Source organism: Cryptomeria japonica, chromosome 9 (genome assembly GCF_030272615.1).
Source record: "Cryptomeria japonica chromosome 9, Sugi_1.0, whole genome shotgun sequence".
Taxonomy (NCBI): Eukaryota; Viridiplantae; Streptophyta; class Pinopsida; order Cupressales; family Cupressaceae; genus Cryptomeria; species Cryptomeria japonica.
In genome coordinates this window covers 558245645-558317733 of record NC_081413.1, presented here as the reverse complement: position 1 = coordinate 558317733, position 72089 = coordinate 558245645, and the positions used below count along the sequence as shown (strand labels likewise).

Genomic DNA, 72089 nt, shown 5'->3' with positions numbered 1-72089 from the left:
TACCATTCATTTGAGATGACTATCATAGAGACTCAAAATGGGCCCTAATTGAGAGGATGAGGGCACCACGGTCCTATCAATCAAGACTCAAGCTTGGAGGAAAAGCAAAGAAGAAGATGTAAAAGTAGGATTTCATGTGGTGTGAATTGAATCAAAATAAGCATCGGGTATCGAAGGCCAAAGCACCAAGGTGAGGTCTAGGTGAGGAGGAAATTGTATGCTGATACAATTTACGATGATACATTTAGCTCCCACTTTAGCAGGAGTATGAGACTAAGCATACTCACGGTAAAGTATAGAGTCACATTGAAAAAATTTCACCAATATATCAAAGAGACAAGACACACCAAACCCCCAAGGAAATTAGGATCTTATTACTCTAATATCAAGAAAAATGAGGCAGCACATGAAAGGGAAAAAGAGATCATGACTAAAGTGGCCTTGTAAGATTTGCTTACTATGATTCATGAAAAATAAAAAAACCAAATTACAAAGCAAAAGGCTCAATTTGGAAAGTAACTTGAGTATCAAAAACACATCGTGGTGTGTGCATAGAGTGTAACATTGAGCAGATTGTATGCCCCCACATTAAATTGATTGTGCACACCTTTTTGGGATCAATTTCTTTAAGGTAGCATGCATCCAAAAGACAAGCGCATTTCCATTATTATTTGCCCCTAAGAAAGGACAAATCAAAGGATAATGGTCACAAAACACATATGAAAAAGTATATAAGGGATCCACTAACTCTCGGGTCAGTATGCTCATGTGATAAATAATGTATATCAAGAATATTTGTATTGAATTGATCTCATCCCCCAAAGGTAGTGGAACTACAAAAACAATGGAAGAAGAGCACAAGAGAGAACAAACAAGTGTCTTTTCGAGTCAACATGAAGAGACAAAAAAGATATCTCAATGCTTTGCATCATCCCCAAATAGACAACATATGGCACAACATCTAAAAGAATTGAGATACAAATAGAATAATCTCATGATGGATTTAGCATCTTTACTGCCTTGCACCAATGGAATAACAAGGTTCATCCAAAGAGAACTTAATATAACACAAAAAAGTCTCGAGCAACACATCATAGGAGAAGCAGATTATGAACAAGCAAACACATAAAAGAGAAAACATGGTACAAATGAAGCTAGTCAAGAAAATCACCCACCTCCCAATATTGCTTAGTATCATTTACGAATGACAGACAAGATGCAATAGGAGCCACTTAGAGAACAATAGATGGAGCTACTACAAGTTCCAAACAAGGACCATTCTCTAACGATGAATCACTTTGTTTGTCACTAGGAGCTAGGGTTAATGCGTTTGAAAAATGTGAAGATAACTCATGGTTAATCTCAACAACTTTGTACATAACATCATAATCATTAGAATCAAAATTGTTAGTATGAAAAACACTATCATCATCCATATCATCATCCAGATTAATAAAAATAGGATCTCTAAAACGAAAATAAGTTGAACCATCATTTTTCTTAAGCATTTTTAATTTAGGTGATTTGATGTGAACTTCCTTCCTAGGGTTAGGTGAAGGTTGGACAAATGGGACCAAGTCAACATTTGGCGTCTTTGGGGAGGAAATGGTTTGGGAAGCAAGCTCACAATATTTGGAATGACATCTTTTTCGATGTTCTCTCACACAATGATTCCTTTTAGTTTTAGCTGAGGGTTTCAAAGGTTGAGAATCAATGAATACAAGATTCTTTTATTCCCTTACAAGGGGGGGAATGGAAGAAAACCCACTAGGCTGAGGGAGACTTGATGCCAAGCACTTTTTCTTGTAGGAAGTATAGGAGGAATAGAAGGATTGGGGAGAATACCATGTGCATTATGAGGAGGAGGAATATCCATGGGTTTAGGGTCTCTAGGTGTACTCAAGGACATGACCATCTTATTTTTCCATTTTTGATAAGATAAGAAAAAGATGTCATTCTGAGGCTTAAGAGGCTTAGCTTGTTTAGGCCAAAAGTAATGAAGAGTGAAATTTACACACTTCATTGTGGGCTAGTAAAGGCTATAATTAATTGTTATAATAGTGCCCTTATAAGGTAATTCCAAACATTTATGAATTGTAGAAGGGATAACTTTCATGGAAAAGAGCCAAGGATGTCTCAACTTCACATGAAATTGATTTGATGTAGGGATAATAGCATAGGTGACATCTAAGCACTTAGTACCAACCTCAATGAGAAGAGTGATAGAACCAATAGTATGGAAAGAGAAACAATCATACACCTTAACCACAATATCAGACTTATCATATGTAACTTGATGTAATTGTAAAATATAAAGATATTCTCCAGTGATCATATACATAATACACACTGGATCAATGAACACCCCTCGTGAGAATTTGTTTTTGATCTTCAAAGTGATGTATAATGGGCCATTAGGTGCAACAATAGTTTCACTAGGATAAAAAAAATAATGCTTAAATATTTTGGAGGTTTAGGTTCTTCAACAAGTTGCATAATATTATTAGATTCTAGGCCTAGGTCACTAGGAGAAAAATCAAGAGATTCATACTCAACAACATTAGTAGTCTGAGAAGGAAAGAGATTGGTAAAGATTTGGAGGTTTTGATTAGGTGGGGATACAAATTTATTCCCTTATTCATTAACACCAGCTATGGATATAGTATTGTTATCAATGAATTCTTGGATCTTATTTCTCAACTTGTAATGCTTCTCAATATCATGGCCAAGTTGATGCTAATATTGGCAAAAAGATTTGGGATCATGGTAAGGTGGCAATGGTTTAGAAGTGTCAATTGGTTTGATGGGAGGAAGTTGCACCACATTAGCATTTACCAACCTCAACATTATACTACACAAAGATTTAGAAAGAGAAGTTAATTTTTTTCCAGAGTATTTGGATAAAGGGCCAAACCTGATGTCATGGTTGCCACTTGAGCATTTATGTTGTCATTTATCTTGATGAAACTTTTGTTAGGTTTTATTTTCACAAATAATTGTTGAGTACTCTCATTCTTATCAACTAGAGCCATCGAAGAGGGTGATTCAAATTGACTCACTTGAAGTTGATAATTATGAAGCACAACATATAATTGTGTAAAAGATGTAAAACCAAAAAATAGAAGCTTATCTCTAATTCATTTTTGTAAATTAGCAATAAAAATTCTTTGAATATCATGATTAGACACTTGATAAGCAATTTGAGAATGCAATTGTTTATATCTACCCATAAAATCAGACACTTTTTCTTTAACGTGTTGCATACAATGAATCAAATTAGTCAAAGTAATCTTGGGAACAATGTTATTTTAAAATTGTTGAATGAAAGCATTAGCCAATTTTTGAATAGAAGTAATAGAATAAGGAGACAAAGAATAATACCATTGCAAATATTTGTCTATATAGGCTCTAATAAACAATTTAGCCATGTCTTTGGTCATGAGAAAAATCACTATAAAAAGTTTAAAACATATTCACATGAGTAAAGGGATCACCTTTTCCATTATAGAACTCCAATTGAGGGACATTGATATGTTTAGGAGGAAATGCATGGATAGTACCATCAAAAAGTGGGTTGAACATTGAACTTGGACTGAGTTGTGAAAGCCAATTGATATTGTAAGGATGTAAAAATTTGGGCTAGATTATTGATGGTTGCTTTGGTGGATGGATTAAAATTGGAAATGTTGGATTGCGATGGAGGAGTAACATTGTTGTATGTAGGTGGAGGGGGAACATTATGGTAATGATGGTGTGGGAGATGGTTGTGAAATAAATGGAAGACTCACAGAAGGAGGCATGCAAGAATATTGATTAAGAGGATTGCCCCCATGACTAACATGTTGAGGATTAACATTTTATGTTGAATTATTCATGATAGAAGATGTAAATGCAGGCACACTAGGCAAGGATGTAGGCATAGGAATGGAATTATTAACTTGACTAGTGGGTTAAGAGTAACCAAGGACTTTGGCACAACTTTTTATTGGCATAATACTGGTGTCAACAATATGAGCAAGGCCATGCAACAAATCCACACCTATCTTATCACTCTTCACCATTATTTTTAATCCTTCAATCAAGCGGATTGCCTCACTTTTTGGTTATTGTTGAATCATACATTGTTGAAGATTTTGAAATTCAATGTCAATCTTCTCCAAATGGTCAATACTAACCCTAGTTAGTGATTATCCACATCATACGAAGTATGAGGATAATGGGGATTAATTATGTCATTTGTTGAATTAGAGGAAGCACCAACATTCTCGTGGATCAAGTTATCCAACTAAAGCTCCATATCCTTAGTGTTTAAATCTTGGGAAGCCTTAAGTCTACAACTTCTTCTCATTGAAATATTATATGCAGGACTAATGGTAACCAAATTCATGCACAAAGGAAATTAATTTAATGAAAACTATGATTAAATAATGCAATTCTTTGTAAAAATTATTGATTAACCAATTAATTAGGCAATTTGAATTGCTATATTGAATATTTGATGCCTCAAAATCTGATAACATGTCATAATAATCAGATATGAAAATATAATTGAAATTTTTTGTAACCCACATGTCAATTTTAGAATAATAAATTATGGTTTTTGTGTATTTAACCACTAAATTTATGTAATTCGATTGCAAATATGATTTATGAGTGCAAAAAATAATGTAAAAATACATATAAATCAGATCTGAGATAATAAATCAGAAACAAGCATGAAAGAGGTTGATTTCACCAAAATGTATAGTTGTAATTTAGGATTAGGGTTTCAATTAAGATAATAGAACCACTAATAAGCTAAATTATCCCAATACATTGAAAGAGTGGTGAACCTAATAGATATAGCCACAATCCAAATGAGGAAAGGGTTGAAATTCTAATTAAATTCATTGGTTGTTATTTGTTTTTTACTCTCTTTCCAGATTGAAATTGGATAGTTATTGTGGAATTAGGGTAAAACAATAAATAATTGAAGTAAATTATCAAAAGCAAACTGCTACATATATCCCACAAAACCACAAACTGAGATTTGGGCAAAAGAAGATGTTTAGAACCCGTTCGCAGAAGTTTGACATAATTTTTCAAGACCAGGTAGTATAGATTCACCTTGGTCCTCTAAATTTTGCTTTGTCAAAAGCTAAACTTATTTGTTGTTGTTGACTCTGTTGGGATTCTCGAGTACAACTCCTGAACCTATTTCCTGCATACCGAAAGAGAGGAAAATATGTTGTGGATAAAGGTTCTCCTTAGGTCAAACCTCGATTTAGGTATTAACCTTGAAATTGACATAGGAATTGAAATGGAAATTATTGCAAAATGCTTTCCTTTTGAGGGAAAGGCTAGATCTAAAGTAAAAATGCTCGTAAATAAAATATACCTTGATGAAGTCATGTTCGATCCTCATGCAAAGGTTTTATGGTTTCATGTGTCTCAAAAGAAATTCGATCATGGATGCTATCTTTAATGCATAAACTTGACTTCACTTCTTCTCCAATACTTGATGAATGATTAACTGATTGCTCACTTGAATTTGCTAAAGTGCAATTGAAATAATAATATTTTCTTAGGTCTCAAATTAGGGGGTATACCTCCTTTTATGATTGATTGATAAAAAACAAATTGAATTTTCAGAGTATGCTAACACAGTGCCAAATGTTTCGCTCATTTGAGATGACCATTATGAGGACCCAAAATGGGCCCTAATTAAGAGGATCAGGGTACCTAGTGCCCTAATTCTATCAATCATGACTCAAGCTTGGAGGAAAATAAAAGAAGAATTTGAAGAAGTTGGATTTGAAGTGGTGTGAGCATAATCAAAACAGGCATTGGGCATCAGATGTCAAAGCACCAAGGTGACGTCTAGGTGAGGACAAAATTGTATGTGGATACAATTTATGATGCTATTGGTTGTTATGTGTTGGTGGTCTTGATTAATAAGGTCATGATTCCACCAATCATGGGTTGTCCCTTCCAGGTGGAGTACAACAAATTTTATGGTATTCTCTTTGGTCATGGGGCTAAGTGAAAGGTAGGTGTTCAATTTTTGGACTGAAGAATGCATCATAGTCTTCCCTGACACATGAAATTTAGACAGGGTCATCTTACTAATCCTCTCCTTTAAGTCTTTGTTAGGTTGCCCTCTTGTCTTGTTTGGGAAAACTCGTGTTTTAATGTCACAATAATCCCTAAAGGAGACATCCTTCTTTATTTCGAGATTTAATCTTGAGTATGCATCTTTGAGTTCATCCACACTATCCATGGTTTGATTGTTTGCTTCTTCCTCCATCATGTCTTCTTCTTGAGGTAGGAAAGGGGGTATTGTTGGCCTAGGGGTTGATACCCTTGTTGGGTTGTTATTTTCATAATGGTTGGAGTGGGTATCCATTCCATTGTTTTGGTTGGATCTAGAGTTATTGTTATTCAATTTTTAGATTTTTTAGAGGAAAAATCAGGTCATTCTTTCATTTTTCTCCATGAGAGCTTGAGTGAATGCTCTCAAGTCATTTCCCATTTGTTTTATCATGGTGTTGTTGGATGTAGGGTTATTAATAGATGCAAGTTTCATGCTTTCTCTTTCTAAATCCCTTTAAGCCCTTTGGCTAGGTTACATTAACTACCCCTCATAGGATGGCGAGAAGGATTGCTCTGATACCAATTGTAATGTCCCCTATTAGGACTCAACTCAGTTTGTCCTAGAATTCTTCAAATGAGGCCTGGATTAATGCCTTGATGTAGAACCTGCAATAGTTGACAATACACAAATACATACATTTTATCACTGTTTCAAGAGATCTCTAATCGTTATTTATAATAGATGAGCAACTATATGGAATTCCATATTGTTATTAATAGAATCCTAAACATTACTACACTTAGTATAATATACAGGTCAGGTTCACTTAGGGTCTTCCTCAATATCTTACCCACATCATGAAGTAGCTTGGGGGATCATACAAATGCCTTAAGTGTGTCCATCAAGACCAAGATCATGAAATGATACCCATCATTTGGTGTCTCGGCCCCTCTCGAGTCAACACTACTTGAAAAGACCTTATGATACCCGCCTTCCTTATATATACCCTATTCCCCCTCCATAATGGGATGGTTAATCATGATAGTTCTTAAATTAAGAAAGTATCATTATTGCACATGTCTACTAAATTACTAATTATACATGCATCATAGCAATGTAATATCTATAATTATCAAATGAAGATATTTAACAAATTAATTAGTCTATTATGCAGTGCACTATTCTTCATACCAAATTTATTACACACACACACACATGTATATGTATATGTATATGTATATGTATATGTATATGTATATGTAGATGTATATGTTTATGTACATGTATATTTATATGTGTATATGTGTATGTGTGTGTGTGTGTGTATATTTATATGTGTGTATATGTATATGTACATGTACATATATGTATATGTATATGTACATATATGTATGTATGTATGTATGTATGTATGTATGTATATGTATATATGTATATATATACATATATATACACATATATGTGTATATATATACATATATATACACATATATGTGTATATATATACATATATATACACATATATGTGTATATATATACATATATATACACATATATGTGTATATATATACACACACATATGTGTGTATATATATACATACATACATACATACACACACATATATACATACATATATACATACATATATACACACACATATACATATACATATAGATATACATACATATACATACATATACATATACATATACATACATATTTATATGTATATGTATATGTATGTAGATATATATATATATATATATACATATATACATGTATACATACATGTATACATGTATACATGTATATATACATGTATGTATACATGTACATACATACATACATATATGCATGTATATATATATATGTACACACACACACATATACATGTATGTATGTATGTATGTATGTATGTATATGTACACACACACACACACACACACACACACACATATATGTACATATATATATATGTACATATATATATATGTACATATATATATATGTACATATATATATATGTACATATATATATATGTACATATATATATATGTACATATATATATATGTACATATATATATATGTACATATATATATATATATATAGATATATATATATGTACATATATATATATGTACATATATATATATACATGTATATATATATGTGTGTATATATTTACATATATTCATGTATATATGTATATATATGTATGTATGTGTGTATGTATATGTGTGTATATATATACATATATACATACATACATACATATATATATGTGTGTGTGTGTGTGTGTCAATATGTATATATGTATATATATGTATACGTATATGTATACGTATATGTATATGTATATGTATATGTATATGTATATGTATATGTATATGTATGTGTGTGTATATATAGGTATGTATATATGCACATATATGTGTAATGGTGAAAAATTAGGGTTTTCACCATAGAAAGAAGAAACCACTAATTTTGTGTCTTAAAGACCATTCCATTCAAAAGAGAATTGCAATCCAATAGATATAGTCACAAACCAACAAGGATTAGGACTGATAATTTTGATTGGATTGATGGGATCTCTTTTATGTGTTGAATTGAATTGTTGAATTTGTTGAATTTAGGGTAAAAATGCTAAAAATGAAGGTATAAATGCGAAAAAATTAAGCTACAGTTGTTCGATTGAGCCACGAACCTAGATCTGAGTAATATAAGTAGATTTGGACCTATTCCCGAAAAAAACTCTAAAAAATCGGGACCATTTTGCCCACACCCTGGTCCTTCAAACTTTTTGTACTCCAATAGGGGATCGATTCGTCATTGTAAATAATTAATATCATGAAGATCGCAACTCTGTACCTATTTCTTGCACATAGAAAGAAGAGGGAATAGGTTGGGAATAGGGGTTTGCCTAAGTCAAACCCCAGTTTAGGAATTAACCTTGAATAAAATATTGCAAATATTGAAATAGATAATGAAAATAAATACCTCAGATCTCCAATGGATAATAATGATGCTTTGCTTCTTGAATGTAATCACATATGTTGTATGAGAATGGCATGAACATGACAAAACCCTAATCACACACACATTCTTGCATCTGAATGATGTAATGTTGCTCCATAATAGATGAATGAAGAATATGTATCCTTGAAGATGCTTGATGATGAATGCTTCAATTCTTGAATGATGGATTGTTTGAATATGAATTGATTGGACACACTTATCATTCTCTTGTATATCGAAATGAGAGGGATAGACCTCGTTATATACTTGCCTGTCGAAAAATATCCTCATTTTCTAACATGGGATGACATGGAGATCACATTTCTGTTATCTCATTATGACCTTTAGGAGGGACCAAATTAAGGTCCTATTTGAGAGGACCAAGGCACTACACCCTAGTCCTACCCCATTTTAGAGCCAAAACAAAAGTGCCATGTGATGTGAAAATGAAAAGGAGGCGATAATTGAATGATATGAACAAAATTAGGTCCTAGTCCGGCCTTTGGACATGAACGGTAAGAGAAGGGCCAAAATTTGGACCAAATTGTAAGGGAGTACAATTTAGGATACTACAACATGTATATGTAAATATTACTAATTATTCTCTATGTATATATTGAATTCATGGTATTGTAGTAGTTAATCGGTCTTTCCTTTTTCTTTATGAAGATATGTCTCTTCATCATCATGGCCTTCCTCCATTTATAACTTAATGTCTTTATGAAGGGTGACGACCTTTAGAAGGATGTTTCTCCTTAAGAATCACTCATGTATTTTCAACCATGGATGATTCCTTCTCATTCCCAATCATTTTCATGGGTTATCTCTTAATCACATTTGTTGGTGTTCCCTTCAGTTTTTTTGCGCATAATAAAATTAATTATTGTTATGGAAGGTGTGGTTCATTGTCCTATACATAATTGAATCCCTCCATGTGATTTCCTTTTCTTGATATCATCATTGCTATCTTGATTTCCTAGTTCTTTTATAGAGATCCAAAAGTCTTAGGAAAAAGTGGTTTTCTTAGAGCATTGATTTGTTCCCTCTAGTAGGATCATGACATGATTCTCGATCTCAATATTTAATATGATCATTGGAGGTTGGCCTAATTTATGAAATACCTTGGGAACCCTATATAAGAGCATCTTTCCCAATTCATTATTGTTCATCACTATTCAAAGTAAATCCTAGAGAAAGTATTATGTGAAAATTTCTTCAGATATGAACATTATGGAGCAACCAGTTGCAACAATATTCATGCAAGTGTGTTTTCTTGATTAAGTATTTTATGCATTGTCATCTCATTTTATTTCATCAACATTTTTTAATGTTGTTCAGAGAGAATTGTATCATTGTCATCATCAATATCAAGCTTGATTTATAATATTGTGGATCCAAGATTTTACTTCAGAGCTTTCATTTTTATCTATTTGATTAAAGGGTTAATTCTAAACTCGTGGTTTTATTGAGGCAAACCCTTATCAACCCAACAAAAAATTTCCTCTCTTATGTGTGTAGGTGAATGTCAAGAGAAGGAATGTGGATCTAGAAAGTATAGACTAAGACAGAGAATTAGATTTTGAAGAAGTATAAAACCTTGGATAATGACAATCACTAAATAGTGTCCCACACTTTTTTGACAAAATTTCAAGTGAATATTCTTAGCGACATCCTAATCATGCATATGCTTTTGATAATTGTATATCACACCTTTAGGACTAGGTCGCCTAGTCCCATATTCTGACATTTTCAGGTTCAAATTTCAGACAAAGGTTCCTTTCCAATTTCCATTTCCAGATCTATATTTTGAGTCTACATATCTAATCTGAATCTTATTGTTTATGTTGATTTACTCTCAATTGTGCATCATAGCTCTAGTTCTCCCACTCTTTCTTATCAAATTAAATTCAATTCAAAAGAATAATCAAATCATTAGTGCCCAACTCTCCTCAATAGGTCTAAAGTTGGGCTTATTAATTATTATTAAATGTATTGATGTAGTGAATGATTTTGATTCATAGTTTACCTAACTAGGATAGTGGATCCCATTTACCCACCTCTACACTTGGTGTTGAGAAAAACACGATATTTTCAACATGCACTTAGCATTTACTAATGAACATATAGTATTTAGAACAAATAGATTATATTCTAATGATCACTAGCAAGGAGATCACAACATATTTTCATGGAAAAAATTATGAACAGTCAGTCATGGTTATTTCTGTAGAGTTGATGATCAACCACAAGAGCCAAGAATCATCTACAAGAAAAAAACTTGTCAGACAAAGGAGATCAAGCAAATACTGTATTCTTTATAACAACCAGAGAATTCTATGTTATTGCACAAAAAAATATTGGAGATACAATTACAATGAATAAATGAATCCTTATACAGAATGAAAGAAACCATACATACAAAACCTAATGCTAAAATTGGGAGAACTAAAGCAATGCAAAATGGGAGCTAAATCAAGTTCAAGTACATCTAGAACTAAAGCTAGGAAAACAAACTCTAGATAATAAAAGCACCTAAGTTTAGCTTAATTACAAAAGCAATTAAAAGACCTAAAAATAATTAGATAATTGTCCTAAAATTACTATAACACGTTCAAGCAAAAAATATTCATGCTACTAAATATATAGTAATGATCCATAAAAATTTAAGCAATGGATGAGTCATCCTTTCAAGGATTGCCTCTCAGACAATTTATTAGGGTGATAGCCGCCCATTATAAGTAGGTTCTTTGATACCCAAGAAATTTAGAGTTGTGTTTTTAGAGAAAATATTAACCTCCTTAGATAGATGTTAGAAAACACTTATGCACACTAACAAAATGGGATCTTTTTGGATGTATTAACCATCTACACATACCTTTTTAGCTTATGGCATTACCCACTAATGGACCTCTCTTCTCCATGACATATATTAAAACAAATAACTAATATCAAATGTTATCAATCTCCCTAGCCATGTAAACACATCCAAGGATTTTATGAATTATTTTTTTGTTTTCAATAGCATATATATTTCTAAAGTTAGATTCAAAATGTGAGTGTATGTATGTGCAATCTAGATTAACTTACTACTTGAGATTCGCAAGAATTGTGACTTTACACAGATCATTTATGGCTTGGAAGATGAAACCATCATTTATCATCTAGAAATCCTTCTAAAAATGTGTTAATAGAAATATGGATAATATTTATACATAGATGTTTCTATTTATGTCTTTAATTTCTAGTGTGGACATCTGCTTCACAAACATAGGGAATGTGGATACACAAAATTAAGTTATTGATAATTTAGATTGACTCAAGAATCAATAATTGCTCAAAAAATACCTACTTCAAGAATAAATTATTAAGAATGGTTATTTTTAGGTGCTATAATATAAATGCAATTGATAAACTAATTGTTGCTATCAATTGTATAAAAAAAATTTAATCATCCAAAATAACTTTGGCCACAGACTAACAAAGTGACAATAACAATTTGGAAGGTAGTGACGACAACAAGTCTTAATGTAGTAGGAAATTTGAATCCTAAACATGTGTGCCCTCAACAAAAAAAATAGATATATTACAACATAATTATTAATTTCATCAAATTAATTATAAAAGCTTGATCATCTCCCCATAAAAATAAACCATAAGAGTCTACCATAATCTTTTACATAAGACCCAATGAAAATCTTATAACTTCCTTGAAAAATATTACTTCATTAATGGTGTTGGATAAGCTTTTCTATAAGATCAATTACATCAATTGATTGGTGAACTATAAATAGTCTAGAGATTTTAGTCTACCAATTATCGATGATGTAGTAGATAATGATATATTCTTTTTTTATTTGTGCACTTAACTATATATTAATTATTTTGTTAATGTTTAACACTCATCAATAATTCAAGATGATGACATATATATTGAGTGAGAAGCAACTTCAACTATTAAAACTTCATTGAAATTATGTCAAGATGGATTTTTATAAAATTATATTAGAAGATATAAAATTGCCTGAAGTTTTATGACATTTAAAATTTAATGTTCCCTTTTTAAGACATTTGAATTGCTTGACTTCTTTAAAAAACACGATCTTAAGTTTTTAAAAGATTTTGAATTATTAAATAGATACTGATACGAAAGTTGAAAAATAAATAAATATGGTTTGTAAAATTTATGATTATTTATTGATAATTCTAAATCAAAATATAATGAATTTTGGTACATTGAATATTATAAGATATAAGTTAGTGTTAAAATATAATATAATTATGGATATGAATGATTTATATTACAAATTTATATGGTATTTAATATTAGCCTCTTTAAATTTTGGTGTCAAAATTTATTCAATTATTGAAATATTAATAGAAAGATAATCTTAAAAATTTATTTTGAAGTTAGTTAAGATAACTAAAGTTTATTAAAAATTTGAGTTCTTTCTTACATTGTAAATCATAAAAAAATTCAAGATTCTTTTTTAAAGGTCTTAATTTTCTTATTGATATTTTATCATATAGAATAATTTAGAAATAATTAGGTTACGATATATAATATTTAAAAATAAACATCATACACTATCAATTTTTATATAGACTTGAAATTATTTTGAACGAAATATAATGTTGTTTGAAAATGCTAGATATGTACCTAACAAGGTGAAAATATATTCCAACCCTTCTTGAAATAAATCAGTATCTTTCACAAATCTCTTAAAAACAATTTTGCTAACTTAGTCAATCATGATAATACAAGTAATGCAAAAAAAAAATTGAATTGACACATAGTAAATGATTAGCACAACCTAGTAGGATTTGATACCGTATTAGAAATTAGGAAAATAGGATACTAAACATTATAGGAAAAAAACATAAAATAAATAAGATAAGAATTATACAAGCATAGATTTTACACAACCAATAATACCTTATGTGCATAGTGATATAAATTACTACAAAACTCCAAATTCATTGCCTTTCAATTAAAAGATAACCTCCCTAACTATAAGAGAAAGGACAACAAAATACTTAAAAGGGATACGACTTAAACCCATTCAATCATTCATAAATAATTAATGATCTTATAGTTATTAGACTATGATTATTTTAAATGGGATATGCTAAAACATATAATATATAAGGTTTTATAATTATGCATCAGAACAATATACAAGTATTATAAGAGTAACATTATGAATAACAAAGGTTAATTCTTCGTTAAATATGCTTATAGTTTGTTAAATTGTAGCCTTCTATTAGGAAAGTTTATTGGAGATAGTTTTAGATTCAATACATCATCCCTAAAGTTAATTAATTTTGATGGATAGTTTCTCACTATAAACTACTTACCCAAGACAATTTAAAAGAGTTTTTCAACTATCTAGCATATGTGTCTTATGCCAACAAAATGAAGAAACTATCTCCCACCTTTTCTTTCATTGTGACTATTCAAGGGTTGTTAAGGGAAATTTATGATAAAATTAAACATTTATTTAGTAATGAATGACTATCTAGAGAGCTTAATTAATTGATCGTAGTCCCCCTTTTCTTATCAAATTCTCAATTTGTGTGGGTATCCGAAAGGAACAAAATAACCTCATTTTTTAAAATAAATGGGTTAATGTAGAAAGGTTTTCTCATCCGTCACTAAATTTTTTATGATTTTTTTTTAACTCAAACATTAAAAGGCCAAGTTTCTTCCATCTCCTCCAAAAAATTCACATTTTTGATAAATAGGGATTAAAAATGATAATAGTAAAGTTGACATGTATAAGAAACTAAGTTGTGCTAATATCTATTAAAAATCTCTACCCTTAGTTTGAGTCAAATTAAACTTTAATGGGGATTCTAAATGAAATCATGTATTTTTCTACCATGGAGGAGTGTCAAGATCTCATGACAAGAAGGTTATTGTTTTTTATTAGTAAAGCAACATTAACTAAGGTGGTGACCCTTAACATAGTCAAAAACTATCAACAAACAACAAGTAACATCAAGAGAGATGATGTTGGCAAAAAGAACAACAACCCAAAGGCAGTTAGAAATAAAAATAATCAAACAAGCTAGGAATCCTATCCAACCGGAGAACAAAAAAGACCCCACTCAAGGGGGGGGAGCCACCCAAACCCCAACAAGGGGGGTTTGGGGCAGGGGAGAAGACCACTTCTGCTTGCGAGCAACCACAGTCCAGGCGATGATGTCATTAGGTCCATCAAAAGAGAGATCAACCGGAAGGGACCCCACAAGGTTACAAACAGTGGTGTCAATAGGGTGTTGCAGTAGAACAACAAGAGGTTGTTGTAGAGAAGCAACAGGTTGTGACGAAACAGTAACAACGGAAGTTGATCCAACAACAGGGGATCGTGGCTACAAAACAAGAGAAGTAGAAGTGGGGACCTCAGGAGATGAGGCCACAAAAGGAGCAATAGGAGCATCAATAGTCGTGAGGGGCACAACATTGACATCATCCTCATGAGAGGAGCCAACATACACAAAGTCAAGGGCATTGACTATTAAGTGAGATCGGCAATATCATTCTTCCACTAGGTAGAAACACCTTTGTAGCATGAAATAAAGTAGTCTGAAGCAAGATGACTCGTAGAGAAGCATCTCCTGCAACGAAAGGGGAGGCCTTCAAAATCCAGCAATTGTGACCAAGGCCTATCCCCCACCATAAGAACCACATCTCCCAGGAGAGGAGAGGGGATGTCAATGTCCACAAGAATGTGGGCAAAGGTACTATGGTCCATTGCAGACATAGCTTCATTGACCTTCAAGAAACGACCAATAGAGTTACTGATAATCTCATAACAAGAGTGCTCCCAAAGATGAAGAGGGAGATTGATGAGTCGAACCCAAACTAGACGCACATTAAGTGGTTCAGTGAGAGGATTAAAAGAAGTTGTCCAAGGCTTAAAATGGAGGGAGTGCACTCCCCAAGCCCACAACATGCCCAAGACCAAATCCCGATCAGCAGAAGATGTGAAGGAAGCGACAAAAAAACCTTCAGCACATGAGAAAAGCTCAATATTGAAAGCAACCAAAGGTCACCAAGAGTCACTTACCCAACGATGAAGGTCCAATAGAGAAGGCCAAAGCCCAGAGAATCTGCACACAAGAACACAATTTTAGTAGAACTCAATGTTGTCCACGACATCTTGTCCACAAACCACCACAGGGGAGGATTTACCACAGGGAAGAGGACGGACCCCCTTCGAGGGTTGGGCGGAAGATCTAGCCACATAAGAAAAGCTATGCTTGCCCGCAAGTTTGGGCAAAGAACCAACAACATCAACAGCAATCGGCAAAACCGCATCCCTAGAAGCCAGAGGGTTGACAACAGCAGGACCCACAACCAGAGAACCGAGGGGTGTGGGTGTTGCACTAGGTAAATCCCCATGGGGAACATGGGGATCCACAACAACAACCACTTGAGGAGCATCAGAACAAACAACAGCGGCAACATCAAACAGATCGTGAATCACAAGAGCAGAAACCCCCATGCAAGGAGGAAGGGGCGGGAGTCATAAGACAAGGGAACACCACAGACATCTACAACAGATAACATTGTAGGAGCGGATACCACCGTCAAACCAGAGGCACCGACAGCAGCGTTTGAATTGAGAGAGGCGAGAGAGCCATTGAGGAGAAGCAGGAGAGACATCACTTGTTAGAAGGTTATTGTTGCCTATATAGGTGAATAGGTCTTAAATCTAATAATGAAGCTAAAGCCCTTGCTGCTTTTGGGGGGATAAAATTAGCTCTTGGTCTTGGTATCCAATTCTTGTATATTGAATTGTTGGTATGTGGCGATTGGTCATGCTATTGGGCTTACTTTTTGGTGACATTTTCACCCACATTTTCCCCTATATCAGTTAGTGTTGATACATGAGTGTGGGGTTCGCAAGAGGGTTACCCCCATATGGGCTCCAATCCCTTGACTATTTCGAGGTCCAGTGGACAACCCACCCCAGCAGGGGTTTTGGGGGGCAGCGCATGTGAAACAAAATTTTATTTATAATTTCATCATTGTGAATCATAATCATTTATCATTAGGTCACAAGTCTAATAGTGGATATTTTGTACACTTTTGTTTTCCCTGGAAAGAAACCCTATTTTATGAGGGCATTGTATTACAGTTGAATCACAATGTAATTTGTTCTTTGTTGGATAATAGAAAAGAAGTGGATTATTGTTTCTTTGGTGGATGCAGCCCGCATTAGGTGAACCACATTAAACCTCTGTGTTATTGTGATTTGTTATTTTTGCCTATCTAATTATGCATTATATTTATTATTGTTTATTGCTCCAATCTCCCTTAAAACCCTAACATGAAGATGATTCTAAACTAAGTATCAATGCCTTAAATAAGAATGTCACCTAAATTATCTTCAAAATTACAAGATTCTACATATCTATTGAGATGAAAAATTGGTTGCAAATACACTTGCTAACTTCAGTTTACAATTGGAGTATTACACTATTGGAGAGGTGAGAAGAGTCTTCCCCCTCATTATCCTGCACTCTCAAACATGAACTTTATGGGTTATAATTGTTTAATAAAAGGTAAAAACTTATGCTACTTAAGAAAGAATTATAATCTCAAAAATATTTCTAAAAAGGATTCTCTAACCATGAACATTATGAAATTTGAGGGGAATCTTTCTACCGAAAGTAAACTTGTCAAGTTGGCTAATTCAATCTAGCAACATTAAATATTTTATTTTAGACTTATTCATTATTTTAACTTTAACAAGGCCTCCACTATGCTAACATGGTAGCTTTGATAACGAACTTACCATGAGAATAATGTCATGAATTTAGATATGATGAGTTGGTGAAAAGTAATCCTATACTAAAATGTGCATTAACCTAGACTCAATTCCTTTTCACATGTAACATCATTAGAATAAGGTGTGAATGAATTTGACTGCAGTCCTCAAGGGAGATCCAAGTTGTTCTACATCCACACCTTCTTGATTGTGTGTCATTGATTAGGGATTGATTGGATACGTGGAGTGTGTTAGAAAATTTTCAGCCATACATGATAAATTTCCGCATAACCCAAATACAAAAATCTATGCAAACAAGTATTCAAAATCTATATTCAAAAGAATAAGCAACATATCATCAAATATAACACAAGATATGTCTTAGGAAAAACCTCAAGAGAGAAAAAACCAATCTCCAAAAGAATTCATCACTCATGTATTATTTAGTAAAAAAAAAATTATAATACATCTTATAGTCCTCAATGAACATTCTAAAACACAAGCTCTCTACAAGAATTCCATACGAACAAGAATGTAACCAAACATCTCATGTCATGCTTCAAACTTTCGCAAATGCAAAAAGAGATGCTCTCAACCAATTAGCCAAAAATGACAACTATCTGACCTTAGACAACTACCCATGTGCTTGGTTTTAGAGACACAAAACCACCAAGTGGTACTACATAACACCATGTGGCTAATACCATGAGATTACAAAACCATTAACCCCTTGTTTAGTATTGAATACTAAGCTTTCACTTTATTAAATGTAGCTCCTCAACATTAAATTCAATACTTTTCCCATGTGAAGCCCTATATTACATATTTACCAATGTTAAATACAACATGTAAAGTGGCCCCAAGAATGTTAACCCCATATGATGCACATATCCATAGCTCCCCTAAGTGCAGCATAGATAATAAGAAATTAAGCATTATAACATTATGCAAGGTGTACAACACCTCGTATCCTAAATTTCTCCTACTTCTTGTATGCATTGCATAAGGGGTAACAAGTAACCTCGAAAATGAACAAGGGAACAATACTTAAATCCACATATACAATCAAGGAATCAAAACGTTCCATGTGCTCCATCAAGATGCTTATAACAATTAACAAGATGACCACCATCCCAAGAATGAATGTTCTCATCCTCTCCAATGTCAATGCACAAAGATAAGAAGCCATACAAAGAGATGTCACACTAATTGTCACCAAAAAGCATAATCATGCCTCAACTGATACCCCAACAAAAAAATCAATCCAAAGGTTAAAATATCCATCATTAGCTACAAACAAGTAATCTCCATGTCTGAAATAATATCCACAACAAGCCTTAACACATCTAATTATCCATACCTCAAAGGTATACAAATCATAACAAGTGACCCTCATATCAACAACATATACAACCCATAACATGGAATCACAAGCTCCAAGCATCAAACCTGTCAATGAGCATTACACATCAAGGAAATCCCACTGGGTAGGTAATGTCAAATGTGAAAATGATCAAGACATCCAAAAATCTACTAATAGCATCACATCGAAATTGTAATCATCATCATATAGTACCAAGGAAAATCCACAATGACATGCAAAACCTGCAAACCAATATGTTGCAAATACAACTCTCACCATAAGTCTTCTTAACTCTCCCAATTTTTTCAAACTCAACAATGGAAATAGACAAAGGAACCTCCATGACATCAAAAAAAGATAATGAAGTAACACATGACCATAGTTCTAGTGATCAACATAACTCCACAGAAGACCTCAAATCTAATGTCATGTGAATCTAAACATCTAGAAAGAAAACAAAGACCAAATAAAGAACTTGCAAATCAAAACTTGAAGCATGTTCTTCGGCACATCCCTTAAATGAAGTTTTGATAATTATTAGCTCCTCAATAAAACCCCAAAGAGAATACATCAACAAAACCCATCCATTTAATCCCACAGATCAATAAAACATTATCATGTAATCAACATGGATGTGAGCCTATCAAACCAAATGAAGGTTAAACCAAATGCATTACCAATCCAAGGGAATTATCCCAATATCATCTCCTAAACTCGGCATCAATGAATGTCATCATAAATGACTCACAATGCATAACGAGATAAACATGTCAATACTCCTCAAATGAACCCCTCCAAAACCAAATGAACAAGCTCAAGATCCATATCCATCAAAAGTCAAAGCATAACACATAATGCACATAAAAGAAAGAAAAACAGACAATACCACAAATGATAAACCATCGAGTAGAAAAAAAGTGGGGAATGAAAATGCTCCTTAAAGATATCCAAGTCGTCATCACTTATCCAAGAACAATTTCCTCATAGGCCCATGTTGAACTCATGCCCAAGCAAGGTGTGGGCTCCTCCAAATTTCATGATGAAATCTCATCAAGAGTAATTTCTCAACACGTCTCTATGTATCCATGAGCATATGTAATCCAATCAATCCATGTCAAACTCTGAAATGAAACATAGCATCATCATGAAGCAATCAAAAAAATGATCATGTACTCAATAGAGAACTTAAAAAGATCAATGTCAAAGAATATAAACATGATCTTGCATCTCCTAGAAGAAGATCATATGCTCAAATGAACACAACAAAGTAATTGTATCATGCCAAAACTCTAATGTGCACAAACAAGAGCATATCATGACCAATATCAAAACATCGTATTGAACAAGGATCACATATCAAATGACAAAGCATAAACAACACCTCAACTGAAGACTCCAAGAGTCCTTCGTGGCTCCAAGATATTAGCATCTTCAGATTGCCTAAAGATAACCATCTCATGTCAGTGAAACCCAAAATGTTGAAGGACCCTCACTACAAATGAAACAAAATCCAAGAGAGCATCCATGACACCAATAAACACTCTAGAAGATCATACACCTTCAAATGGTGAATCCACATCACTATAGCAAGCTCCCACTAAATTGCAATACCAAGCTTTCCATAGCATCATGAAAAACCATCCTCTAACTAAAGATCATTCATGAACCCAATACAGTCAAAGAAATTAACACCAAGAACTCCCAAATGGAAGGGTCAAACTACGACCTCCAAATCAAAAAGATACATCGCCAATTACCATTGTTGCAAACTCCCATTGAAATGTGTAGTCAAGCTACCCATGACATTATGATAATAATCTTCTAATTGAAAATCAACCAAATGCCTTAAACAATCAAATAAATCAATTGCAATGCTAGGAGATCCCAAAAGAAAAAGTAAAAGCAAGATCCTCAAACAAGCAGATACACCACCACAACCAATCAAGAATCAATCCAACACCACCAACAAAGAACCTAAATAAACAATCATCTCATGTCAAATTCCTAAATGCAAGAAACATCCTTGACACCATGATCATCATCAACTGTACTAACATAAAATATCCAATCATGTCACACATGTCTATTTACATCACACAATCAACATGGGTCCCACATCATGACTATACCTGGTAACACCATCTCTCCTCATCAACATGAAAAACAAACCAAAAAATCAAGTGACTAAACCAAGCCACCAATATGAGTTTGTATTAGCATTGAAGCATCTATGGTTACAAACAACCCACATCCAAGCCATATATGCAATCTGTAAGTATAGACCATCTGCAACGTTGCACAACTTGTAGACCCAACAATACAACATGCAAATCCCATAATATTTTGATAACCATGTCAAATGAGAATAATCTCAGATGTACGTTTGAGTATACAATGACACAAACACCAAATCACCAAGTTTTGATTTTTCATAAGCTCATAGAATCACCATAGCTATAAGAATTGATAAATAGATCAGATGAAAATGATAGCAAATAAATCATGTCAAAACATCTCCAAATTTGATCCACTATGTAGTGCTTTGAATGAGTTTTATGTCAACTATTAAAGTCCAAAATCCAACTATGTTTGCACAAGTGATAACCTCTCCAATTTTGAAAGGAACATTTGACTTCCACTAAGCATTTTATTGCAAAAATGATAAAATTTGAAAAAATAAATCACACCATTGTGTAGTGTGTAGAACCAACTTTCTAGTTACAATAAAAAGTCAAAAAACCAACACTTGGGCTCAAAATATGTCTAATTGAAAAAATCAACCTATGTTACTATATAGGAGCAAGCGGGGGGGACAAGTCGATGGTACTCAAGTGGCTCGCTAATGATGGTGTTGACTCGGATGGCTCAAGGTGATGAAACTATAAAAAGGAAAAACCTAAAATTATTATTAAAGAGGGTTTAATTTAAAATTTTGGTGGATTTAAAATTGTTTCAAACCATGAGATTACATAAAATCATGTGACTAATCCCATGAGATAACAAAACCATTAACCTTTGATTTCATGTTAGGTACTAAGTTTTTACTTTATTAAATATATTTCTCCAATATTATATTAAATACTTTTCCCATGTGAAACCTTACATTAAATATTTGCAAAAGTTACAACACATGAAGTAGCCCTAAGAATGTTAAACCCATGTGAAGCATGTATCTCTAGGTCTCCTACGCACACCACAAATAATAATAATAAATTAAACATTATAACATCATATAAGGTGTACAAAACCCCATATCCTAACATAGTGAACCAGGCTAAAGGGGGCTAATTTGAATAAGATTAATAGAATGCATAAAATTCATAATAGAAGAGCAAAAGAGAAAAAAAAATGTAGAAATGAAGTACAAAAAGGAACTTGTGATAGAAATATGAAGTTGATTAAGCAAGATAGAAGCATTCGGAATTAGTGTTTGAAGATTGTCTTGATGACAGCTAATGCTAGAGATGACCTAAGTAGCATTCAAGGTGGTTGTCCTAAAAGCTTAAAGCCAAATTAGGACACTAATGTTGGGTGCTATATAGTCCTAGAGTTTTGGGCTCTACAAATTCTAAAATTGTTTGTCTATGTCTATTGTGTTCATTTCTGCCATTGTCGCAATCTAAAACGTTTGGATCTGCACTTGCACACACATGAAAGAGAGGAAAAAATTGTGTTGTATAAAGGCTTGACTCAATCAAACCCTATATTGGTGTTCCCACCTCCACAACAACAATGATGAATGAAAGAAATCACATGTTCTCAAGGGAGCCAAGGCAAAACAAACACATAAATGGCAATGGGAGAGAATCTATAGTTGGGTGGGGATATTGGCAAGTTACCTTAAGCATAAAACCCTTGCTTGGATCTCATGCAAGGTGATGTTAACTTGTACCAACATCTTAGTCACCCTAGATCGACTTTGTAGGTACAAGTTAGCTAATTCTTTGTTGATGTGATCTCCTTTCAATATTTCCCACAAATATCTAAGATCTTGCGTAAGTTGATATTCTTCATCTTTGTGTGACAATTAATTTTTGTATCAGTTGGCACATTTACTCTTGCAATCCCATCTTTTTGCTTCATTAAAAAAAACATCTAAATTGAAGTCTCTTGACATTACAAACACAACAACAAAAAACATTAAGAACTAGAGCTAACATTTATCATACAATAAGTTGAAACAAAAGATAATAATTATAATGCATACCAAGAAAGAGCACAAGAATGTAACAATTAATGTGTTATTTTAGAGGTGACACTCAATTACAATGTATGTAATACAACAAAAACCTATTGTAAATCAATGTGCCTTAGCCTCAAAAGTACTACATAGACTTCTGGTTGCCACTTAAAATTTAACTATTGTGTTTTAACATTTTACAACCATCTAGTAAGTTACAGTACCCTAACTAATAATTAAAATAAGAAAACAAAGTTGGTATAACATGTGGACTTACAATTAGGTTTCTTGTGAAGGTGGAGTTCAAAAATCATGAGACTTAAAGCATAGTAGTAAATTGGAGTGAAGTGCCAACTCCTCATTCATGCAACAATGATAATCCTCAACTAGTCTTGACATTATTTTGCTTATAGTATTATATTGATTTCAACCTCAGCATGTGAAACACACATTTGCATGTTTCTTTCAATGTCAAAATCATACATTGATTGTACATTGTATGGTGTGTATTAAGACCTAGAAATGAAGCAAACATGAACAATCAAGGACTTGTATAGTTCAATGTTCATTTACAAAAACCTTGTTTCACACTAGTGATTCATATCAACCATCGTCACATACTTTGCTTGAAAGATTCCACAAAAGAACAAACATGATAAGACATCATTGATAGATTCATTATAAAAAACATATTTGGCTAAGGGGGAATTCCATGCAATGTCCAATCAACATGGCATGGTAATTATCTATTGTCTATTCAATATTGCACTTTATCCTAGTGAAAATCAAAATATGTACTAAGATATCAACAAAGTCATTTAATCCTCACATAACATCAATGATTTATCTTCACAGATCATCACATAACATTGATGATTTATCCTCACATATCATCACATAACATTGGTATTCTCACAAAATTGTATCATACTCATAACATGTATAAGGATTCAATTAGGAATTAAATTGCTCATTCATATTGAGTAATCATTTAATGAAAAAAAAAAGTTTAAATATATAATCTTGGAAGTTAGATAGTAAAGATACATCAGAAATAACTTCTAGTCTTTGAACTTATGATGGCTTTGCATATTCATAGGGTTATAACCACACTCATCCTCACCTCCCCCTCAAATCCATTCTATCAAGGCATTACAAATTGTCAAACCAGTCTCACATTACCTCAAATGAATATTTCATATCACAAGTGTCAATAAATCAACCAAGTTTTACAATTCATGCTACTATCAACTTCGCATATCTAGTACTATAATATATAGATAAAGACGACAATTATCTCCTTTTGACATCCAAAGAAGGTAATATTTGTACAAATAAGAAGAGATATATTACAAGTACAAAAACACTCTTATGGCATATAATCCAATGAAGGTGCAAATTAGTATAGCCTTCTACAATAGGTCAAGACCATATTCAAGTCCATCAAATAAGCAATAGAATAACTCTCATAATGAAGTAAGCTACCCAGAATATATTTCCAAAGAAGAATGTGTCATGAAAGGCTTTACTAATTGGCCACAAAACATTGAGCTCCCTCACAAAAATCTAAATAGAGAGCTCTTCCTAGTATGAGGGTCTCCAACAATGGAAACCAATGAATAAGAGAGAATGATTTGACTATTACTCATACTAAACAATGCAATCACATGATAACCATTCAAGTTTTGAAATAAAAACAATGCAATCAAATGCAATTCAAGCTTTAGCCAAAGACTTCAAATGCGTTCCAAAATAAAGTTAATGAGAAATGCCCAACAAATTTATGGATGTGTCAAACACAAAATCCGTGAAACAACCTAATGATTTTCTTTTACAAAACCTCAAGATGTAAGTATCCCTAAGGATCACATGATAACCATTCAAGTTTTGAAACAAAAACAAATGCATTCAAATGCAATTCAAGCCAATGCCAATAGCATGTAGAAACCCTAAGAAGTCCATTCTTAGTATTTCCAACCTCTATTTGTGAGTTGGACTTCAACCACTCACAATCCCTCCAATTAGAAAAGCAAACTCAATAGGCAAAAATATTTTACTAAACAAGACTGTAAACTAAATACCTAAATAAGAAGCTCAAATTGTCTACAAATGGAAACAAAGATAACAATACCCACGAAATCTTGCCATTCACCTCTCCTTCATATCCTCACAATCTTTAGAAAAAACTCATACTTTTCTATTACCATTAATCTCTTCTATAATTTGCCAATAGTAGCATGTTGTGATGGTTAAGTTGTTGTGTTGTTGTTCTTGCCATCAAGGTTCAAGCCCCACTGGTTCATAGCTCCGGGTTAAAAGCGTTTACCCCTTAAAAAAAAAATCTCTTCTATAATTTGCAATTTTGCAGGCCAAAATTATTCTAAGTGCTTTATATCACTCTCCAATAAATCAAAAATCTTGCAAATGATAACCAAATTATTTGACTCTCTGAAGGTTCAATATTTGACTTGGGTTAAAAAGACACCATTATCCACTATTACATTTATTACATCTCCATTATAGACCTCTAAGCTGGTCATAATCTAGGATGAAAGCTACTATCAAAGACTCTTCCAATCTAAGATTGGTTAAATTTGCACAATATTTTTAGTACAATCATATAAGGTCATCAATATAGGTGAAATCATTAACCTTCAAAACAAGGCTTGTAACATAGCTAATATTCATGTCAACAATTACCTCACACTCATCTTAAGATAAATGCAGTAATCTTTCAAGCAATACAACAACATTCAATTCATGCATAACCATACAAATGCAATGTGAAACAAAAGATTGGTGTATGCCACCGTCATTTTTTTTACCCATCATTGAAGCCTCTCTCTTCCATGCTGCTCCTTTGTGACACCTTCAAGTGCTCTTACATGCATGAAACTGAACAAGATTAGTCACCAACATATTTTAGTAGATTAGTCACCAAAATATTTAAGTAATTATCCCTAGTAAGGCATAAACAAAGGTTTGTGGTGATGATGCTTTGGGGACTTCTTTTAATCATACTAATGGTTGGATGGCAAGGAGGAGCCAGGTCACCCTAAGTGATTTGTCTAGCTCTCTTTTTTGAAATCTGAAAGTCTTCTGTTGGTGTTCAAAACAACTGTTTTACAGAACATGGAAATTCTCTTCTACTTACAAGATGTCACTCTGACTCCCATTTGCTTACAGTATCAACATGTAATTTACTTTCACAGCGAAATATACACATAAAAACTTCAGGAACTACCACCTCATTATTTATGATTTAGTCATCCAACGTGTTCAGGTTGGATTGTTACAAATACTGCATTCGTTGCAAACAACAGTTTTCTTTTACATATCTTTGCATTTTGAAATAAACATTAATTATGAAACATTGATAGTGTATGAAATATTGAAAAATGGTAGAAACAGGCCACTGTATCTAGGCTTTACTATGATCTACAGAAAAAATGCATGAATATATCGTCATATACTTACAGAGGAATTAAACTTGCGATTCTCCAGAATCATCTTGAGGAAAAGGAATACAACAAAGATCTCTAAAGCACAAATCACAGGCAAACCATACTGCTGCAGAAAACGTTAGCAATTACAGATCATGTCTTAGACAAAAATTTACACCCAGTACAACCCAGCTGACCTAATAGACAATATTGTACAATCTAAATATAATTTTAAAGCTCTATCATTCTGTACGCCCAAAACTAGGGATTTACTAATAATGAGACATTTTCTTCAATTTATAATGTACAATTCCATAACCCATAGTTTTTTTTACATTTGGTTGGAACTTTTCCTTGCCTACATTAATAATATATATGGCCATATTTGAGAATATTAATGCAAGTTCTACACTTGTTTTCCCCACTACTGAGTTTTCCTGTAATAATATTATGTTGAGAATAATCTTTATAGCAGCCTGTTCACATGGGAATGCCAGAATCGTCTTAAGGGTAACTAAAAGGACCCAATCTAGCCAAGAATCTAAATCTTGACCTGCGTTAAAGCATTTAATCTGAATTTCTCAATCTGACACTAGCATAGGCTTTTATAGGCACTAAGAAGAGGATCAATCCTTACAAATTCCATGGAGAATTTAAAGATGGACCTTGTCCATTAATATTCTGCAAACCAGAACTCATCTGCCTGAAATGAGCAATTTCAGAACTTGGGTAGGAGATAGGAGATATGTTTCTACAAGGAGTGTAACCAGCTCTGTGTATTGAGCTTATCTCATATGGGTATGAAGGATTAGCATGTGAGTGTTGCAATTGGATCCAATCTTCTTGGCTATGGCCATTGTTACTAGTACAGAAACCAATACTTGTATAGATTTTCAAATCTCCATATTGATCATGGTTTGAGACTCCATTTGTGCTTTGAGGTAAACTATCCCATTGAGGTAGCAAACCAAATAATTCTCTTTCACTGTTGCTCCTTGTATGACCATGATCTATAGTGGATGGCTTTTGGAGGAAATTAGGAGGAGACCAACTAGCAGGAATTGGATTATTGATGCCATTCACATGATTAGGATGTTGCTCTAATTGAGGCATGGCTGTTGCAGGAAGGGGCCTCCACGGTATAGCATGTAGAGGACCATTCCAATTTGGAACAGCTGCTGGAGAAAGGCCAGGGAAAAAAAGGTCTTGTTGACCCGAAGCTTGCAAGGACTGTTTCTGCTCTGTATGTTTGAATATATGGGATTGGTTCTCTTGATGATGATTCTGCCAGAAAATTTGTTGCTCTTGAACATTGTCACCAAAACCATCTTGCTTGCCAGATTGATTTGAGTCTCTCCGTTGTAAAGGATGGTTAAGTTCTTTTGATTTAATGTCAGTGAAAAACTGCAAGTCTTGTGCTGAGTAGAATACATGTTGGAAGCCTTGCTGAGTTGGTCCTCTTGCAGAGACACAAGGTAGAGAAAAATTATTTCCATCCCAGTTGATCTCGTGATTAAGGCCAGATTGTCTCCCTCTAGCTTGAATCCCATTAGATGAAGAAAGAATCAGGGAATGGGTTTTGTCTGCCTGCATATTTGGAACACTGACTCTGTTTGTTAAATCACCCAACAAAGATGAATGCATAGTATTTTGGGAATGTTGTTCTTCAAAAAATTCACTGCTCAAATTTAAATGACATTTTTTGTCCAAATACTCTGCCTGCTGTAAAGATAGAGCAGAAGGATGATCCTTTCCTAAAGAAAGAATCTGCATCTCTACATAGCCTTGTCTCTTATTAAATGGCTGCATCTCTAACTCTCCTATAGGATTTTTCGAACTCATTGGTTGCTTGAAATGAAGCAAGTGACCCTCAGCACCAGCCTTCTTATCCGTATTCACAAGGAAAGAACAATTTTGATTGTCTGCTGGTTGGTCTCTCTGGGAAGGAAAATGATCCTGCTGAGATACAACATTCTGCAGTGGACCTGTTTTTTCTAGACTAAAGCATGGTCTTTTGTCTGGTCCTTCTTCACTAATGCTTCTCCTCATAGAATCATCAACAGAATTCTCTTCTGCAAGCTTTGATGGTGCCCAAAAGATTGGCCTTTTCCTTGGTAGGAGATTAGAACATTCTTTTCTAGCTGATCCTAAATCATAATGCGAAGAAAATCCTGGACAATCAACATTGGTGGTAGACAATGTTTCTTTAACTGAAGACAGCACATCATCTCTGCAAACTGGTTGTTCATCAGCAAGGCCTGAACATTGCTTTAGCCTTGCGTCAGAGAAAACATTTTTAACTGGCTTTGGATTCTCTGTTTCCGACAAGCAATTTCGATGCTGTTCATACTTAGTAGCTTGTGGTGTCATTTTTGGGGTAGGACTCCACATACCTGACACCTGAACTGGAGGAATTTCGGTACTTGTTAAGGTTTTCACATCAGAAGATTCTTCTGAATCAGATGGTTTGTGAGCCCCATATTGAGTACTTGAATCAGAACTAAGCTTTGTAAATTCAGAATTTGATTTTTCCTGTTCTTCAACTTCAGCAATAGCATGAACTGGCAGATTTTTTAATTGTGAAAGATCAATTTCCTTCCTGATCTGTGCCCCTTCCTTTGTATAGCACAGTGTCTCTGAATCTATTAGATTCTCTTTACATCTTGCCTGACAAAATGTTCCACACACAGAAATTATGTACCAATTTCAAGAAGCCAATTGCTAGATTGCTATATAAAAAGTAGTAATGAATTAGACCTAGTGTCAAGTTATCAACATTCACAAGGGATGTAAGTGTAAAAAATATGCTTTATCAACTTTAAGAATAAAAGATTACATACGAGTTACGACAATAAACATGTTTTATCAACTTCAAGAAAAAGAAAATTAGATACAACAGTAAACATGTTTTATCAATTTCGAAAACAAAAAATTAGTTCCATTGGCAAATGTGTTTTATCAAATTCAAGAACAAAAATGGAAACCCAAGAAATGCCTCTATCAGAACAGCTTCATAACATTAGTCGTGAAGTTTTATAAAGTTTAGCAATATACTCCTCGATAGTAAGCAACATGATTTCAAAAGGTAAGTACATTTTCAACTAAAGAGTCTCGTAACATGATATGCGATCCTTTTTCTTCTGTCTAATGTCCACATTAACACAGAGACTGGAAAGCAGTTCAATATAGTTAAAAATTTGTAATTCATGTCATAGATAATTGCATGTCCACCTTTCAAGCTAAATATTCCCCAACAATCTCAATTTCAAAGCACAATGGATAACTGAGGCTTGTATAAAAGAACAATACAGAAATCGTGAGAATAACTTAACTTCCAAAATAATGCCTTTCCATGCATACCTTGTCCGACACAAACTTCCGATGCTCCAAAATCTCTTTCTGTAAATGATTTCTCTGTAGATGTCTCTGTAAGTGGCTTTCCACAAATTTGGCATATGCTTCTGGAAGGTCCATCTGTACTAAAAATATCCTACAGAGCAGTGATAAAAATCAAAAGTGTCTCTTATGATATATGTTGTATTAAGAGAAGCACCAAATGTCCAAGGTGCTTACCAATGCTCTACCAAAACATTCTTGCGTGACTCTTCAAAAGTGGCATGCAACTGCAAAAAAAAATTTCCAATGTCATCAAGAGTTGCACCCAAAGATTACAATTTAACTGCATCAGTTTGTTTCACAATAGTAATTCTTTCATGCTACTTCTGGATAAATTAACATAAGTTAGAATAACTAAAACTTTAAGTCTGACTAAAATAAATTTACCAGGAACTGCCATGTCTGTGTCTAAATTAGCATTTAAAACATTGTAAGAAGTTTGATGCCAACAGTTTAATTTTGAAGTCCAATGAATAAGAAATATATGGGGAGGGCCAAGGCCACTACAAGTCTACAATTTAATTGTAGTTGACTGGTCAACCATTAATCCCCTAATGTTACCATACAGACTTACAGTACAGGGGAATACGTCCCCAGCCCTCCCCCCCACCATCTCATTTCCTTCCTTTTCACAAAGACCGATCTTGGAAACATTCTGGAAACACAGCAATTTTCTGGGCACAGCAATGACATCTCCCAACCGTCCCATAGGCAGCCAGGCATTCCCACTTAAAAAAACACACGAAAAAAATTAAAATAAATGCATTAGACTCTCAATAAGGGCTTCCCAGTTAATTTTTAACATATGCTTTCTTGCTACCATCTACCATTATTAAGGCTTTAACTTTTAATTGATCCTAGTAATGTGTATGGTGATAAAACACAAGATGAACTCTGAATTCAACAAACATAACATGGTCTATTCCTCAAGAAAAATTGTTGTATTGCATCTTGACGGAATGGCAATGTAATGTCCCCACTTTGAAATATAATTTAATAATAATAATTAATAATAATAAAATTAAAATACAAAGAATAAAAAAATAAAAATTAAATTAAAATATAATTAAATATTAATACATTTATTTAGTATTGATTAATCATCCATTTATTTCTATCAGATATATAGAATCAGTTAAGCAATATAATATTAATTGGAATAATTAAGCAATATAATGTTAATTAAATCAATAATTAAATAATAATATTGAATTTATTTAATATGTGTTGTTAAATATATATAATAAAGAAGAATGTGTTAATAACTAATAGATTAAATAAGCTGATTAACACCCAAATGAACTGATTATGAATGCCAAATTTCTTATTGGGTAAAGAGATGCCGTTTAATATTGGGAGGACGTGACTCAAGACTAAGTCGCGTCTCCCCCAATGAGCATGCCTTTTCCTTTACAATAAAGGTAAGCATGCGTGGGTAAAAGACGGTTTATGGGAATCGATAATAGGAAGGGAAGAGGAAAGTATTGCCAGCAAGAGCACATTGGAATTTTCTTCTACTCTACCAAGGACAGGTAAGGAGTTACGTTCTTGGCCCAGCCAAGAACCAATCACTTACTTCAATCAGGATGTTAATTATTGCTTTAGGAAATAGTATTAAAATATTAAATATGAAATATTTGTATATGTATTTATTAAATATGACAGTTCTGATATATACTACTGTCTGTATATGACTGGGACAGCATGACTGAAATATATTACCGTTTATATATGACTGGGACAGCACAACTGATATATATTGCTATTTGTATATGACTGAGACAGCATGACTGTTATATGTACCGTAAATTTCAATTAAAATTATTGCTGTATATCAATTAGTAATTAGAATACTGTTGCTTGTAACTGGATGAATATAGGTGATAATTCATTTAGGTTACTGCCGCACATCAATTAATAGTTAGAGTAATGTTTTCAACTCCATCTTGGAGAGAGCACTGGAGATGGTAATCAGTGGCAACGAGGGGCTATCATGTGGTCAGAGACCCATGAAGTCAAGATGCCAGTTACTATCTCCCTGCCAGTCTTTTCAAGACAGAGAGGTTATTTGTGTGTCTGAAAGTATTAAGGTTTAGAAGGAAAGCATAGGGAGACTACCCATCTAGCAAGGGGGTTAGAAGCAACCAGCCCTTGGATTTGGTAGACAAGCAGTCCCTTGCTCTCCTCTTTAACCTAGGATACTTTCTTGCTATCTGCATGTTAGTGCTGATGGTTTAGGCTAATCACTAATATGTATATGTTTGTAGGTATTTTGTGCATCCTTGTGATTGCAGAGTTATCATCAATCGAGCCATCTATTGCAGATTTTAAGGCCCTGTACTGGTAGGAGACATTACAGGCAACCACCATGGAAAAAAAATAACACTTTTATACACCTATATTGTTGCTTCCATCAAAATTTGTGACTCTTAGATGGATGATACTATGAGGAAGCAAACATTTTCTAATTGAGGAAGAGAAGAAACTAAAAGTTTCAAAATGACATTGTCTAGGGTCCATTTCAAGAATTTCCCCAGCTTCAAATTCTATCAGCTGGACCATGTTCCAATTGAATCAGAAGAGACAATCAAGCTACAATAAACTGGGAAGCCTTTATTAAGAATCCAAAGCTTTTTACTCAGAAAATTTATAAGGTTTGGAGGACTCTTGGAGCATGCTAGGGGTGCTGCCCCCAGATCCCCTCACCCCTTCACCCTCCCTGGTGGGTGGGTGTGGGTGTGTGAGTGTGTGTGTGTGTGTGCATCTCAAAGGTATGACAACTGTGATGATAAAATAATATCACTTTTATACACCTATATTGTTGCTTCCATTAAAATTTGTGACTCTTAGATGGATCCTAATTGAGAAAGAGAAGAAACTAAAAATTTTAAAATGTTGTCTAAGATCCATTTCAAGGATTTCCCCAACTTCAAATCCTATCAGCTAGACCTTACTTGTGAACATGCTCCAATTGAATCAGACGAGACGATCGAGCTACAATTAACTGGGAAGCCCTTATTAAGAATCCAATGCTTTTTACTAGAAAATTTATAAGGTTTGGAGGACTCTTGGAGCCTGCTAGAGTGTGTGTGTGTGTGTGTGTGTGCATGCGCATGTGTGAAAGAGTGAGTGTGAGTGTGTGTGTGTGTGTCAGAGTGTGACTGTGACTGTGTCCATGTGAATGTAAGTGCATGTGTGCGTGAGTGTGCGTGTGCATGCGTGAGAGAGAGAAAGAGAGAGAGAGAGAGAGAGAGAGACTGTGACTCTGTGTGTGCGTGAGTGTGACTATGTGTGTGTGAGTGAGTGTGACTGTGTGAGAGTGTGAGTGTGAGTGTGAGTGTGAGCATAGTTTGAGGTCTCTGCGAGTACTCTCTAAAACTCTCCAAACTCTCGAGTCCTATCTATGGCCGAGTCCACTCACCACTAACTCCTGCAGCGAGTCCGGAAGAGTTATGGGGAGAACTCATCTGAGTTTCACCCCAAGACTCTCCAAGTCCCAGATTTTGACTCCCGAGTTCTGGGCACAGACTCTTGGGTCTGCTTGGGGGCAGCTAGGGAGGTAAAAAAACATAAAAAGGTGACTTTTTCTTCACATTTTTTTGTCCAATCTTGTCCAAAACAGATCTGAACAGCAAAATAGGAAAGGAAGGAGAGGAGAAGAGCATTTGAGATCCAAAAAGACAATGTTGAAGAAACAATTCATCATCATTTTGATACTGTAGCACCTTTTAGTTTGAGGCTTGACAAATTGAGTTACATTAGTAGGGGAAAGAGGAAGATGCAGATTGTATTTGGTTTTTTTTCTCATTTTGACATATCATTATATGTAAACATTTGTAAACTTATGAAGCTGTTATACATTTGAAAGTTTGAATCTATGAATATAAATTATAAAATTTCAAATATTGAGTGTTTGAAGATCATATGACATGTAATGTTTGAAGTTGTAATGTCCCCTAATTAGTTATAGTTCAAATTATCTTAAAATTTCCCAAATCTGAAATAAGTGATTAGAGAACAGATATGAAGTAATACTTATAAACTGAAACATATGCTAATGGATTATATTGAACAATATCAATATTTTGATGTATTAATTAACATTATATTTGTTAGATAAAGTCCAGTTTATTATATTCCTTAGGTGATATCAGATTTAAATAAAATCAGATTGTAAGTTAGTTACCAATCAATTTCCTTAGTACACTAGGTAGGCTAGTTGGATAGGATGTCCAAGAAAACCTCCCTCCTAGGCCCAAGGGCAGATACCATATCCCTCTTGGCTCCACGTGGCAGGTGTTAGGCATCCATCATGGAGTGGCGTACCCAGCGAGGTGTTCTATCGTCGTTCCCCCTCATCACAACCACCCTCTCTCTTAAGCCCAAGAGCAGATGCTTCACCCCTCTTGGCTCCAGGTGGCAGGTGTTAGGCATCCACTATGGAGTGACGTACTTAAGAGAGACCCCCTCCTTTTCAATGAATCATTTGTGATTCTCCAGTGAAGTTATATTTATTCAGTTTACCTCATTATGCTAATCAATTATATCTGACATAGTTATCATGTTACAATATATTACATTAGTGCCTTGTATTGGATTACCATTAATATTTTCTGAGCATTACCTTGTATCAGAATTATCTATTGACAGTGTTCAATTAATTAATTTATTACTTCTCATATTATTATATGAATTGAAAGCATTTCAATAAATTATACAACCTGAATTTGACTGTATTATGTGTGCCCTGCATTGTTTAAGTATTTCTATGTTATGTTTCAGTGCATGTGAGCAGGAGTGTGTGTATGTGTGTGCAGGTGTGTGTGTGTGGGGGGGGGTGTGTGCAGGTGTGTGTGTGTGTGGATGGATGTGTGAGAGAGAGCATGAGTGTGACTGTGTGTGTGGGTGAGTGTGTGTGTGAGTGTGAGTGCGTGAGAATGTGAGTGTGTGTGTGTGAGTGTGAGTGTGAGTATGTGTGAGTGTGAGCCAGTGTGCACGTGTGAGTGAGAGAGAGAGAGAGTGTGTGTGAGTGAGTGTGAGTGTGTGCGTGAGAGTGTGAGTATGAGTGTGTGAGTGTGTGTGTGCAACGACAATCTCAACATCAAGCCAAACCAGATATGGTATGGCCTTTTACCTACTCTTGCCAAACTTTGTACATTCCTTTGTCATAATGTGTCAATAGGCTTGGGTTGAGGGTTTGCAGACTTAGCTATATACATTTAGGTGAATCCAAAATGAACCCTCCTTCAAGGTCATGATTTTAAATCCACCCTTCACTTAAAGTTCTGCTAGAAAAACATCTAACTCAAGCCTCCACAATTCAACATGCAAATATATGTGTACTTTCAATTCTTTCAATTCTTTCAAACTCTAGACATTCATACCAAGCACTTGTACACAACCTACAATGATTCCATAATTCAACCCCTAATTTTCCTCCTAGAGCTAACCCTTCCCATTCCCCCCTCACCTCTTCAACCTATGCTACCCATTTCAGAACAAAGTAAAATTATTTCCAAATCAACCTTTATCTCTAGATATCAATTGTATTGGCACTGGCTTACTACACCGGAAATAACCTTTAATGGTTAGGAACATTAACTTAATCATAAGATATCTCTAATTTATTGAAGAAATTCAACCATAGGGAAGCTAGGATAAGGTGGTTTGATAGGGTGCCAAAGAGATCCTCTACCCAAGGCCCAAGTGTGGATATACCATCCCTCTTGGCCTCATGTGGCCCTTTGCCATCCATATGAGGTGGTGTACCTAGTGAGGTGTCCTATAACTGTTTCTCCTTCATCATGCCATCCTATTCCATTCCCTATGATTGGACTCCTTAGTCTATTGATCAACCATGGTAGAGGGTTGAGATGTATTCACGATAGGGTGTCCCAAGAATCCTTCCCTTCTAAGCCCAAGGGCAGAGCACTCCTTGCACTCCCTTGGCCTCATGGGACCACCGGTCACCACCATGAGGTGGCGTGCTTAGAAGAGGACATCATCGTTGTTTCCCCTCCTTGCATTCCCTTACTATCCCTACCATGATTGATTTCAGCAATTAAACAAGCATATGAAGATTTACACATTATTATCTATATCATACAATAATATCATAACCTTGGACTGCATACACACTATTCACATTAAGGTTTATTATGTGGCCTACCACAAGAATTATCATTTCATATAAAATCACAGTTGCAATACTAAATCCCTGTATGCCTGAATCTGATTATCTTGTATCAGATCTGCCCCTGTTCGTTGATGCCTTATGTTCTATCCTTCCATGATTCCCATCGATAGTCATGCCCTTTCAATATTTCTACCCCTTTGGAAGATTCACAACTCTTCCTCTTAATCTCGGGCTAAAACTTAATTATTATCTCTTACTTAATTGGGTCGCTGTCCTTTGAGATTAATTATAATCACTACTTATGCTGATTGCTGCCTTTGTAAATTCACTGCCCTTCTGAATATGGCATCTAAATATTACAAGAGGCTGCTATTTTTAAAATGATTTCCTTTCTTCAAATTTCCATGCCTCCCCCTTCCTTATCTTATCTTCTTTTTATATCCCATCACACCTCTTCTTGAATGGAGGCAATCTCTCACAAGAAGACGGCCTTGTTTTGTTTACCAAGTCAACCTTGTTTACAACTTGAAATGATTGACACCAAATTTGATGGCACATTTGCAATGTTAGGTGCACACTTATTATAGGCTTAGGGCATTTTGAAAGGCAGAAGTTGTATGTCTATTAGTGAGCATGCCTATAGTAATGAGGCCAATCAGCAGTTCTGAAAATGAATCTGACATTTTTAGGTGCAGTTTCCAAATTCAAAGACAAGTCAATCCCTAGATAGCAGAATCAGCAGGAGAAAAGTGAGCTATATTTAGTAAACATTGATGCCTAATTTGAGAATAAGTTTGTGTTTGAATAAAGCTTCTACACTTCATTGTTTCCCAACAGCAGCAGACTAGTGATTGTCAACAGCAGTTTTCAGCACAGCACGCTCATCATTTTTGCAGAAAGTGCAGAACACAAAATGCAGATTGTGTTTGGAATTTTAGCAGACATTAGCAGCAGTAAATTCATTCTAAAAAGACAGCTTATCAGCTGTTTGCAGGTATTCAGGATTCATATCTCTCATTGAAACTCAGCACTAATTTCATCTACAACGGGTCATATGAGCAGCAAAGTCTCTACATCATTGAATTCCTAAGTCACTATACCTGATTTTAGTGATTTTTCAGCTGTTTTACAGTGGCTTTGCATTTGGAGCAGCAAAATTGCGAAGGAGTAGGTTGGCTATTGTTCATATCAGTAGGAGTAGACTATTAAATGGGACAAAGGGTAGATCTTCAGCAAGGAATATTTGGGGTTCCTGAGCACTTAGAAGCTAACGATAAAGCAATAGTGGTCACAAAAAAAAATGAGCCGTAAGTCTGGCTTCCACTATGTTTCATTTAATTTTTTGTTATTTGCAAGACTTTTTGTGTTTTTCTATTTAATATTTAATCTGCATTTCATCCACCAAAGAATTCCAACAGTGGTTATAACATTTCAACATATGACATTGATCCTTGACGAAACCTTAGAGCACATTTAAGATGAAGATAGATCATTAGCAGTAGCATAAACATTAGCCATGAATCAGGTTCTGTCTTTTGTGTTGTTTGCAAACCTTCTGTTTTAATCTATTTAGTATTTAGTATTAAAAGAATTTATTACTAATTATACGTTTGAGATTGGAATTATCCTAGGGGCACACAATAGGACATGCTGATCACAGGAAGACCACATGGGCTGGTGAGGAAGGGATAGTTGGAATGCTGTTCCCTAAGCCTGTTTGGTCAGCTATGGTATTTGAGAATTGAGACTGATGATAATATTTCCAGTTGAGGAAGGAATAGTTGGAATGCTGTTCCCTAAGCCTGTTTGGTCAGCTATGGTATTTGAGAATTGAGACTGATGATAATATTTCCAGTTTCCACATATGATGTTAATCCTTGAGTCAACTTTGGAACACATGGAAGTTAAATAGAAAATATGCATGGTACAAATATGAGCCATGAACAAGCTTCATTTCTTATTTATTATTTGTAATACTGTATTATTTTTTAAATTAGTGCTTATTGTATACAACTCATTACTATTTTAAAGTTTGGGATTGGGATTACCTTTTGTGATTTATAATTTTCTCTGGCAGAGATGACATTAGTCTTTAAACTAGTCACTTCAAGTTCTCATGAATATCAATTTTAAAAATGTGTTATGATTGCTCAGTTTTGTGTTATGATTCTTACAGATTTATTTATTTTTATATATCTGAATATCCTCAATATCCCTTGAAATTTTTTACGTATCCACTGGGCAACTCTCCACATCTTAGAAACTTCATATAACATTGATTAGAAACTTCCAGAAAAATATATATAGGAATCAAAAACTAGTCATGCTAAAAGAAAAAAATCTAACCTTGAACTGAGGCACAATTAGTTCGTGAATTGATTGCAAACTCAGATCACAAAGAACACTGATTCGAATAATTACCATTTTTTCTGAGGTCACCTTTTCTTGCTTTTTGGAACTGCTGATCACTGTGTTGCCTTCCTCCGACATTACATGCATTTTTGCAACATCATGCTTCTGTGATCCTTGCCTTCAGATGAAATCCAACAATCAACATCAGAAAGTTCTAATGCTTGAATCCCCTCATGGATCCACAATTATTGAAGTTGTACATGATGGTTTGTTAATTATGATGCAGTACACTTTTAAGATGCAACTTGCATACAGTTAACTTGATGGAAAAAACATGATTCCATGTGAATAGAAAAGCGGGAGTCCAGCTTTGTGACGTTAAATATTAAAATGGCTAAATCTTATTAAAAAGCATAGCTGAGGTTCTGCATTTTAATAATTTTAAAATAGAGTGATTCCTATGCAATTTTCATATCATGATTATTCTCCTTCTTTATGGCTCTCAATCCAATGCTGCATAAAATGCCAATAAAATAGCTAAAAATATACCTGTAACTAAGCCAAGAAGACAAATAACAACTTTCAACAAGAAAATAGGATGAAATCAAATCACAGAAAAACATAATAACTGCCACGGAAGCAGCTAACAACTATAAGTCATGCAATTTTTAAAAAAATATCATGCATTAAAACAAATGAAGGAATCAAAGAAAAAAAAGTATTCACATTTCTAAGTTAACAAAGTTATAATTGTCTGATATGATACATAGCAAAGTTATAGTATCCCATAAACCATTAAGTGCTTAGGAAACAATAATGTTTAACATAGTCGAAAGATGTAGCCATTTTTAAAAACAAACACTATGCATTTCATATATTTTAAGGAGACTATTATTGCAAAGAGTTATTCTTCAATGTCAGCAATTAATCCTGTATTGTCGTTGTTGTTGTGTAGCTAGGTCGGATCCCTTCTAGGGCCGACCTAGTGCACAAAATTCCTAGTGGCCTATTGGCCTTGGCATTTGGATATCTCACTTGTATGAGTCTAATTTGGGGCAAGCCCTATTTGGGCGAACCACTTGTGTGTAACTTGTGATTAGGTAAATGTAACATGCAACTAAGGGAGACTCATATGTAAATAGTAATATATATATAGGTCTACCCCTATCCTTGGTGCCAAAAGTATATGGCCGACTCGAGGTCTATTAGGAGGTACTGATTCATACATATGCAAGGTTGTGATTGCATCAATAGATATATATTCAACAACATGAAGGACATGTACTGTGCTCGGGGGTGACGATAAGAGCTTATTGTCTATGGTTGGGAATGCAACAGATCTGCTGTCTGCCTATGGTTAACGAGCACTACCATAAAATCAACATGGTATCAAAGCGTGTTCCTTCTTTAGAGCCTAACCGCTAGAAGGTAGATCCTATGCTTTTAAGGGAGTTCAACCAAAGTAATTTGCAGACTGAGAAATCTAAGTTCATGACTGTTGATTGTCTATTCTCATTCGATCCTTTGCTGGAGATGTGATTTCTACAGCAGTTGTTTTAGCTGGATATTTAGATTTTTGTGGGTGATGTGGCATTTGGACCGTTGAAGGCTTCGCATTTGGTGGAGATCATCGATTGCCGTGGATTTTCGACTACATTTCAGATCTGTGAAATCTGAAGGGAGTCGTAGGGAAGCATGGATGGTTTAGCATACGCCCTTGTAAAATAATAGTGGTTGGGGTTACCCTTATTGTCTGTAATTATTTTCTTAGCTGCGCTGGGCTTTCATGGTGTTGCCTTCGCAGTCTAACAGCAAAGCCGACAAGAGACTAATGCAATTGAGGCGAATCTTTGGTTGGATGAGTTGCGATGTTAAGGAAATATTATATCCTTGAACGACATATATCCATATTGAATGCATTAGAGATTCGTGCTACTTTTCTAGCCTGCGGGACCTGACTGGAGAAGCTTCCAAGGAATATTGGCTGCTGCTGGAGAAGCCTGCGGGACATGAGGAATATGGTAGTCCTGTTTTGGATGATATCAGCAATTGCTTGCATTTCTTTGTAGAGGAAGAATCAGCATTCAGAGGGAGTCTGACATATCGTCGGAAGTAACCTTGGACGAAGAGGTCAAAAGATTGATTTCAGCTTTAGAGGGAGCTTGGCGCTTCAGCTATAGAGGAAGCCTGACATTTCAGCTTCAGAGTGAGCCTGACATTTCAGCTTCAGAGAGAACCACGCCATCATTAAAATTTGGTTAATGCATTTTTCTCTGTGATGGAGAAATTTGAGGTGAAAGCCCTTGTTAATGAGTTCTTCACTGTGAGGGAGAAGTTCGAGGTGCAATCCCTTGTTAATGAGTTCTTCTCTGTGAGGGAGAAGTTTGAGGTGCAATCCCTTGTTAACGAGTTCTTCTCTGTGAGGAAGAAGTTCGAGGTGTAATCCCTTGTTAATGCACCCTTCTCTGGGATAAGTATGAGGTTAGAGCCCTCATTCTACCCTCTACGAGTAGGCATGGTGGTAATGCACCCTTCTCTGGGAGAAGGTTGAGGTGAAAGCCCTCTTCCACCCTCTATGAGTAGGTATGGTGGGTATCATGGAAGAAATTCTATGATTTGCTTGTTCACCCTCTAGGAGAGCTATGGGGAATGTATTATTCATGGGAGTAGCCATGGTGGTAGTCACTTTGTGACTTGGTTATTCAAAAGGAATCCTCCCTAGCTAAGAGGGAGTGTTGTTGTGTAGCTAGGTCGGATCCCTTCTAGGGCCGACCTAGTGCACAAAATGCCTAGTGACCTGTCAGCCTTGGCATTTGGATATCTCAGTTGTATGAATCTAATTTGGGGCAAGCCCTATTTGGGCGAACCACTTGTGTGTAACTTTGTGATTAAGTTAAATGTAACTTGCAACTAAGGGAGACTCATATGTAACTTGTAATATATATAGGTTTGACCCTATCCTTGGTGCCAAAAGTATATGGCCAACTTGAGGTCTATTAGGAGGTATTGATTCATATATATGCAAGGTTGTGATTGCATCAATAGATATATATTCAACAACATGAAGGACATGTAGTGTGCTCGGGGGTGACGATAAGAGCTTATCATCTATGGTTGGGAAGGCAACAAATCTAACGTTTGCCTGTGGTTAACGAGAACTACCATAAAATCAACAGTTCTCATTCTCAAATCCAATCTAGCCTATCATACCTTGGTTAGCTCTATGATCTTTCTCTTAGGCTTGGAAAATCAAATGCATTCATATTAGTCTATTGAGCAGAAGATGGAGGCAGAATCGAAGGCCTTGATTCTCAACTTTGATAATGACTTAATGTCTATAATCTATATTATATAAATTATATAAGTGTGTATTATATTAATGCATGTATATTTTAAATACATTCATGATTGTAATAATTCATTTCATCCTAAACTATAATATATATTTCAATGTTACACAATTTAGAATGATTCCGACATATATATTTTTATTTTATAATTGATATTTGATATAATTAATTTAAATTTAATATAATTCATACATATATAGAAAAAACTTCCAATGCTGTCGTAGCACTAAGATTCTATATTAGAAATAATATATAATATTTGCAAAATACTATGAATTTATTGCTTCCTCGGGATATGCATATTACCAGATTTTGTGATTCTCTATGATGTTATGTCCAAATTTCTGCATTTTATATATCTGAAGACAGCCTGTATATTCTTAAACTAAGTGCAGTCACTTATTTTCAATCTGGGCAAAGGCAAACGAGGAATATTAAAACATTCCAAAAACTCTTAACTGCAAGGAAAGAAGTTAATAGCTAATTCATGGTAATGAAAAACCACAAAAATATTGGTGTAGGAGCACCTGAGCATATCCACAATCAGCACCAACCAAAAACATGTTTTCAGTTTGTTTCTTCAGTTTTAGTTTGTCGTGGCATCTCTCTTTCAACTTTGAGGAAGTTTGACCATGACAGTGAAGGGTGAAAGGTAAAGTAACTAAAGTTTAAAATGTAGATTTGGTCATGAGTCTTTTGTCAAAGTTGCAGCTGCTTGGTAGATGTGTATGTAAAATGTGGAAACATAGAATTGTTCGACATAACTGCACAAAATGGATATGCCTTGTAAAGTTTTTAAGAAAAAGCATTTGTCAGGTGTAAACTAGTTTCCACGACCTTGCCAGTAGCTTCACGTCCTGTAAAATGAGAGTTATGAAACAAGGTTCAGATATCCATGAATCTGTCTTTTGCTAGTGAGTGCTGTAATAGACATATTGTAAGAAGTAGCCATTGGAAGGAATAATGAAACGCCTCTGAACTTTGGAAAGGCTCGATCTCTTGATCCTTACATTGATAAGTATACAATGCTCTTGCGGATAAGAGAAAACCCTTCTAAATTGAAAGTCTTCAGGTGGAATCAAGGGCTTCGTAGGAGTAAGAGAAGGCCGAGAGTATGGAAAAGCAAGCTTGTGTGAGGAAAGTAGCAGAATAAGGGCGGCTCAATTAGAGAGAAGAATTGGCATATAGAGGAGAAAGGGAGCTCATGAATCTAAGAGAATTGACCCCAATGACGAGTGTGGAACAACAGAGGATAGAGGGGAAACATTGAACTGCAGTTAATAATTGTGCAGAGTTGAGGATAAAACAAAGGAAACGTTATGTTATGCAGAGAGTAAGAAAGAGAGAACACTGGAAAGCCTTAATTGTAAATAAAGTGTTTGCAGACTGAGTTTGATGTAAATAAAATTGTATCTCATTGTTGCAATCAATAAACAGAGAGTGTTTTATTTGTGTTTTTGAGTTTTCAAAGTGGAGAGAAGAGGGTAGATCTTGTCTTGCATCAAATATCCAAGTTGCTCTTGTAGTAGTATCAATGTATCCTGTATATATTTATTTAGAATTAGAACGCTCGTGTGAAGCTGGGATGCATCATTCGCTATTTAGAAAGAAATAAATAAAATGTCTAATCTTGCAGCTTCATAACTTACAAAAACTTGAGTGAATAGCTTATTCTTGAGCATTGGATTTCCTATGAACATCTGCAGATTGTTTTGGGTAATGTATAGATTCGTTTGTAAAAATATTAATGAACAATAGTCTGAGGCTCTCAACAAAGCTAAGAAGTATCTTACCAGATTTCACCAGAATTTTAGGCTATATACTCTAGTTGCTAATTTGGGTATACATATATAATATAGAATATTATAATACCTCATATTCAAATTACAATTGATATTTAATATTCACATTCTTTTTCACCAGAAGAATCAAGATAAACATCAACATTTGGTTCAATTTCATTTGAACCACAATCAATTACATTGACATTCCCACTAGCTGTGTCAAGTGCAGAAGCTGGGTCAATACAAGGAAAGTGATTCCACAAAACATAAACAAACAGCTGCTACATATGCATAATGTAAATCACAACTGAAATCAATCTCATTAATGCTGATATAAAGTTTACTAACACTGTGTTCACAGGTACAGCTCACAAATGCAACTGAAATGATATTTAATTGCTTGCTTGCTGGCATAATATGATATAAAATGCTGTTAAAAAGTTATGATACAGATGGGACTGGATGGATAAAGGAAATGGCATGCCCAAAATGGAGGAGAGTGAAACTAAGCTTATAATGTATCAAACTACGCTTGGGTACAGCACCAAGTACTACCTAGGTGCCCTGGTTCAGCAGGTCCTTCACAGAAGGACCCACAATGAACCCAGGTGCCTGGCAGTACCCTGGGCTTAGACAGAGCCATACCAGAACTGTACTTGTACTCGTGTCGTACATGTACCAGTACCAGAGCTTTACTGGCAATACCCGGTAACAGAGTATACACTTATGTTGTTGCTAACGTTCTTTTGTTTCATCTGGATCATTGGTAAGGGAGCTTTTAGAATGCCTAATACCCAGTAATTGTTGTGGTGAAAATGAGGGATATGTGGTTGATTAATCTTCTAATTTTTTTGATAAAAACGACGTTGCTTGGAATGAGCATGTAATTCCAACAACAGAGTATGTTACAAGACAAGAAATTGCATCCTGTTGCAATATGCTAAATTTCCAAATCCGTGCAATGCCAATTTGACCATTTGAGCACTTCCTGACTGAATCCCTTAGCACTTTTGTTTGCCATATAATGTACCTGGTTCAAAAAACATGTAAAGTCTCTTCTTTTTACCTTCAATAATCTGGTCCCAAATTTTCAATTTTCCAAATGAGATAATGTCAATATCAATCCTCCTGATTTATCATACTTGGGGCAAAAATTTAACTTGATTCTGCTTTCTTCTTTATTCTTAATGGACTAGATGGTGTCATTTCTCTTATTGCAGGACAGCTAACTTGCCGAAAATGTAATTCAATAAGCTTTAAATCTTCCTCCTCCTGGGGATGTTGTGTCTCAGTGTTCTTATTGATTTGGACTTCATACCAATATATAACTCAAATATCTTCCATCTACATCCTGGTGGTAGGAACAACTTCTTGTAATTTGACTTGACTCACACTTGCTTATTTGGTTTATCTTGCCACAAGACAACTTGATCTTACTCTTCACATTCTTATTTAATATTGTTTCTATTAATTTTTTTTCCACACTTCAAATTCATACTAGTTTTCAGACTCCTTAAGCTGTGATATTGTGTTGACATATTAACTGACTAGAATTTGACTCACGCATCCCTGTTATGCCTTTTTATGTGTTGCTTCCAAGCCAAACAATAGGAAACCTTTCTTATCAATTCCTTGCTCTCGTGCATGCACTTTCATGTCTATATATGTTTTTGAAATCATTTCCAGGAAAAATGTCCATTTGCATGCACTTTCATCTCTATCTGTTTTGAAGCCATTTAAAGGATGATATCAATTGTTTCTCATGCTATGCTCTTTTCTAGAGAATTTTTTTCCCCATGTGCTACTAAACTAGATAGCACATCTAATAGAATTTGACAATACATATTGCTTTCAGAGTATCATCACTGCTAACCTTAATGTTGTTTGTTTCCTATAGAAAATTAAATTAAGGCACATGCCATGGAAACAATCCTCCATCAACACCAAGGCCCTATTACTCCTAACTCCCTCCACCTAATTCTTTTATAACACCTATCTCAATAAAACAACAAATTTGGACTTCATATGTTTTCAAACACTCATACTTTCCTCTTGGTGATCCTCAAACGCCAAGATCCTTCCCTTTTGCTAAAATTTTGTTTCGCACTCCCCAAAGTCCCACCCTAAGCATTACTAGATGCATAGCAGCCAGTTATTCTAGCCAACTTTAAGAACCACTTGCAACTTGTCACTTCACCTGCTCAATAGGCCTTGGTACATGCTTCCTCCTCATTCAAGTTCTCTCTTTTGGAAAGGAGTTTGCTCCCATAGGTTTTTCTCCTTTTCTCCATATGTAAGAGACCCATCTAGCATCTCATATTGCATAATAATTTCACTCCCTAAGTTGCACTTAAGAGGGCCTGTTGGTGTGAATGTGGTAATATTCCACTCAAATACACTTAAGTTTACTTAGGTGGCCAACATATCACATTATTCAATATTAGTTACATAGTATTTAATAATGTCCATAACTTCATAGTGCATTTAATTTTTGTTGTAGGTAGTTGGCGAGCTGGTAGTTCATAACTCATCACACCTTCGCTATATATTCGAGATTTTTTATCATTGTAATTACTTCATCATCTCATTACATTTTCTCACATTGGTGAAATAGCATCATTGCAATTGCTTCTCTTTGCATTGTTAAGTGTTTTTTGGTCTGCAGGTTGTTTTCCTAGGTGCTCCAAAAAGATGGCCATACAGATGAATTTTACTTGGGTAATATAAACCATGCAACAGTTACTTGTGACTTTATAAAAGATAAAAAAACCTTCAAGTAGGAACTCCTTCCGCAAAAGTTAAGATCATGGCAAAAAAGTGATTATTGCTACAATAAATGACCTAAAATAAATATATCATCTACAGAAGCATCCACATATTCTGTGTTGCTCCAGCACTAATACATGCTTTTATGGTGTACTTCCAATAAACATCATAACTATATATAATTGCAGACACATAGAACAAGGACCCAACAAATACAGATTATCTGAGAAAAACTACCATTTTCTATCGGGCAACTCCATTTCAGGATTCCTGCAATTCTGCCAGGCTTCCCTCCACATCTGCAAAGTCTCAAGCATGCTGACACAGAAAATCATAACTTTGCTGTTATGCTAACATTTTGTAAGCCTTGCTTAACATTTAGACATTTAAACAAGAACACCAAGTAAAATAAGAAAAAATGCATATAGAAAAGCACAAACAACTTACTTGTTATGATATTTTCGAACTTCAGAATAGTACACTTTCTTGTTAGCTCTTAACTCAGCCTCACTTAAACGAATTGCATCTGGATGCATACCACCACTGCAAAGCAACGACGACCTGCAAGCAAAAAGCATAGCTTAAAATATCAAAGTCAGTCAACACCAGTTCTAAGTTGAATATAATTTGTAATACAATCTGCAGTCACTGATGCAATATGCAGAGAGAAACTTCACAAAATTCTTCGTATCTGGGCTCTATAAGTAAAGAACATGACTGACAAATGGACACATTTGTTGTAATCTTCCAGGATGATGAATTATCAAAATACTAAGCAATCACAAGGGATGATCAACACCTCCAAAAGTGATTTCAAATCCCCGAATACCTATGTTTCCTTATTACATGGTTCATTTTCCTTATACTAAGCTTCCACACTATTTTTAGTCCAGCACTCCTCTCCAAAGAATTAAAAAAAAAAATTGCATACTGCGTGTTTGTTTTATAATCAAAACTAGTCAACAGATAACTTCAGCAAAAGAAGCAAAGGAGACTGGAATCTTAGAGAAAAAGAAAGGTAACAAAAGTACATGATTAAACATACATTACGAGAGCAGGATTACCATTTTAAGATTGTCTTCTGATCCCTAAAACAGCATTCCAGTCTCATCACATTGCATAATTGTTTCATAAGAATATTTAAATCAATGCAAGTCTACCCTTTTACATCACAGTGTGTAATTGCCTTTGATGTAAAGGGGGACACATTTTTTAAAACAGATATTTCAGCGAATTTATAAAGTTATGAACGATATATAACAATCACATGATTTGCTGAATTTGGAAGAAAAGACCAATGGGAAAATTGAATTTATCAAAGCAAATACTGTTCCTAATAACAACACTACTAATGTCAGATGAGTGATAAATCCTTCAAACAAATCAAACATAGACTAATGATATAGCTAAGATAAGTGAGATGAATGAATTTAAATTCAAGATATAACTAAAATGGATCAGTTGGACTAACAAAGTACTATTGGTTATAAAGTAAGTATTAGGGCAAACGATTTTAATTTATTAAAAGTAACTAAAAGTATAATAGGCATAATCATATATTTAGATTTACATACCAACCAATGAACGGATTTCCAAAATGAAAATTGTGACCAAGAAGTAAGGATTGTACAACTATTTCTGCATCAAATCCTTTGGGAAGGAACTCAGAAAGAAGCTTCCGTTCTGAATCTGAAAAGCATGATTGCCAAACCTGTCCATCTTTTAATTGCTTAGATCCAATCAAAGTACATAATGCATATTTCCAGTGTCAAAACATGAGAATAAAATAAAAATGCTATTTTAAGGAAACAAAATCATAGCTAACCTCATACGTAAAAACATCCTTCAGATCCTTCAGTTCGTACAATTCCTCTGGAATAGTAAACACATCAGCCAAATCCATGCAAGAATGATGTGGAGATGGTCCATAAAAAGGTAAAAGGTGCCTCCATGTGATTCCCACTTGTCCCTTTCGAGCCACTGCCTTCATTTGTGTATCATCCCATTCTAGAGCAATATGAGGTCTCATTGTTTGAAACCATTTAGAGAGCACTATATTGATTTTTCTCTTTTCTGAAGAAAACTCTTCGTCACCATTATTTGAAATAGCACAAATATTAGTCAATGGCCTCTTTTGCTGACCAGCTACCATTTCCTCTCTTGTATATCCCACTAAGCAAACACCAATGGAATTTTTCGTGAGTCCCTACTCAGCAATAAATTTGCAGTTTGAGTCTTCAATCCATCTGATTATCATCCAGGGGAAGCTGAACATGAGCTATCAGGAAATATAATGTAAGGGGCGTACATACAACAGTTATAAAAAAGAAAGAAAGAAAGACCTTATAATATATATTAATGTCCACAAATAACCAAAGCAGGTCAAGAACTTGAAAGAACAGAAATATAGACTAGCAAGATGGTTAAACAAACTTCCAAGATGTTTTGCTTATATTCTATTGACTTACATCTATCAGCTTCCTGAACATTAATTGAAAACTAAGAAGACTAAAAAAAATTCCTGAAATTTGTGCTCAATGTAAATTCTAGAGATGCACATGCAATTAATAAAATCTTTTAAAATCGATTAAAAAAATATAACTGCATCCGTAACTACCAACAGTTAAAACTTAAAATTCAGACCACGGTAAGCAGTTTCTGCACTCAGAAAAATAATCCTGACTGCAAATTCAAACTACAATGTAAACAACAATCCTGAGTACAATAACCTGCAAATACACACTGCTGAAAATAAAAAATATAAACACTTAAAAGCTATCAATTATTAAACTGAAACTGAATTACACTCGAACACTATTCTTCCACATTCTATATTTTTTGCTTCTACTAAGTTATGCACCCAAGATCTTTTTTATAGACCAAAATAATCTTCTCGGCTTTACAAAAATTAAAGCAGAGAAAGCTAAATAAAACAGACGAAGAAGGGCTTTACTATAGGAAGAAAACAACTTATCTTCGTGAATTTAGAATCCTCAAAATATACAAAAAGCTAGAAAGAATTTTTTTTTTAAAAGTCAAGTGTTCAGCTAAAAGTAGATTTGAAAAAACACAAAAACTTAAAGCTGCTTTTAACACCCAACCGTAAGAGAACAGCAGCCAAGCAATAAACTTGAAAAGCCAACCCTCCCTCTTTGCAAACAAGGTGTTCTCCATTGAACCTAATCTCTCTCTCAGAATTTCAAACTTCCCTTTTGCTAAGGCTTTGTCAAAATGTCTGCAAACTGCCCATCTAAGGGTACATACTGAAGAACAATTGCTCCCTTCTAACTTGTCTCCAAGAAAATGATACTGAATGTATATAGGCCTGGAGCAATCATCAAACAAGTATATGAGCACATGTGCTCTTCAAGTATCTGAGCACATGTTTTGCAACAATCAAGTGAGATTGGGGGATAGAAACACCCTGAATGCTCTTGCTGGTTAGTAAATGAAAACCCCTAAACCAGTATCGGGCAAATCCAAATAAGGAATGTATTTGAGCTTCACTCAGTTGTTCAGGTAACTCCAATGGCACCTCTTTGTCTAAGTTTTAGGTGACTCTCTCAGCACCTAGAGATTGTAATTCTGAGGTGTGGTTCCTGTAGCGCAATTTTCTGCAAATTCACTATATTTTTTTGATAATTATATTGCTGCTATTGTTCCTGAGAATTCTGGTAAAACTGAATTAAATCTAAGTGTAATTTCCACCGTGATAAGAGTAATAAGTTATTGCAAATTGATGTGTTGATTGTTCATTTTGCAAGGGTTTATAATCCATTTTGCATATTCTATTAAGTATATCATCTCTTATGGTAGATCTGATTTGAAATAAGGTCCAGTCATTGGTGTCCTGTGTAATTAAATCAATTAAAAAACATACAGTATTCCCCACGGATATACTACAAACCAGCCAGCAAAAGAGGATGTTACTCACTATGATGGTGGCAATCTTCAGCATGATATAGTGGGAAAATATAAGGGCAAAAATCCAAGTGAAATAGTGAAAGCAATCAATGGTAGAAAGGTCATTACTAGCCACAGAGTTTATATCCTTTGATCTGCAGCAAAATACAATTGAGCCTGACAATGGGAACAACAATGCTGGTTGACGCATAATCCAGTTGATGGAGAGGGGAACCTTCCTTCAACACCATTCCAGAACTTTCATCTCAAAAGAAAATCTAGTATGCATGATGGCAGTCCTGCCAATTCAATTTCCGCCTGCCGTGCTGAGGATGTAAATTCCCATCTATAGCTTGGGCTAAACTCCTGGTATGAAAGAGAACAAGATGAAACCACCCAGCTAAAGAATGGAAAGAAAAGGAAAACACTTTTTTCCAGATCAGAGTGAGCTACTCAACATCATGAACAAGTACCAATGTCATAACTGTTGGGCGTTGGGTTCCTTTTGCAGAGAAATGCAATCTCAACTTGGGAAGTTCATGTGTTACAAGCTTGGAGCACTATCTTCACTACTCTCAATTTTCATTTATGTCATAATGAATGGGGATTGCTACATTCTGCAGAAGACTCCAATTTCATATGGAAGAGGTTTTGGACATAAGTAAAGTTAAGAAAATTGTTGAACCTATTCTGGACAACTCGAGATACTTAAAAATAACATGCAGAATATCACTAAATGATAATAATGGTTTGTCAAAACTCACGGGATATGTTTAATGGAAGATGCAAACCCAGCAAGGTAATTAAAAGCCTGAGAAAGAGCCAGAAGAGCATAAAAAGCATGAGGTTCAAGTTAAGGAACAGTTTTCTCCCTCTATGGTGAGTCATTTGTGGTACTTTGTTATATGATCTTTTGATCTGATAAATAGTTTAAGGGATATACCTTCTTTTGGTGGTCGGATTGCCCATCTCCCTGCCAAATTACTTGTTATCCTGTAAGCACTTTTATGTATATGCTATTATGAACTTTTATGCCTAATATAATACTTCTATTTAGCAAGAAAAGAAGAAACACCTTAAATGAACGCCAGCTTAACAATAATGTAAGTGCATCAAATGAGAATAGTTTTTCTTAGCAATGTTCCTCAACTTTGTTGAAATAATATAATTTTAAACAAAGGCCTTCCAGTATAAGAAGCAAAAAATGGATTGCCTCCATCGTTCCCGCATGAGCAGCATACTAGCTATATTATATTCAATTTTCAGTATCATATTAAATTTTCCCCACAACATGGGTTTTAATTAGTTCAATTTTTTTGAAAATGTAGAAATATAGACTTTTTGAGGTCGAATCATACAAGAACGAAATAAAGTATCAATCATAGTAGTTAAGATATTCGACTCAAGACTGAGGCCAAACTGACTCAGACACGGCTAAAAAGATTAACCAGAACTTAGCAAAAAGACTTGGTTATTCCGAATCAGGTCTTTAATCTGCAAATGTCAGTGGATTTCATGCTTGTGCATGAAACTTAGAAAAAAGATTCGGTTATTAATATGAGGTCTTTAACCTGCAAATGAGAGTAGAAAGCTGATTCATTTTGACTTCTCTTGAGTCAAACATCACTAATACTGGAGGATCTTATTGGTGATTAGGAAAGGAAAAATATTTACAATATTTGGGTCAAGTATATTTTAGAACGTTTTTAAAACGCAAGGCCAGAGCATCTAGGAGAGTTTCCAATCCAAATTAATATAAGAAGAACCAACCTTTAATGTGAAGCAACATAACCCAAAATTTAGCCTCTCTCGGCGGGTTGAGTTAGCTATAGCATCTATGTTCTAATAGACGCGACAGTCGGATCTGTAGATGCAATCAGAATCATATCATTTCATATAGACATATATATACAGGAAACTGACAAACATAAATACTTCACATCCACTTGAAAATGTGAGCTATGTATAATGCATCAATGGTTTTTAAGTTTCTTCACTTCTACTGTTTCAAATTACAAAGTACAACCGCCCTCACTCAAAATAACAATTTGCTACAATTTCCCTAAGTGTGCCACCCACGAACGAGAAAACAATTCCTACAAACCAGGGTTTAAAAACTTATAAAATGAAAAAATCGAAGAGAAAAACAACTCACATAGTGTCATCGGAGTTCATTAAACATTGCCAGTGGAGATTAGATTTAACTTTAAGAAAAAAAATCCATAATGATCCGAATTTACAGCTTTTAAGCTTCACCCCTGCATGAGCTCCACTAAAGGCAGAAGGATAACTTTCCAACCTCCACTAAAAGTGATAGACAAACCCTTAACCAGGGTTTAAGAGCGCGTTTATAGAGATTTTTTTTTTTTTTTCTTGTATTGTCTACCATGGATATTTTGCAGAAGGAAGAGAAGGGAAACTGTTCCTCTCGTTTCGTGCGTTTTTCGCCTCATTAGCGCACGTGAGGGTCTGCACTAATGGCAGGAGATGAGGGAAAAAAATTATCTTCGGATTGGTATTTGGGATTTTAATGGCGAAGTACCCAAATCTTGAAAAATATAGATAAAGTTGTATAACGCAAAGTTGGGGCATTAGATCTTTTTTTTAGATTAGTTTTTTCCGCACGTATGGTGAGATTTTGTTTTAAATTCAAAAACAAACAAAAAAATTATTATTTTTAGAATGTTGGAAGTTAATGTTTGTTTGTGGTGGGGACAGATCTTATCTTAAATATTTATTTCAAATGAGCATAACTGCTATAAATATTTAATTTCTTTGTAGACAATATAATATTTTAAATAGAAGATGATTATACTTAAGACTTGAATTTAGGTTAAATTAAAAAATTAAAATAATGTGTATGGATTCTTTTAGGGGATAAACATGAGGTCTTTTAATGGCAGTCTATTCAATCAAGTCAAAATGGTTGATATTGAAATATAAATTTCAATCAAGTTGAAGTTAAGTATGGTTGAGTCATTGTCAAAATGAAAAACTAGATCACTTTATTCTCATACACCAAGCATAGCAAATAAAATAATAAAAATTAAAGAACGGACCCAACAAATAAACCAATTAGGATCTATTGCAACTATGAATTGGGATTTTACAATAAATTGTCTAGTGATTATAATATTGGGGGAAAAATTAAGTCCACAAAATGCATCGAATAAAAACAACTAAAACATTAATAATTGTCTTCAAGTCAACACTGAATCAAAATAACATAACTTTAGTACTACTAATATAAATACCATCATACCAAGTAGTGTTTGATAGATTATGAAAGTCACATATCTTCAAATCACTTAGAGATATTATTAGTATACAAAGTTAAACTTCTTTTAATTGATCAACATTCAATATACTAGAGATATATTACCCAACCTAATTATTGTAAATATTGCATTTAAGTATTTAGAATAAGGTTGTGACTAGATAATCACAAAATAGTTTGTAGATTAAGAACACACACGAGGCTTAGAAGTTGTAGCTACGTCTTAAAGATTGCAACACCCAAAAGTGACTATTTTATGAGGCAATTCAACAAGGAAAAAGATTGCAAATAGGATTTCTAGAAGCTACAGCATCCCATAAGTAAATAGAACCTTGGTGATGATTGATTAGAGTATAGGAATATACCTAGCATAAGCCAAGCACCAATTTGTAATCCATATAAAGGTGCAACTATCAACTTAAAACTAAGAAGAAATAATAATAATGAATTGTTGGGTTAGTATAATATAAAAAGATTGATATCAATAAGCAATTTCTAGCACCTAATCCCAAAATATTCACCAACATTATCTATACCTTTAACTATTATAGTACAACATAATAATGAGGAGGTACGACTAGGTTTTGGGCAATCAAAATGCCATTACATTCAACTCCCAATAGCAACTAACAATCAATAGCAAAATAGATTGAATCAACTTTTCCAAAAGGTACGAACAATACTAATTTTTTAAACCTAAAGCAACTTCTTAATTTTAATAATATAATCTCTATACGGCAATAGAACCAACCAATGATACTCTGTAAAGGGGGTATAGCCTAAAAGTATTAGTTATCTAAACATAGACATAGATTTTTAACCAAAATACTAATAGAATAGTTCATTCGGAGGAAAATTAATATAAAAAACAAACAACTACAAACCACTAATACTTCTCACCAAAATCTATAAATTACCAAACTAAAAATAATAACCATATACTAGAAATCATTACTAGCACAACTATAATCCTTGTGTGGAAATGCACTAAAAGGCTGGGAAGGTTTTCATTCTTGAAAAATAAATAATCCACGTTACTGTTGGGAAATGAAATTGCCAAATGAGCAACAACCCTTTCAATGAAACAAAACCTCTTTTTGTAACATTTTGACGAAATATAAAAATATATTACTATTTTTTTATAAGTATTCCCTCAAAGTTATAAAAATATAATAAAGTGTCACTTTTGTACTCACTTTTTTGTACCTTGGGTCTAGTGACACTTTATTCATTAACTTATATTAACATTTTTAATTTAGTCATCTTTTGTTATAGAATTACTTTTTGACAACTTGAATTTAATTATTTAATTATTTTTTATAGTTATAGTAAAAAGGGAACATGACAATTGGGTGAAATTTACATATCCTACATGTTTTCCCTTCATTTAAACTCATTTTGATTGAGCTATCCTTAATGAAATGACTGATTTATAAGTGATATGTTTTTGTCTATGTATTAGCAATTAAACTAAACCTAACTCAATATGAATCTTATCCATTCATTACCTTAAATATGAGGTACAAAAATGACCCTAAATCAAACTCAAATCTAAATTTGAGCCCAAGCTAACTCCCTTTCCACTACTTGTTATTGTTATCACGTGAACATGCACCCTTGTTGAACCTAGTTCCTGCACTGAATGAAACATTAGAATGGTCTCAAGGTGTGACACCTTTTTATTTGAATGTAAACCTCTAGTTATAGAGTCGGTTCTAAGAGGAAATTAGGTGGTTGAATACAACTTCCTACACTTGATCTATATAGTCGAGAGTTGAATAAAACTTTAAACCCTTTAACATATACAAATTCAAATGTGCATTCAATTAAACATAAATGGATAATCAACACATAATACAACATATGCATTGAAAAACCCTTTCAGGAAAAAACTCACACTCCAAACACTTAGCTCAATTGTAGTAACCAGTAGCAACAATCACATTATTATCGGATTCTATAATAATTTTGACAGCATGACACCCTCTCTAGATATCAATAACCTATCATACAAAATGAGTTAAGGCACCACATATTTATAACCTCTCCAACATGAAGAATGGATGTCAAACTTACCCAAAAATAACTCACATGCCTAGGTGTAAACAAGAGTCCAATATGGTATGTTGTCATAGTTGGGACTCAATGAAAATGGTAATTTACCGATTCAACACTTGATAAATTGTCCAATATCTCAACCTGTTATGTCAACTCAACATGCCACATATCTAACATATGTGAGAAATGTCAAATACTAGATTACAAATCCAATCCATAAGATAAAAGTTGCAAAACAAGACTCCTTAGTCAACATAGGAAGTTACCAAATCAGTTTCTAGTCCAATATGGAAAATAAGACAACATCATCATAAAATACAATAACTCCTAATCTCATGTTCCCATGCGGTTTCTTATGTCCATTTTCAACTTAAACTTAAGTAGTTGGAGTGTTCCCATGCAAATTTTAAATTGTGAAACAGGATAATTTAGAATCTTTTGCTATTTTAATGGAGCATCTATTATTTAGGAATTGAAAATAAGCTATGGAAAAAAGGGGGGCTAGAAATAAGCAACAAACTACATTTTGCCAAAAATACCACGTGGCTCCACAAATTTGTTTCCCTCTTTTTTTTTAACATTTTATTTCTTTCCTTTTTTTTAATTTTAAGTGCACAAATTATTACTAATATTATTAATACTAATTTTAAGATGTTTGCAAAAAAAATAAGCAGAAAAATAAATACTCATGAGCCCACTTGCTCCACAAAATATTTCTTAAAAAAATGAGTAGTGGTTGCTAGCCAAAATAAGCTAAGCAACCACATGGGAACATACCCTAAGTGGGTGCCAAAATGGGAAACTTGTCTTAGCATTGCTTACCATATAGGATGCCACCTCACCAAAAGGTCCCCAAAGTGATATGAAAAAATAGGAAGTCAATAACTTAGAATAAATAATTATGTGCACCAAATAATTAATTAAAATTAATTAATTAATTAAATTAATGCTAGGACTCTAAAGTTGAGAAACCTTAATACCAACATTCTCTCACTTGTCAAAGAGCTATCAAGATTCCACAACATCTACTTAAGGCCCCAGGGGTCATGGAACGGGCACACCATTTGAACTTCTCAATGTTTATTATCTTTGTCAATGCATCTGCAACACTCATCAAAGTATCAACTTTCTCCAACTTCACCTTTTCATCTTCTACAATATCATAAATAAAATAAAATTGAACATCAATGTGCTTTATTCTAGTATGGAAGGTAAGATTCTTATCTAAGCTAATGACACTCTAACTGCAACAATAGATAGTAATTTGTCCTACATTAAAACCAATATCAACACATAATCTCTTAAGAAAAATGTCTTCCTTACAAGCGTGAGTAGTTACCATGCACTCAACTTTTGTAGTGGACAAAACAACTACGAATTTTCAATTACTCGTCCAACTGCTAACACCATCAAACATTATAAACACAGAGCCATTGGTGGACCTTCTACTGCCAATGTCACCTTCCCAATTTGAATCCATATATCCACAAATACAAACTTAATATCGAGGTCCAGTAGGATGACCATGAAAAAAATGAATACTTGTATGTACTCCATGAATATATAAACACTCTTCATTTCATCCTGGTGTCCTTGGCCGGGATTAACCATAAATCGACTCAAGACTCCTATTTCTTGGGCAATGTCTAACCTCGAATAGACCATGTCATACATCAAAATCCCAACAACACTTGCATGCGATACTTTAGTCATGTCATTTATCTCAATGGAGATTTTGGACAATCCTCATCTATTATCTTTGTTTCTTGAAAAATAGGAACTACCAAAGATCTATAAGCTAACATGTTAAATCTCTCCAACAACAAGTTCACATAATTTCTCTAGCTCAACCAAAGCTTTCTACTAACTCTGTCTCTTCTAATATCCATCCCAATAATGTACCTAGCTACACCTAAATCTTTCATATAAAACTATGTTGACAACTGAAACTTCAAATCTGAAATCATATCACCATTCCCAAAAAATAGCATATCATCTACACACAATGAAATTATGAGAATGTGACCAATTTTAGTTTTAAAATACGCATAATGGTTTGATATAAATCATAGGTGTCAAATCTTTGGTACCACATCATAGGATATCGTTTCAAACCATACATAAATTTCTTCAACTTACATACCACATGTTATTTACCTTCGACCATGAAATGCTCTAGCTCTAGCACGTGAATATCTTCATGTAAATCATCATTAAGGAACATTGTCTTTGTACATTCATATGCTCAATCTGATAGTACAAGGCCCATATAATAAAGAATTTTGTTATGCTCAATCTGATAGTAAGGATGGAGAATCTAACAATTTTTTCTTCAACTTGTTAGAAGAACTATTGCATTAAACAATGCATGCATCTTGATGGGCTATAAAATTGACCATGTTTTACTTGTTTTATCTCATATCTCACAAGAGATTTTATATGCTTTTAATACTTTGAGTATAACTTTATTAACTTTTCAAGTTTAATGGATAATATATGTCATATAATGAATGCATGTGTTTTGTAAATATTTATGGATGATATCATCTTAAAATGTTATAAATGATAATAATCTAGATGAATTCATTTAAGCCACTGACTAGCAACAATCAATCTAACTGCTAACCCACAACCAAAGCAAACTACCCACTGCATGGTGTCCCTTGTAGCTCACAAGGTAGTAGGCATGGAGGTGTTGAATATAATAAATGTTAAGAGTGAGAGTGGTTGGATGTTTTGTATGTTGATATTGTCATCAGAGAATAAATGCATTCAAAGGACAAGGAGGAAGTTGAAGGACAATGGAAATATTGTTCATAATGACATTTATTTTGTAATGTACATTTCCCACTTTTGTTGTTCTTCAGTTGTAATAAGAGTTTGATTGGAATTGTGTTACCATTGACTCATATTAGTTAGGTTCTCATTTCTATTTATGTAAAAGAATAAGTTGTCCTCATCTTTATGAAGGATTGGCAATTGCTAGTAGGTTGTTTAGAGTCTTAAATAATCCACTCCCAAGATCATGAATAAATTCTAGATCTTCTTATAGTTTGGGTAATTGAATATGTCTCAGTTATTTTTAGTTGTTAGATCTTGTCAGAGTTTCTTGCCAATCTAGTGAGACTATTATTATCATTTTATGTATCTATTTGAATATTCAATAAAGAGGTGGAATATTCATGATATGTTGTGTTAGACTGGGCATTGTGATTGACTAGTCTCCACTATATCCATTAAGTTAGTGCAGTTTATCATACAGACAACCCGGTTAAGGTATTCAATAAGGCAACCCTACGTCCTAAGTGAAGGCTCATTTAATTATCGACCAATGACATATCTTCAAAGATGGGTATTGGACTATATGTGCAACAAGGATCCTAAGTTTGCTATCATTGCATATAAAAAAAAAGTACTAATATTTTGAGAACATAAATAATAAACATGAATGATGATAAAATGAGAAGCAAACAAACACAACAGTTGTTGTGAGCAACTTTAGGGGTAGCTTAACAGTGGTTGTGGGTACAACTATTAATGTAACCAAACAAACTAGAAGTTGGTTGCAACTGGGACACTTAACTACGGAAATTTACTAAACATACATTAACAACTAGAGGTTAAGAATGCGTCGACTTGAATTTCATCATCAGAATACTACCTGCAACATGTTAGTTTCACAAAATACAAAGGAAATGCTACAGGAAATCCAAACTCAACTAATGAAACTATATGAAATACGTATAAAATAAAAATACTAATATTACCTTCATGGTTTATGTCTCATTGTGTCCTAACTCCACTATTCTTGGTTGCAGATGGTGTGCTCTCAGACAAGCACTGATAGCTTCCAAGATGGCATATGAAGAATGGATTGATAACTGAAAGTTAACTAATACTATGATATGCAATGCTATATGATTATGTTAAATGGTTATGTTATTTGCTTCAAGATTAAAACTCATGGATGCATAGGTTTTCACAAATGATTAGCTTGAAAACTCACTTGAAGACTAACTTGAAGACTAACTCTCTCTCAACTCAAACTCCTGATCTTATAGACTTTGAGAGGATAAGATGATGTGGTTTGGATCAACGATCATGATCAGATCTACAAATTTAGATGGTTGTGAGCAAAGGTGAAGGTTGAGAGAAAGGGGGAAAGAGAAGACAAGTGTCACTCATCTCACCTTTGACTGGGTTGCTGATTGAGGGAATCTAGGGATGGTTGGAGAAGATTTAGGCATGAGAGGACAAGTGGACTCAAGTCCTTCCTAAGATGTAGGGATGTTGGAGAGAATATAGAAAAAAGTTATGAAATATGTGTACGTACACAATATTTCATTAAATTTGGAGGTTGAAGATAAGTGGCTAATAAATGTTTTATTTATTTTATTTTGTTGAATTATTTTAGCCACATGATGAATGAGTTGGCAAAGGGAAGATGAAGTGGAGATGGAAGGTGAGTTGGATAAGGGATTAAATAATTTAGAAATTATTTAATATTTGAGACTATAGGATAGAAGAATAATCATTAAATATTAGATAATCAAATGATTGGAAGAGATAATTAAATATTGGATATTCAATTAACTAATTAGAAGAAGAATTAAATATTGGATATTTAATTAATTAAAGGAATATGATAGATGAATTAATTAATAAAATATTTCAATTAAATTAATTAATAGAAAGACACGAAATGAATTAAATTAATTAATCTTTTCAAATTAACTATTTAATAGAAGAATAAATATTAAATAAATATAAAAATTTTATTTAATTGCTCATAGCCAATTTTTATGTGTATACATTTTGCCCCTCTTTGAAATGATGTCAAGACAACATTGTTTCAAAGATTAAATCAAGTCTCGATAATGTGTCTGATAGAGATAAAAATTATGATTGTGTGCCCCCTCAGGAGATTGATCGTGAATTTGTTGAATAATTTTGATAAGCGATTAATCTCATGATAATTGAAAAGGTCCATCAATTAAATTTATTCATAAAAAATAAATATAATTGCCCCATTGAAAAACATTAATTGCCCTTCCAAATAGGAAATATAAAATTAACTTAGTTAATTTTATTTTCATTTGCATCCTTGTCAGCTTTGTGAAGAAATTGTCTTGGTGAGGTGGCAAAATGGTGATCCTGTTGGAGAACCATCGATTTGAGCGCATTCGACGATATCAACGACCACCTGAGTATGGGTATCCGGTATGTATCTTATCCTGAATTTCCCGCAACTTATCATTTGATTTTTTATATTTGTTTAGCGCTTTTTGGGCTATTTTTGAATTTTTTTGTTTTTGGAATTATGTTTAGTGCTTTTTGTTTTCTATTTTAGCGCTTTTGCATTTAAATTTAGCGCATATGATAAGTTTAGCTCATATGCTCATTAGGGTAGCGCATGTGTGATGTATGTTAGCACTTTTGCTTGGTCAACGCTTTTGCTCTTAGTGTTTGCGCTTGTGATGCTGAAATAGCACTTTTGTTCATTTCACGCATATGCTCAAAGGTTTAGCGCTTTTGTTAAAAAGGTTCACGCATATGTATGATTTAGTGCCTGCGTTCAATAGAATAGCGCTTTTGTTAAAAGGATTAGCGCTTTTGCTTCTAATGAATGTGTTTGATGTATTTCATAGTAAAAAATCACTTTCATGATTAGATTTAGGCATTTTGATGTGCAATTGTGATGAATAGGTACTTGATTGTTTGATTTGATAATGTTGATTGATAGGATAAATGATTGATCGATTTGATTTGATTGGATAGAGTAGCTCTAAGAAATTGATTTAGTTTCTGATGAAGAGCATAGCAAAGTTTGATTGAACTCAGTGATTGATAGAAAACCATGATTGATAGGTTTAAATTGATTTGATAGCCTGATTTGCTTCATTTGAAAAGATTGATCAATTGTTGATGTTAGAAATTAGCGATCTCTTTGATTTGATAGATAGATGATTGATGATTGAATTCTCTTGGTAAACAGGAGAAACTTGATGTTCTCCAGTGTCGGGAAAAATTCCTAGTGATGCGACACTTAGTGCCAGAGCTTACAAAGGCCGAGGTGAGACATATAGATGCATGCAGAATACTCCACTTGTTATACATGCCTAATATTACCCATAATAGGGGATTGTTGACAGCATTAGCCGAGAGATGGCATAGCGAGCATAACACTTTCCACCTGTCCATGGGTGAGATTAGTGTGACACTTGAGGATGTCTACAAGATTCTCCACATCCCAGTGACCGGTGAGTTAGTTCAGTATGATTTTTAGGATTGTGGAGGGACAGAGGCACACAAAGCTATATTTGGTGATGAGAGCATTTCGAGAGGAGAGATCCAATGGGAGGATATGATTATGTACTACAAGACTCTCCCTATGATTCTTGCAGGTTTGATTGGGGGATTCATCTGTCCAGATAGGAGATCTCAAGTTTTTGTTATTGGTTGGGGTGAGATTCTTTAGAGCATGATGCAACGTTAGACTCAATATGCATGGGGTGTTTGTATGCTTTCTCATTTGTATAATGATCTTCATCAGGTTGTTTTCGATGATGGTGCTAGTCTGTCGACAGAATGCACACTTTTGTAGATCTGGTGCTAGGAGCACATTACTATTACTCGGCCTATTCATCATAGATTTCATGGTGAGAGACAACCATATGTTTATCTATATGTAGGTATCCTTACTCAGCATAAGCTGGGTAAGATGGAGTATTGGCGTTAGGTTCTTGATTCACTGGACAGTGTTATTTGGAAACCTTATATCGATTGTGAGCCATGGATGGATGATGCATGGACATTACCATTTATTATGAAAAGTAGATATCTCATTGGTTGGACTCCATTCATTGTTGAGAGACAATTGATTAGTCGCGTTTTGAGATAGTTTGGTATCATTCAGCCCATGCCTACTGGTGTCACAATATATGCACAATGGTACAGAGATAGGCGAGATTAGGGACCTTCTTTGTCATTTGAGTTAGCATCTGTAGAGTTTATGGCTACTCCTAGGGTATCTTATGATATGAGAATGCACATTCTTGATCTTGGGGTTACTGCAGATTATGCTCAGTACATATTGGCACACCCGCTTCCTCGTATTACTAATCCAACAGATCCTCCTCCTAGATCAGGAGTTGAGAATGACGATTCAGATGATCCAGTTATCATGAGATGAAGACGAAGATGAGAGCTTAGAGCTGCTCAGGAGGCTGGAGGGGATGGAGATGAGGGAGGAGATGTTGGTGGTGGCGGTAGGAGACCCAGACAGAGAGGAGGGAGATTGAGAGTCTGTGGAGGACTGTTTGGACCAGTTGGCAGGATTGGGAGACTACTTCCTATGGGTGGGAGAGAGGTTGGATGGATTGAGAGGGATATTGGTACGGTAGAGATGAGATCACCAAGAGGGTTGCCATTGACAGGAGGAGGCAGGATGACTGGACTGGATGGGGATTGTGGGAGAGGCATTGATTTTGGGCAGATTCAGCCAGACCCTAGGGTTATTGCAACGCATGGTGGAGAGGATGAGGATCCAAAGGATCATGTTCCACTCATTAGATGACGAGTTCTGAGAGCTACTCGGACTGAGATTCCAACAGGTGGACAGGGAGGTGGAGATGAGGGTATTGAGGTTCATGTGCCACAACAGGATGTGCCACAATAGGAGACCATTGATAGTCTCAGAGCACAGATAGATCACCTTAGAGCATAGATATAGACACTCATGATAGAGAGAGACACAGCTATTAGGAGACAATAGGATACTCATGGCCTTCTTGATCACATTCAATAGGTTGGATTGGGCACTCTCTCAGTTGATATTGTTAGAGCACTAGTTCGAGTCGGGAAGGAGACTTCTTGTTGGCGATGACTATACGAGGATTTAGTCGTAGAGAGCCAGAGAGCAGGTGGTTATCATACCACTATGAGGATGGATACTAGCAGCGGTGGAGTCATGGGACCTCCTCAGAGGAGTGGTGATCATGGGAGATAGGCATCTAGAGGATCTTCTCACCCACAGCCACAAAGACGGACGAAGTCAGTTGGTAGTGGTACAAGACAACCTTGACTTGACATTGTGAGGATGGATACTAGTAGTGGTGGAGTCATGGGACCTCCTTAGAGGAGTGGTGATCATGGGAGACAGGCATCTGGAGGATCTTCTCGCCCACAGCCACAAAGATGGACAAAGTCGGGTGGTAGTGGTACAAGACAACCTTGACTTGACTTTGTATTGATGAGGCAGTTGTACTTTTGATCTAATATCATTGTATACTTGGAATTTTATTGTTTTATGATGATATATATCTAGACATGGACTCTATATGATGATGATCTTTATTATGCATGTTACTCTGTTTTATGATGATCTATATGCATTGATTATATGGATGCAGCGATTAGGTGGATGATGTGATGATCTTTTTTTTCTTCATTATGATGATGTTTTATATGATGATGCAATGATGAAATATTTATGATTTTTTATTTTGATGACCTTGGATGCAACTGAAAATGATTTACTAACTCAAATGATATGAATGCAATGATCTATATGGGAATGCAAATGAACGATTGATTGCTTTAATGTTTATGCATAATATGATTATGAATCTAAGTGCAAAGATGCAACTAAATGATCTTTAATGAAATGATAATGCAAATAATAATGACGATACACTACATGATTAATGAAATGCACTTAATTGAATGAAAACTAATGCAACTAAATGAAATTTATGATGAAAAAAAATGAATGCACCTAAAATGATCAAATGCAAATTATTTTTGTTTGTCCAAGTATACTCAATCTTTATTCACGATCATTGATCTGTGAATGAAATAAAATGCTTATAATGCAACTGACATTGAATATTTATAATGCAAATGAATAATGAGCTAATCTAAAATGCTCTAACTAAAAATGATATTGCCATTCTTCATATGTTATCTTGTAACAGTGCTTGATTTCATCATTGAGCTTTAAAATGTTGTAAGAAAATACAAGAAACTTGACATAATGATTCAAGATGACCTGAGTATTTCTTACATGGATTTTGATATAGCAAGTTAATACAAGCAACTTGATATAATGAATCAAGTTGACCTAAGTATTGCTTGTAGAACAGATAAGGATTATCCCCTTTCATGGATGACTCGGAACGTCCTCCTTGATCTTTTGCCTATAATATCCTGAGACAAGTACATACCTTAATAAGAGATAAACCACATACAACAATCAAAAAAAATAATCATGCCCCATCATAGCTATATACACCTAAAAATGGTCTGAAGATAGTTAATTAAATATGCAGTTATTTGATTAATTCCCCTTCCCAATTAATTGAATTCACAAGCAATTTAATTAATTTCTCTATTCATCTACTTGTAAATAAATCTAGATGATTTATTTATTAATTAATATCCCCCTTTGATTAATTAATTCTAAATTAATTAATGTCTCCCCATATTAATCAATTCTTCTAATCTCTAATTAAGATTAACAAACTCAAGCTTGTTGAGATTAATTACCATTTTCCAATTATTTGAATTTTTAAATTCAAATGAGCACATGGCTCCTAACTTTAACCAACTAACCTAACCATCCCCTAACTTAACCCATTCAATCTAATCTTGGGTCTAACTAACCCTATCCTATCTTGCACATTCTAACCTCCTTATCCTAACCTCCCATGGTGTGGATATTCTCTCCTTGAGACACATGGCACTTTTTCCACATGTCTCCTCCCTTGGACACTTGCCCTCTCATGAGCAAGGCTCCTTGACACTTGTCACCACAGAGATGACAAGTGTCTCTTCCTTCGTCCTCTTCTCCAACTTCCTCAATCTTGGCCCTTGATGTCTTCAGATCAAATTGGACCGTCGATTCCTGCCACCTCAGCTTTGGCCTTGGAATTCCTATAAATATTCCCCATTTTGGAGCAATAAGGATCCCATCTCATATCAATTTAGGTGTCATTACTATAGGCAATTTGCATTTCAATTATCTAGTAATTAGCTTTTGGATTTATCATAGCATGTTAGTCTAGTTTCTTAAAGCATGCATTTCATATCATCTCCATAGTCAATCATGATCAAATAGCTACTCAACTCTTGAGTTGTCATTTTGGAGGTCATTGCTCTGCTGAGAGCCCATCAATCCAACACCTTCAAGGTCCTCAAGAATAGAGGAAAATGGGACATCTCAAGGAAGGCTTATGGTTTGCATCTTTAATTTAGTTTTGAAATTAAGCTTTTCAATTATATTATATTGTCTCATTATATGTGTATGCCTCTTATAATAACAACATTTTTAGCATCACATTAATTGGCGCCCACAGTGGGGCCTAGCCCCTTTGATCTCTAACAAGTTTGCTTGCAGGAAATTTCATTAACAATTGATTAGCTTTTTCAAAATGCAGATTAGCTCTCTTGGGCTCCCGAATAACGTTCTTGGTCTCTATTGTGGCATTCTGGCTCCTCAAATGGCTTTTATGGGAGATTCCTCAACTCTGTTTTTATGTTTTTCTATACTTTAGCGCTTTCAGTCTGTACTTTAGCATTTTTGGTATGTATGGTGGCATTTTTAGTACATTTGTCAGCGTTTTCAGTCTATTTAACAATGTTTCTAGTGTGCAGAACAACATTTCTGGTGTGTAGAACAACTTTTTTGGTGTGCAGATCAGCGTTTCTGGTGTGTAGAGCCACGTTCTTGGCACATATGATGGCGTTCTTGGTCAATTTGATGGTGTTTTTAGTTTTTTTATTGATTTTACAAAAATTGTATGTTGCATTTCTCATTTATGCTTCTAGACTATCATTTTCCCGAACCTAATTTGCAAATTGTTGGTTTTGTAGGTACTTATTTCGCTGTGAAAGATTGGAGTCATAAACTATTTCACCATCAAAGAATGCAACATAAACTACTAACTTTGTTTGCAACCGCAGGATTTTGCACTTATACTTGTTAAATTAGGCACATAGACTAATTACAATGGAAATGAACAAACATGTCTTATGTATTTTGATGATAGGCGAGTATGCTCTCACCTTTCTTAGGTGATCAGAAAACCAGACTCATCCTTTGCTTTCAATAGTGCATTTCTTTAGCAGGCCTGCCCTCCCGAGGAGTTATTAACTCTTAGCCCTTAAGGCCGGTGAGAGGGGAACGACCTAAGTGGGAACCGCTAATGCCAAGTACTTCAACCCACTATAAAATAAATGTGTTTTTTATGAAAATCAAAGCAGTGACAGTGCTCAGGAATAGCTCTCCTCCGTACCTTTGGGTATATCAAACCTTGGTTTTCAAGGCTGGGAGACCTCTTAATTGAGTTTATACCCTGACGCGCTGAACGGACCCCTTACTAGTTCCAAGTAAATTAGAAGCTACTTGATTCACCTCTAAAAGGGTGATAATCTTTGTGCAAGAGAGATAGTAACTCTTCCAAGACACTTGCCATATCGTGCCCCCATTAGTGTTTGGAGTCAAATAATACGGCGTTGAGAATCCATTGTGTGAGACTCAGTGGCCGTATTCTGATTAGCTTTTGGGTGTGTACCTAAGTCAGCAAGCAAAGGTTTTCATTCTCAGCCAATCTCCTTAGGATAGAGTGATTGATGTGTTTTCAAATTGTTCAAAACCCATGAAAACTTGGGCTTTCTTTAAAGCTTATTGAACATACACTTTATGTGTCCTTTGGGACAAAAATACAATCTGAATTCTGTGTTTGTAAGTCAAGTCAAGATATCATCCATTGAAATACAACAAACATTGAAAACTCAAACTTCAAACTGTCAAATTCACAAGTTTCACAGCAGGTTAGCTCTTTCAGTCAAAACAGTCGCATCCACGGTCCAAACAGTCACATTCACAGTCCAAACATTAGCTTTATCAGTCCAAACACTCGTATTCACAGTCCAACATTAGCACTTTTGGTCAAAACAGTCGCATCCAAATTTTAAACAGTCGCATCTGCAGTTCAAACTGTCACACCTATGGTCCAAACAGTTGCATTTCTAGTCCGAACGTCAGATGTTTTGGTACGAATGTCAAATTTCTCATAGTTTAACATTAACTCTCCAAGGTTGAACACATTAGAGTTTTTGGTCTAAACATCAGAGTTTCTGGTCTAAACATTCAAGTTTCTGGTCAGTTTAACAGAGTTTCTGATCAGTTTGTCAGTGTTTTTAATAATTTTGCCAGCATTTCTGGTCCATTTGGTAGCGTTTCTAGTCAGTATAGTAGAGTTCCTGGTCTAAACAGTAGCTCTCTTGGTCTAAAGGTAAGATCCCTTCGTCTAATCAACAACTCGTGTGAGTTGCATATCAAATTGCTCATGTTGCAGCATCAAATATCCTAGTTTGTGCTTGCTAGGTCTACATATCCATTTTCTGAGTCTGAAAATCACAAAATGAGGTCAAAAGAACAATCTCCTAAGTTCAAACACCAAATTTGCTAAGTATACACATCATTATTTGACCTTTAAAGTCACTGTATTGCAAAGCAGAGTTTCTGGTCTGTTTGTCAGCGTTTCTGGTGTGCAAAACAGAGTTTTTGGTCTGTTTGTCAGCGTTTCTGGTGTGCAAAATAGAGTTTCTGGTCTGTCCGTTAGCATTTTTGGTCTATTTGTCAGTGCTCCTGGTCTGTTTGTCAGTGTTTTTGGTCTATTTGTCAGTGTTTCTAGGGTGCAGAACAGTGTTTATGGTCTGTCTCTCAGCGTTTCTGGTCAGTATAGCAGAGTTCCTGGTCACTTTGTCAGCGTTTTTGGTAAACTGCATCAAAATTAGAAAACAAAAACAACCCATTTCTCAAACAGTCAAACATAGAGAGTAGGTCATCTTGTTGGGTCATTCAATAAGGTTATCTTCTGTCAAAACAGATTCAAGAACAAGACACACAAAAGTCTCAAGTATTCACCTCAAACAAGTTAAAGATCAAACACCTTAAAGTGCAACACCACATTGTCTTTGATAAACTGATCATTCAAACATAGTTTCTCATTAGGATCTATCATCCTTTAATCACAAAACTACAACGGTTGATCAAAATAACCTCATTCTTTATCATAAGATATATCGTTCCTATTTGAACTTGGTCATATCAAAAATCACAAAATTTGCACTCCAAAACTAAGATCAAAAAACTTGCAAACAAGCAAATACTTGAAAAGATCATTTTGTGTCTATCCATCCACAAATTTAACCTCAACAATTTGTCACTTATTATAACACATTAAACAAGATTTAAACCTCGAAAAACATTCAAGACATGTGTATGCTCGTTCTAACCAGGGCTCAGAGATGAAAGATTACAAAAATAGAAATAGACACATTTGAAATAATTGAAGACTATAGAAACATGGAACACGAAGATGAAATACAAGTTGAAGAGGAAACAACAGAACAACATGTCAGAGATATCAAAAAAATCCTCAATTCAATAAATTTATGTAGAAAATATTGGAGGGAGAAAAAGGAAAATATTTCCTAATGTTAGCAAAAACTGGTGCTAAACTCCCCCAAGATTTTGATGTGAACAAATTGACACAAAAGAGAAATGAACCCCCCCTTAATAACGAACAATACGAGGATATTTTTGGTCTCAAACTCAATGACACGTCAATTCCTAGCAACACTAGAAACAATGAGCAAACTTACATTCCCACAAGGGATGAAGTAGAAATTCTAAATAACGCTCAAACCAATGAGGATACAAGAAGGGATAGAGATGATATCAGAAGAGATCAAGATCCTCCTAGAATGCAAAATCATGGCTATGCAAGAACAAATCATGTGGATAATCCTATCAGAACTCTCACACAACAAATACAAACACTAGAAACACAAATTCAAGATATGCAAAGAGGAAATGTTAGAAGATACTCACTTTGAGAAATATGTCCTTATCCATTCAACAAAAACCTAAACATGAGACCACTTCCTATAGGTTTCGAAACTCCTAGATATGAAAAATATGATGGAAGCACTGACCCTCAAGATCATATAAGGGAATTTTGCACAATGAGTATGGAGTTTGCACATGAGGATACATACTTAATGATACTATTTCCGAAAAGCTTAGCTAGACTAGCTATGGAATGGTTCTCCAAACTTACACCTGGAATCAAATCATTCTCAGAATTGGTGGATAAGTTTGTTTCACAATACTCTTATAACATCCAACATGAAGTAACCATGCTAGACCTGTGTAACACAAAACAAAAGAGTGGAGAACCCTTCATGACATTCTTACAATGATGGAGGCAGTTAGCTTCGAGGTATCCTCGTACAGTGCCAGAGTATGAAAAAATGGACATATTCATAGACAACTTAAATGATTAAACGAGTTATTACTTAAAAATTCAAAAATAGTGAAAAAGTAAAAAATCCAAAAACAGTGAAAAAGTAAAAAATCCAAAAACAGTGAAAAAGCAAAAAATCCAAAAACAGTAAAAAAGCAAAAAATCCCAAAACAATGAAAAAGCAAAAAATCCAAAAACAGTGAAAAAGCAGAAAAATCCAAAAACAGTGAAAAAATAGAAAATCCAAAAACAATAAAAAATCAAATATGAGAAAAAGTGCAATAAAAACAGATGGTGAAAACCTGGCAAACAGGCGCTATCTGTCGGCTAGCTCTGCCATCTATTGGTTCACACTTTCTTCCGCTTGCATTCTTTTCCATGAACATTGTTCATATTCATCATAAAGTCTTTGTACATACACAGGCATCCCAAGTGATTTCTCATCATGGTTTGGATCATTGACTATATCATAATAAGGCTTGTTTCTAGGTTGGGGGCAAAATCTTGAACCTGGCTGGGGGCAAAAAGTTTTGATCATTTTAAGCTTAATCAAGCAGGTAGAACAATAGTTAGACAATGCTTGTCAAGCAAAAAACTGAGATACATTCAACATTGAACATAAGATCACATTGTCAACCATTAACTATCACATATCAATCTAAACATGACAAAACACATATCAATGGATGATATATCTTGACTCGTGATTTTAACACTTTGGCAATAATGGTTCAACTATTTTATTTTGATTTTCGCTATCATGATTTCTGAGTAACTCTAGGATGTCTTTGACTAGAGGAATGAGGAAGGAGCATGATATTTTTCTTGTCTACTGCATGTAAATTAATCATTAATATGTGCAAAGTTGTCTAAGGAAATGATCATCAGAGTATCATCAAAAACATTTCAGACTTGCATATAGAAATGGTTAATACTGCCTGTTTTACACAAGCAACACTCTAGTCATCTTGGTTCAATTATACTTCGATGCTTGTGCTAACTTGCAATATCAAAACCCAGGAAAGTAGTGCTCAAGTCATCATGGTTCAATTATACCATTGATGTTTGCACTCACTTTCTACATTTTAAAGGCTCAATGATGAAACAAAGCAATGACTCCATGACCGGTCTGATCACTGCATTGCATTCCATTTTTTTTGCATTTGCATTTTAAGATAGATTTGCATTTCATTCTGCATGGGATCACAATGCTCATCTTTTCCAAGGCCAAAGCTAACATGGTGTTATCTCTCTTATTACGTGATTGAGTACATTGGACAATGACAAAAATAATCAATTCATTCATCCTACATGATAAGTTAGTTCATCTCATATAACCATTGCATACCAAGGCATCATTCATGTAAAGCATAAACTCATTCATTCATTTAGTAAGATCATTGCATGACATTCATCTAATCTCAAATCATATAAGGTATCACCATTGCATTGCATTGCATCCATCTCATAATAACATGCATGAAAGAATCATAAAAATATCATAAACATAGAAAGCATTGCATTGCGCAAACATCACATAGAAATTATAAGCATCACCATACATATTTGCATTTGCCTACATCATGTAAATACTGCATCATCATATATCTATCATCTAGAATTCATAAGCATATAAAAATTAAAGCATACATCAAGCATACATCATGAAAGTAAATTGCACATCATAATCATATATCAAATAGAATGCATCCATCATTTCATAGGTCATGTAGAGCGAATAGAATCAACTACATATCATATCATCAAAACAAGATCAATGTCCAAGGTACAATGATATCACAAAATATATGAGATACATCACAAATATACATTGCAGAAATCACCAATATCTCATCACAAAAATGTGTGTACATAAATAGATCAATGTCCCATATCA

General features: G+C 34.4%; 1 protein-coding gene across 5 annotated transcripts; it reads right to left on the bottom strand.

The window, feature by feature from the left end:
- Positions 1 to 27123: 27123 nt before the first annotated feature.
- LOC131070742 (uncharacterized) lies at positions 27124 to 53122 on the bottom strand. Of its 5 annotated transcripts, XM_058006375.2 has the most exons (10): positions 52698 to 53122; positions 52313 to 52406; positions 48465 to 48885; positions 48214 to 48350; positions 47087 to 47200; positions 46877 to 46957; positions 38809 to 38917; positions 30429 to 30478; positions 30216 to 30345; positions 27124 to 29522 (listed from the first exon to the last, which is right to left on the bottom strand). In XM_058006375.2, exons 3-10 carry the CDS (start codon positions 48789 to 48791, stop codon positions 27489 to 27491), a joined length of 2982 nt encoding a protein of 993 aa, XP_057862358.2. In that variant the 5' UTR covers positions 48792 to 48885; positions 52313 to 52406; positions 52698 to 53122; the 3' UTR covers positions 27124 to 27488. The 5 variants fall into 5 exon arrangements, with proteins under 5 accessions (XP_057862358.2, XP_057862366.2, XP_057862375.2 ...); XM_058006383.2 differs by lacking the exon at positions 52313 to 52406 and having other exon boundaries at positions 48465 to 48917; XM_058006392.2 differs by lacking the exon at positions 52313 to 52406 and having other exon boundaries at positions 48465 to 48906.
- Positions 53123 to 72089: the final 18967 nt, after the last annotated feature.

What these genes read in the sequence shown, in the direction of transcription:
- LOC131070742 (XM_058006375.2), bottom strand. Translation starts at nt 48,791, where the DNA reads ATGGTAGCTGGTCAGCAAAAGAGGCCATTGACTAATATTTGTGCTATT. An exon ending in GTTCGAAAATATCATAACAA is followed by an intron (nt 46,958 to 47,086) that starts GTAAGTTGTTTG and finishes TTTCTGTGTCAG; the next exon opens with CATGCTTGAGACTTTGCAGA. An exon ending in AGGTGACCTCAGAAAAAATG is followed by an intron (nt 30,479 to 38,808) that starts GTAATTATTCGA and finishes TTTTTTTTGCAG; the next exon opens with TTGCATGCCACTTTTGAAGA.